General features: G+C 39.7%; 5 protein-coding genes across 8 annotated transcripts; 3 read left to right on the top strand and 2 right to left on the bottom strand.

Annotated features, from left to right (window-relative positions):
* The first annotated feature begins 8,902 nt into the window (after nt 1–8,902).
* On the top strand, nt 8,903–22,569 carry LOC148870369 (U-box domain-containing protein 44-like). The gene is made up of 5 exons (XM_088967585.1): nt 8,903–9,627; nt 9,728–10,519; nt 16,401–16,707; nt 17,799–18,263; nt 21,265–22,569. Exons 1-5 carry the CDS (start codon nt 9,196–9,198, stop codon nt 22,383–22,385), a joined length of 3,117 nt encoding a protein of 1,038 aa, XP_088823711.1. The 5' UTR covers nt 8,903–9,195; the 3' UTR covers nt 22,386–22,569.
* Nucleotides 22,570–39,106: 16,537 nt separating this feature from the next.
* LOC148870368 (omega-3 fatty acid desaturase, chloroplastic-like) lies at nt 39,107–41,842 on the top strand. Its single transcript, XM_088970750.1, has 8 exons — nt 39,107–40,043; nt 40,160–40,249; nt 40,354–40,420; nt 40,560–40,652; nt 40,749–40,934; nt 41,056–41,136; nt 41,223–41,360; nt 41,501–41,842. Exons 1-8 carry the CDS (start codon nt 39,514–39,516, stop codon nt 41,696–41,698), a joined length of 1,383 nt encoding a protein of 460 aa, XP_088826876.1. The 5' UTR covers nt 39,107–39,513; the 3' UTR covers nt 41,699–41,842.
* A 1,321-nt stretch (nt 41,843–43,163) lies between these two features.
* On the bottom strand, nt 43,164–50,413 carry LOC148870367 (N-(5'-phosphoribosyl)anthranilate isomerase 1, chloroplastic-like). 2 transcript variants are annotated; one of them, XM_088970752.1, is made up of 5 exons: nt 49,944–50,379; nt 45,498–45,639; nt 44,858–45,219; nt 44,622–44,785; nt 43,164–43,570 (listed from the first exon to the last, which is right to left on the bottom strand). In XM_088970752.1, exons 1-5 carry the CDS (start codon nt 49,944–49,946, stop codon nt 43,345–43,347), a joined length of 897 nt encoding a protein of 298 aa, XP_088826878.1. In that variant the 5' UTR covers nt 49,947–50,379; the 3' UTR covers nt 43,164–43,344. The 2 variants fall into 2 exon arrangements, with proteins under 2 accessions (XP_088826878.1, XP_088826877.1); XM_088970751.1 differs by lacking the exon at nt 45,498–45,639 and having other exon boundaries at nt 49,944–50,413.
* A 7,311-nt stretch (nt 50,414–57,724) lies between these two features.
* LOC148870366 (uncharacterized) lies at nt 57,725–59,827 on the top strand. Its single transcript, XM_088967826.1, has 2 exons — nt 57,725–59,234; nt 59,352–59,827. Exons 1-2 carry the CDS (start codon nt 58,250–58,252, stop codon nt 59,702–59,704), a joined length of 1,338 nt encoding a protein of 445 aa, XP_088823952.1. The 5' UTR covers nt 57,725–58,249; the 3' UTR covers nt 59,705–59,827.
* A 5,510-nt stretch (nt 59,828–65,337) lies between these two features.
* LOC148870365 (zinc finger CCCH domain-containing protein 66-like) lies at nt 65,338–68,666 on the bottom strand. 3 transcript variants are annotated; one of them, XR_016107217.1, is made up of 3 exons: nt 68,431–68,632; nt 65,648–67,949; nt 65,338–65,524 (listed from the first exon to the last, which is right to left on the bottom strand). XR_016107217.1 is itself a non-coding variant. In XM_088969700.1 (2 exons), exon 2 carries the CDS (start codon nt 67,856–67,858, stop codon nt 65,786–65,788), a length of 2,073 nt encoding a protein of 690 aa, XP_088825826.1. In that variant the 5' UTR covers nt 67,859–67,895; nt 68,431–68,666; the 3' UTR covers nt 65,338–65,785. The 3 variants fall into 3 exon arrangements, 1 of the variants encoding a protein (XP_088825826.1); XR_016107216.1 differs by having other exon boundaries at nt 65,648–67,895; XM_088969700.1 differs by having other exon boundaries at nt 65,338–67,895; nt 68,431–68,666.
* Between the last annotated feature and the right edge of the window lie 2,461 nt (nt 68,667–71,127).

Genomic DNA, 71,127 nt, shown 5'->3' with positions numbered 1-71,127 from the left:
ACTGGTTTTAGTAAGAGAAAAACTATTTTTCAAAACATGTGTGTAGGTATATTTTTCATATAATTGACCAATCAAACCCCATTGGATTTAATCTCTAATAAGATTAAAATCCAATAATCCCCCACTTTGATTGATCAATTACATAGGTCTCTCTCGATCCAAACTGTTATGATATAGTTATGCATACAAAAGATGTTTTATAACTTAAACATTTTACTAGTACAGATATCTCAGAGCTTTGTCAAATTTATTGATGACAAGACTTTAAACCAATTACTTTCAAGCCAGACCAGAGATACTCATACATATAAATATTTTGATTCCGCAAGAGTTTCAAATTTTGCTCAACATTGTTATGGCAATGTGCTTCTTTCTTGGTTTCATGAACAATCTTTAGAACAAACCCAAACTCTCATGAGAAGCGACATCACTTTTATGTTTACGTAGGTGAAGTTCCACTATGTGTTCTGTTATTTGACACATTTTAGAACTTCATTAAGAGTTTAACTCAACCCTATCATCATAACACACAACATGATTTATATTTTGATGTAAAATTTCTCGATGTTAGTGCTAACAATTACATTGCTATAACTTGTTGTTACCCATTAAACCCAATACTAATGTTTTTTCAGTTCAAGTTGGATTACTATTACAGATGACTAAGTAAAGGGTTTTAATCCCATTTCTTTAGTTGTCGTTCTTAACAATTCTCTGGGCATCAACCAAGTTTTTACTTAACCTCACATAAGTTATAATGATGACTTCACCTTGAATCAATTGCCTAACGAATTCATGTCTCAAACTTATATGTCTGAACTTACCATTGTAGGTATCACTATAGGCTCTTAACAGAGTTGTCTCACTATCATAGTAAATGAAAATTGGTGGCACAAGACTAGGCCAAAGTTTTATATCCAATAATAAATTTCAAATCCATTCAGCCTTTTTTCCAACAATCATCAATGTCATGAATTTAGATTCCATAGTCGAGTGAGATATACAAGTTTGTCTCTTAGATGCCCAAGAGACTACACCCCTATTAAAGACAAAAATCAATCCAGAGGTGGACTTGTTATCTCCATTACTGGTAATCCAACTTGCATTAGTATACCATTCTAGTACAATTGGATAATCATAATAAAATAATCCAAGTTTCAAGGTACTTTTGAGATACCCAAGAACTCTCTCAATTGCCTTCCAATGCTCAGCACCGGGATTACTTGTAAATCGACTAAGTTTACTTGCTGCAAATACAATATTAGGTCTAGTACAAAGCATGACATACATCAGACCTTTTATTGCACTAGCATACTCAAGTTGTGCAATTGCTCTACTAGAATTTTCTTTAGCTTTATATTAGAATCATATAGTGTATTATATTCTTTAAATCTAAATGCTTAAATTTCTCAAATATTCTCTCAATATAATGTGATTGGCTTAATGCATAACCCATACTACTTTTTAACTTTTATTCCCAAGATGAAATCTACATTTCCTAAATATTTCATCTTGAAGATAGATGATAGGTAATTTTTAGTTTCATTTATGCCGACCATATTAATACCCACAATAAGCATGTCATCAACATAAAGACATACAATTACACCATAATTTTAAGTAAAATTTGAGTAAATGCATCTATCAACACTATTGTGTTTCAAACCAAAAGATAGAATGCAAGAAACAAATTTTTCATGCCATTGTTTGGATGATTGTTTTATACCATATAGAGATTTAGCTAGTTTACAAACTTTCTTCTCATCTCCAGGAAGAACAAATCCCTTTAGTTGTTTCATATAGACTTCTTCATTCGAATAACCATTTAAGAAAATAGTTTTAACATCCATTTGATGAACAAATAAGTGATAAATGGATGCTAGTGCTATAGGTGTTCTAATGGAAGTTATTCTAGCCATTGGCACATATGTGTCAAAGTAGTCAATCCATTCCTTTGACTGAATCCTTTGGCTACCAATATAGCCTTAAAAGTTTGTACAATTCCACCAGTGTTGTATTTTCTTCTAAATACCCATTTACATTTGAATGGTTTGGATCCTGGAGGCAAATTTACTAGTATCTATGTATTATTTGACATTATTGAATCCATTTTATCATCTATAGCTTCTTTCCAAAAAGCAACACCTTTAGAGGTCATGGCCTCATTGTAGGTTTTCGGGTCATTTTCAATATTAAGTATAATGAGTATCTTATTTAAAATATTTTTTCTATCAGTTTCGACTAGGAATACAATTCACTAAGTATAGATAAAATCAGAACTTAAGTCTTTCTTTGTTCTTTGTCTTTAACTTCATCTAGGTTCTACAGTAGGTGTTATAGTTGTGTCATTTCTTCTTTTAATCTCATTGTTAACAATAGGTATTGAGATCTAAGTTTTTCTTTTAGGTTCTCTGTTATTTTCTATAGATTCAGAATATGGTTTATTTTCAAAGAATTCAACATCTCTAGTTTCAATTATTATATTGGACTCTAAATCTAGAAGCCTATAGGTCTTGTTATGTTCTGCATATCCAAGAAACATACTTCTCTTTACTCTGAGTCTTAACTTGGTTATTTTAGGATCTGAAACTCTATAATATGTTAAGCACCCCCACATTTTAGGTATGCTATGTTGGGCTTTCTTCATATCCATAATTCATATGGACATTTGTTATTAACTCTAAAAACAATTCTATTATGTAAATGACAGGCTGTTAAGGGTGCTTCCCCCTACAAGTTTAAAGGTGCATTAGCTTTCATCAGCATATAGTTTATCATTTCTATAAGTGTTATGTTTTTCCTTTCAGCCAAACCGTTCTATTGAGGGGTATAGAGAGCAGAACTTTGATGTACTATTCTAAATTCTTTATAGAAAGAAATAAACTCATTCTTAAAGTACTTAACACCTCTATTTTTCTAGGGATTTTAATTTTCATTTCTAATTGATTTTCAACTTCAGTTTTGTATAGTTTAAACATGTCAAAGGCTTCATCCTTAGTTCTCATAAGATAGACATAAGTGTATCTAGAAAAATCATCTATAAAGGTTATGAAGTATCTTTTACCTCCTATAGTTAATACACCATTGGGTTCACAGATGTCAGAATGAAATACTTCTAGAAGTTGAGAAATTCTCTCAATACTTGGGAAAAGTTTTTTGGCCATTTTAGATTTTACACGTCTCATATTTTTCATTTAATTCATTATTATAAGCAATTAAACCAACTCTACTCATGCATTTTATGGATTTAAAATTCAAGTGGCTAATCTATCATGTTGTAAAGAGAAAGAGTCAACAATATAAGCAGAATATTTTCCTTCATTAGTATTCAATTTGAACATACCATTACAACCATATCCATTTCCAACAAACATCACATTCTTGGACATGATTAGTTTGTTGGAAACATGAAGAGATTTATTGAGACCAAGTTCTTTCTAATGTCGGGAACATGGAGAACATTCAGAAGAGTCAGTGTCTTTCCGGAGGTGAAGTTCAATTCCATGCTACCTCTTTCAACAACTTTGGAACATGTTTGGTTTCCCATTTGTACCTCCTGGCCATCAGTCACTTCTTGATATGTTTTGAACAAGGAGTTGTCCTTTTACACATGGATTGTGGTGCCTGAATCAAATCACCATCCATAAGATGATTCTGTCATGTTGACTTCAGTAATCATGGCCACCAGATTGTCTTCCACCATGTTTGCATACTCGATTCCACTTTTTCGATGTTGGTAGACTCAGGCATAATGCCCTTTCTTTCCACAAACATAGTAAGATCCCTTCTTATTGTTACTCTTCCTGAAGTTTCCATCATCTTCTTTACTTGTAATGCAGGATTAGTCATTTTCGATCCATTTTTCACAAAATTGACCTTAGAGTTTAGCATACCGGCTAGGGTCTTATTCATATTATCTTTAATCCGAGACTCTTGTTCAATACGAAGGTGTTGCTGAATTTGCTCCAAGGTAAGTTCTTCAACTTTGTACAGAAGCTTCTTCCTATAATCATTCCAAGAGGGTGGAGGTTTGGCAATTATTGCTCCCACTTGAAAAGATTCAGGAAGAATGATATCAATGGTTCAAATTTTATTGACTATCACCTATAGTTCGTGAACTTTCTCCAATATGGGCTTATAGTCATTCATCGTGAAGTCAAAGTATTCTGCGATAAGATACTTATTTGTACCTATTTCTTGCACCTTGTATTTGAATCCAAAGCCTTGCAGATTTCTTTTGGAGATGTAAGTTCCTTATAGAAGTTGTAGAGTCGGTCTGATAAGGTGTTCAGTATATGTCATTGCCACAGAAGCGAATCATCTTCTCGTTTTGATTTTTCCTATTTAACTTTTCTAAATCTTTGTCAATGGGTTCAAGAAGTGGTTGCAGATCCGGATCTAGGAGATAGTACAATTTCTGCCATCAAGTGAATCATCTTGTCTTGCCATCAATTGAAGTTTGCTCCATCAAACTGGTCTAGTCAAATAAGATCTTGGTTCATCATCTGGATCGAGGTCATGCTTGTTTTTGCCTCCTTTGCAAAATAACGTTATAAAATTGTTGGAAAATGAGTTCACCAAAACTTGGGAGGAAAAGCTCTAAGGTGTGTTTGAAGACACTGCCTTTGGAACGTTATTTGCCCCTACTCAGTTCCATTGAATTTGCTATTATGTTATAGGTAAATCCGTTCGTAGGATACAACAGAGCATTGGGCGAGAATCTGCAACTAGCAAAGTTGAAGAATCTCCGAAGAAACATTCTGTGAGATAGTAGCAGACCGGACTGAGAGTGAGACAAAGTGATTTTTGAAATTGTGTGTGCAAATGCTTGATTCACCCTCCTTAAATACATTATGAAGAGTCATGGAGTAGAGGAAGGTGATGGTTCAAAAAAGGCTCTTTGAACAGTCACAATTAAAGGTAGTTAACAATAAATGATTGTTAACTTTGAATGATGTCTCTTGATCACACCTGATCAAATCGTGGCCGTTGATTACATCAATGGTCAACCTCACACCAAAAGCCAAAGCCGCCCTTCACAAGCCACGCAGGTGCAAGCAAGGCGCACTATATTACGCCGCACATGCGTGCACGTGCATTGTGTAGTAGCAAGCCTCCAATACTAGGGGTGATCATGGGGCGGGCTTTGCACTTATGATAACGGCTATAGCTTAGGCCTGAGCTCTGCCCAGCCTAGTGTTTCGGGCCTAAAACATAGGCCCTAGTCCAGGTCTATACGAGCCCGAGCCTGATTTCGGGCCAATGTCAGTCATATATAAAAGATTACACCCAAAATGTATAAGTTTAAATATACACGGGCCGGGCCAGGCCCAGGCCGGACTTGAAGTATTAAGCCTAAGCCCGTCCCTTAATTTCTAGGCCGAAATGATCACCCCTACTTTATACTCTCCTCTTTATATCTAGGGAGTGTAAATCAACTCCTATTAAAAAACCCAAAACAATTCTTGTAATTTTTCAATGTGGGATAAGTTAAAAACTAGTTTTAATAAGAGAAAAACTATTTTTCGAAACATGTGTGTAGGTGTATTTTTTTCATGTAATTGACCAATCAAACCCCATTGGAATCCAACAACTTTGTGGGGGCTAGAAAATACGACATAAGAGAACAGAAAAAATGGAGAAACTATAAAAGAGACTTAAGAAAATAGGGGTCGCAATTGGAACAGTTTGTTCTTCTCGTAGACGCTGGCAGCGAAGGATGCAACGCTATAAATTTGAGGGTCTGTTTGGGTTATAATCGGAATCAAAATCCTCCGAAATCGGAAACGGAATGGTCTAATCTCATTGTATGTTTGGTTCAAACAGGAATGGGAATGGAAATTAAAATCAGCAGGAATGGGATTTCATTCCTAAGGGCCAACCAAATGGGAATAGGATTCCGATTCCATCCAACCAAATAGTTAGAATCGGAATAGCCCGTTCCGATTCTGATTCCCGATCCCTATTCCTGCAAACCAAACGAGACTTGAGTTTTGAAATACTATTGGGTAAGAGTAGCTTGGCACCAATGTACATAGAGGACCAGCTCCTGCCATGTGCCGCCATCGTATACGACTGGGTAGAAGAACTTCAAGTTGGATCCTAACACGGTTATGGTTATGGCTCTTGCGGAGAACAAAGCTGACAAAAAAAAAAGAATATGACAACAGAAGAAGCTTGCACATACACCAAGGAGTGAGGAGAATGGTCTTCTCTTCATGGAAACGTCTGCCATAATCAGGGAAGGCCGATGGTGGCTCTGCTTCTTGGTTACGTTGGAGAGGTGGGGGAGAGAGAGAAAGAAAGAAGAAGGAGAGAGAGAAATAGAGAGAGAGAGAGAATAGGTTGTGTGTCGCCACTGCCTTGCTTTCTGTGGGAGTGATGAGTAACATTTGCTTGTACACCATTTACAAATTGATAGGCGATAGGATTTGGGGTGAATCATATATACCTCATGGTCCTTTGTCCTAGAGGTGTAAAGTGGGCCATGTCGGGCTGGCATGACATTGTTTGTGCAAAGTGCGGGTTGTGTCGGGCTGGTACGACATGGCTCGCACAAAGTGCAGGCTGTGTCGGATTAGCACGACGTGGCTCATATAAAGTGCGGGTTGTGCCATACTGGCCCGTGGTTCATCATGCCCTCTTCGATGAAAATTCTAGGGGTCATCCCGGCATAGCCCTGGGCCTAGTCGGGTTGCAGGCCGTGTCGCGGGCTTGGGCCATGTCAGGCTGGGCCATAGGGCGAGCCTTGGGCTTGGGCCGAACCGGGCTAGAATGAATGGATATGGACATATGGTGATATACTCATATGGATATGGTTATGGATTACGAATTTACGATTACCCAAAAAATAAATAAATAAAAGTATAAAACAATTCAAATAGGAATTTTATTCCATTTAAAATTGAATGAATAATGATACAAATTATAAAGCATACAAATATTGAATTATACAATGGTTGGATAATTCATACTTCATACTTGGATGAATGAAATATGAAAATGGAATAAATTAATAAAATATAAAAAATACAATATAGTTACAAATTGAAAATACAAAATCACATTAATAGAAAACAAATTAAATAAAATTAAAATTAAAATTACAATAATTAAAAAAAATAAAAATTTGTGGGTTATTTGTTAAAATTTTCAATTTAAACAAATTTCACACTTTTATCATCTGCTTCAGGTGAAATATCCGGTGTATGTAGTAGTATCATGCCCTCCTTTGTCTTGTAATTGTAAAGTTGTAATCTATATTCTCCATCATGATCCGTGACTGCATCTAGCCAACTGTGGTATAATGGTACCTGTAGGTCTTGCACTAAAACAATCAACACGACTCCAATGGAACTATAGCCTGTAGACACCAGAGGGGTTAGTAGATCACGAATCATGTGCCATGGCAGGATTGACGGCGAGAAATGTTCTCCAACTTCTCCCAATATTTTAAAATTTATTTTCCATTATTTCAAAAATTCATTTAAATTGTTGGTTATTTCTTCTTCCTTCTCATGTGTGAGAAAATGTCTGGTCAAATGGCTAGTACCGCCCTTGCTACAATAGCTAGTCTTTTCTACATTTTTGGCAAACTGCTTTTTTACCCTTCCCCTCAACATCATTTATTTTAAATATTTTATAAATTGGGCTACAATAGCTAGTCTTTTCTACATTTTTGGCAAATTACTTAATTGGACTTACCCCAGATTGCCGGTTCAAAATCCCAACTTGATTTTAATTTTCAACGGTTAAAGCCTTTCAACGTGACAATGTTCAAGACTCCAAGCCTCCCAAATTGCTAATTTGGAGAATCAAATAATCAACCAATCAGAATATGAGACATTGAGACTATCAGAGTTCATTCAGATTGTAGAGAATGTATGGGAGACTAAGAGAGGGAAGACTAAAGAGATTAAGAGAATAAGAGAATTGTTGAATGTTGATTGTTGAATTGGTGTGATGAGAAGAATGGTAGAGAATAAGGGCCATAGGGCTATTTATAGAAATTGAAAATAATTCAATTGCCCAATATACCCTAAAAACTAACTATTTTTTAATTGTTGGGAGGGGTATTTTGGTCATTGTAAAGTTATTTATAGCTTTACCCAAAAAACCCCCCTAAACTAGTTATATAGCTATTGGGGGGCATGTGTCATTTTCTCCTTTCCATAAGTAAAATACATAAATACCCCTCCTATATAGTTGTTTATAGCTGTTAGGGGGGTATTCTTGTAAGCCCCCCCACCCCCCCAAAATAAAAAAAAAAAATGTTGAAACTAGCCATTGGGGGGACTTGGGGGGGGGGGGGCAATGACTAGTTTTTGGACGGGCCGAGCGTGGCCTGCTATGGGTTGTGCTGGGCGGACCATTGTGGCAGGCCTGGCATAGCCCGTGGGCTATCGTGCCGGGTTGGGCTAGGTTGATCCAACTTTGGTATTTGCAATGTTGAGATCATGACATCAGCGCTTATGGGGATGTTTAGAACCGTGGTTGTTTTAAAAAAAAAGAGTGCCACATCAGATCCACATAGGCGTTTCAACAAATGCCCATATATCTTATTGTTTGGTTCAATTGATTATTAAAAAATCGGGCATGCATTGAAAATTGGGACTCCATCGATGTTGGCATTTCATACATCGGTGAACCGCTTCCCCCAACGGTTGACTGATGTGTATCCTATGTGATACTTACCTATCGACACATACATGAAAAACGATGATGAAAATCATCTTACCAAACAACATAGTATTGCTCACTAAGTATGTGGCATAAGCGTTTTTTTTTTTAAAGCGGGTATTGAAAGCATGAGCGTTTTTTCTAAAAAATCGGTCCCAAAAAACGCCCACGCTTCGAAACACATGTACGGTATTATATTAAGCTCAGGCGATTGATTGCTTCTTGGGTATGTTTCAAAATAATAAAAAATTTTAGGTAGGTTTCAGCAATTTACCAAATCATCTGTTCGAAGCTGGTCAAAGTCCATGTCAAGAACGTTGACTCTTGCTCCGGTAGCTTCAACACGGTGACGAAGAGGATGCAACGAATTCAAAGAATCAAAAGCAAGAGCTTCGCCATTCCATGGCAGATGCGCATCAAATCCTCGATTGCCGATAATACGTAATTACTTACCTGACCACCATCCTGCTATCTGACACACATGCCTATCTTCCGTCGCCGTCAACCTGTCCTGAAATGATTTCGAAGCCTGATTCCCCGGCACCGGCAGTACAGTCCATCCGGCGCTCTTTATCGGAAATCTGCGACCCGGACCAAAACTACTTCTGGGAAATCCCTAGGCGGTTTTCCGAGTATACCAGTTGGCTTCAGTTGGTTTTGAATCACTTCACCAGGTCTTCGCAGGAAACCTTCTCCCCGTCTGTGCAAACTTCACTGAAAGGGATCGCAGGAGATTTGAAGAAAGCCGCGGAGACGTTATCAGTTTATCGGAATAAAAGCAAAATCTTTGTTCTAATCCACTGCAAACCCCTATGCGCATCTCTCCACGAGTGCTCGATAGCGATCGGAGGATGGCTAGCCCTGCTCGAGTCGGCTCTTATGGACAACCCAGACCTCCGTAAGAAGGTTTCCGATCTCTCCAGGGAAATGAAGCAACCTCAATTCAGAGTATGTTCTATTTTCCCTCAGTTCTTTTTTAATTCCCCGATTATTTGTTCTTTTTTTTTTTCCATGTGGAAGAATTTGAGATATATGAGGCTTCAATTAGGTGACGGAGAACGAAGAGAGGGTGTTCTGCACCTTACAGAAAGAAGGGCAAGGTAGACAAACAAGCAAAGCAGTACAGAGTGCTATAATCATGGATTTAGCTCGTGCACTAGGAACTGAGCCTGGAGACCACGGTGGGCTAGCAGAGCAGATCGAACTCTTGAAGAACGATGTTGCCCGCTCAAATTCTGTTTCCGAGAGACGGATTTTGATGTCTCTGGAGAGAATTGTTGATAATTGGTCTGTGGAGCCAGACATTACTGGGCAAAATTTGGAATTTGATAGAGAAGAGGACGTACATATTCCACCCTTCAAGAACTTCATCTGTCCATTGACAAAGGAAGTCATGAAGGACCCTGTCGTCCTGGAATCTTCTCAGACTTATGAAAGGACGGCAATCGAATATTGGTTTAAGCGGTGTATAGAAGATGGACGCGATCCAACATGTCCTGTTACTGGACAGGTCCTCAATTCATTGGAGCAGAAGCCAAATATTGGTCTTGCTGGTGCAATTGAGGAATGGATCACTAGGAACATTGACATTCAAATTAAATCAACTGTGCAGCTTCTTAGTGAGGGTTCTCTTCCTTCAGCAGACTGCATCGAACGGGTTTTGGATAATATATATAAGATCTCTGAAGAGCACCCATCAAGTAGATACAAAATAAGGGACGCTGGCATTGTTGTTCTCATCATTAATATGTTGAAAAACAGTTCAAAAAATATTGGGTCGCAATTGAGAAGCAAAGCTCTTATGGCCTTACTTAGCATGGTCAAAGATGAAGACAGCAAGGTGTGCACATTTGTTCTTCCTTTGAAACATTTAATCTCTTTAGTTCTATTTGGCATATGGAGAACATGCTCACAGAAGCTGAACATGGTTTTTTATAATATAACATCTATGAAAGTTGAAAATTGACAAATATCATTTACTGGTATACCAACTAGAAAGCAAAAACAAATAATAAAATTTTGTAATGCATTACCAATCCATTTTAGCACTTATTACAAATATGAAGCATCAGATGTTATAGTTTCAGCAAACCTCTTACGTGTGCACACACTTGAGCTCCACATCTTAAATATATAATTGGAAGGCATCTTGATAGCTGAAAGAAAATATTTTTGTGATTTTGAGTTGTACAAAGGTGTTAATGTGCATAATTTGCAACAATGCCCATTATGACCATATTTCTTGAAGCTGGTACACTCATTCTCATCACGTGGTGCAATATGACTACAATGTTCTGTTGTAGCTAAGCCAAAGCATAACAAGCTTTATTTGACCCACTTATTTGTTGACCATAGGCATTAAGTTCAATTCGCCCACTACAAGGTCAATATAGCATTCTACAAGCAACCAAAATGATTATTGATTTCTATATTGATTTTTGGCCCTACTTTTGGGCTGAAAAGAATATATTGGTCAGAAGTGCAAATGGCTATTGCAGTTCTGAAAAGCATCTTTATTAACTAGCAAATGATCATCAAGTGAATGTTTATCAGAGAATCATGTCTCTTGAAAGATAACTTGAGTATTTTACTCTGGTTGGAAAAAAGTTCATCTTCAAGTTTTAGCAGTTAAGATGATACCTTTTTGGTATATGGTCTTTGTTTGAGTTTGAGGATGTTGACCTCTAGGTCTTTATGTAGCTTGATCATTCAATTGATTGGATAATCATGCTTAGGAAATGCTATGCTGAAGTATTGGAAATCTAATTTACCTCATTGATCTGAAGAAATAACAATTTTCACAGTTGAAACCTGTAGGTTTCTTAAGATCAATGGTGTTATTTCAATCCTTTTTTCTTCTGGTTATTGATAAATCAAAGCAAGTGGTGCTGATCAAGTTATCGATGGCTGGAGGCATTGAACAATCAGTAGTCTTAATGGCTGGTCTTTGGAAGTCACGTTCTCTTTCATCTACCGACTAGATGGAAATTGTGGAGGCTTGGGAGTTTGATTTGGAGCTACATGAATCCCATGACACCTTTATGCTCTATCAAGATCCATGTTTTCTTTCAAATCCTATCCCACCATTACAACTCCTTAATTGAAGATTTGAAAGACTGGGTGATGCAGGACCTTTATTATTCAGCACTATTCTTGCAATTAAACTCGGGTTGTAGGTGTGCAGAACAGAAACAAATATCAGATTAAAAGAAAGAAGATAACCATAGGCAATCAGCCAATCACACATAAGGGTGAGGGAAATCACACCCCAACTTGGCAATCACACCAAATTCTATAGAGAAACCTTCTTTGTTCATCAGCCAAAACTCTCTTTCCAAATGAGACTTACAAGCTTAATAAGAAGAAACTTGCCCCCTAAGTTAGCTTGCCCAACAAGCCACTTACAAAAAGAAGCTAAGATTAGACTAAACCTGCCCCAAACAATTACAAACATAAAGCCAAACAAAGGGAAATTACTAGACTAAGACCTGTTCCCAAACATAACCCACTAAACATGAACAATTACAAAAGTACCCTTTCTCTCCAGAAATGTAAGAAAACCAAATTAGTCCTGTCCAGCAGCAAGCTCAACCACAAAAAAATTTAAGGTGGATTGAAGACTCTAGGGTCTTCCCAAGTTGATGCACAGCTAACCCATCTCCCATGTGGGCCCCACGTATTTCATAATGAGCGGCTTTGGTTCTCTTTTGATATGCCTTATGTTGATCCCCATCACTGGGGATGAAGCAGAATGAATCATTTTATTTATCCTTGAGGTGTATGCCTAGGGATCTGAATTTTGTGGTTGATGATCTAGGCAGAAGGGATGTTGGAAGGTTACCTTTATTGGTAATAGCTCTTCCTCTTTCCACTGTTTCTTGTCTGATGACTTAATAGTTTTTTTCTTGTTTCGTTCAGTATGCATCCCCTTATCTGCATTCTTTTGCAGCTTTAATGAATATTTTCAGAAAAAGGAACAGCACAGAACCAACACTGATTACAGAAAATCAGGGCTGTCGAGGAAAATTTAATTAACTCACAAATTCAGAATTCTAGGTGCAGATGGTTGAACATTTCAGAAGATGGTTTTCATTCTGAAAACGATCTTAATGATTTGTAGGATGTATAGACAGGCTGGATTTTGTCTTTCACGAGTGTTTTTGTTGGTTACATCAATATTTTGTTTGTGTTTGGTCAGTAATGCTTTTGGTGTGTTGAGTCAGTTGATTAGTGGTAGATAAGTAGTTGTATCTAGTCCAATTTTTTGGGGTTGGCCTATCTTTGTCTTCTTATGTGTTTTTTTAGAGAAGGTCCTTGTTGTAGTCTTTTTGTCTTAGAGATTTATTGGGAAATGATATTTTAGGGAGAGGCATGAGATGCTACCTCTCCTTTAAGGAGGGGAGATGGAGGATACCATCAACCCTTTAGTTAATAAACAGAACAAAGGACAAAGAAAATTACAGAGAAGCCCAATACAAGGAAACCCGAGTAGCCCCTTGTTTAGTAAGATAATCAGCCAAGGCATTAGCCAATCTACCCACCCACTGAAATTTATTGTCATATCCCTCAAAAGCCATTAAACCTTTTTTAAAATATCCTTAAAGTCCCAAGTGACAGTACCCGGGTTAGCCAACCATCCTACTACCACCTTGGAATTTCCTTCAATTATTAAGTTCTGCACTCCAAGTTGATAAGCAATCTGTATCCCCTGTGCTGCAGCTAGGAGTTCAGCCCTCACATAGTCTCCTATTCCCACCGGTCCCGAAAAAAGGGCAAGAATGCTGCTGTTCTCATTTCTCAGTACACCACCAATAATACCATACAGTCCTGGATTACCCTGACTACTCCCATTAAAGTTCATCTTAACAAAACCCTCCATAGGCGGAGTCCAAGTTACTTGAATTCTAGGCTTCTTAGAAGAAGTGAGGGCAGCTACAGACCAATTCCTCATTATATCATCGGAGGAGTAATTTTCAAAGAGCATTAAGGATTTCAGCCACAAAATAGTCCTTGTCAATATACACTCCTTGACCTCAAGAATGGTTCTTTCCTTCTCCTGAAAAATTCTGGAATTTCTCTCTTCCCAAATAGTCCAAAGAGATTTGCTCTTATACACTTTAACATAATTTTCCCTCTTCTTGTGGTCCACACAAAGGTAGATGGAGAAAACAGCAAATTTACCTCAGCCGGCAAGTTCCACCTGCATTCAAACAAATCAACAACCAATTCCAAATGGCTGCAGCAAAAGGACAGGAAATCAATAAGTGGTAACAGTCCTCATTCTGTGCTTTGCATAAAGTACACCAGTTAGGGGATAAACATAAGAAAGGTCTTTTCTTCTGCATTAAGTACACCAGTTTCTGAAATTGCAGTATGGGCTGCAAAGCCTGTATACTCTCTCCTTTTTTTTTTTTCTTTTCTTTTAATGAATATACTTATATTATATAAAAACATCTAATGAGGAGATTTGAGGGGATAAGCACTGAAAGATCCAACATCGGGGTTGGATATGTGATAATGACAGCTTTGGGGATTGTGGAATTGTTTTTACAAAGTTGGGGTTTTGAATGGAGGGAAAGGGGAAGTACTGAAATAGGTTTTATGGGCTAATTATAAGTTTCAAGGTCGAATAGTTTGGAACTTTGCTGAATAAAAAAGAGTAAAATGAACATAACTAGGATCAGGTTGGTATCTGACAAAACCACTTAAATTATTTGCAGGTTTTGACCATCTATAAGGGGCAGATGAGAAAAATAAACTTTTTCTTGCAGTCCCATAGAGTTTCTAGGTTGGGCAATTTTCAGGTCCATAGTGTATCATGGACTGGTATGTTATGCATGTTGGATAAAGAAGTAAAGGAAATCAACCATTAACTGTAACTAATTGTGATGGATCCTTAGGTTCCATTCAAAATTTTTTCATCAATAACCAAGTTTATATCTGTAGCATGGGCAAGCTGTTGCAGTAGAGCGCAAGAAAAATAGAAGAGAGGGGAAGGAATGAAGGATAACCTAAAATTGCTCTAGCTTTAGTAATTATTTGTAGGATTTGGTGAATCGCTACAATGTATCTAATTGTGATGGTTCCTTAGGTTCAACCATTCAAATTTTTTTCCTCAATAACCAAGTTTATATCTGTAGCATGGGCAAGCTATTGCAATAGAGTGCAATAAAAATAGAAGAAGGAGAAGGATAACCTACAATTACTCTAGCTTTAGTAATTATTTATAGGATTTGGTCAATTACTACATTGGAGGGGTCTGCAACTGAAAAAACCCATTATCTTTCTCTTCTTGGTTGATGACACTTCTTTTAAGAAAAAGGAGTTTATTAATAATCCAAAGGAACCTACACGGGGGGGGGGGGGGGGACACAAATACCTTACCCGTTGAAGAGAAGCAGCTACACAAGAGAGAAATAACACATAAAAATATCAATGTCTAGGTAAAATTTCAAGAAAAAATACATAGGTTGATAGCCCTTGGTTGACCTCAAGAACCTATAAATCACTTCCAATTGCTTATCTAACAATGCTTTCCATTCTCTCCATCATCACCCATTTGTGGTTGATGATACATACATTAGTTTTATTTATCATGAAAATCAGAAATATGACACGTATTCCTAGACTTACAGGAGGGGGGGTCTGCAATGATGAAAATTGACATTAATGCTTTGAATTAAGTTTTAAAACTGCTTATAAGCCATTAGCTAAGGTGAAGCTAGGTGATGGGGGAACACCTTGCCTAGGCAATTAGGTCCCTGTGTAGCTACTTCTTAAGTGTTTTTTTATATATATTTTTTAATTTTTAAACCAGTTAGTTTCAACTTGTTTGTCTAGTGCTTTTATAAGTTAGTTTACCTAGTTGAAGTACCAATTAACTAACACTAAATGTTATATAGCATGAAAGAATCAAAGAGTAAAGTAAAATGAAAGAAAAATTACATCTTATGGAAAAATATTTTTACTTTTTTCGGTAGCCAGATCAAATGGATTTTATTAGCATTAAATTGAGAGCGCATAAGCGTCCTAATTTCCATCAATGGGAACTAGATCTAAAAAGGAAGTTCTTTCCTAAAAATAACTCTAAATACCCACTACTAATTCTACCACCACCAAGCAAACAAAAAAGCAAATCTAAGGTATGCTAGAAGTTTAGAAATACTCAAATCCTATAAAAAATTGATACCCTGTCATTAAAATACCATAACTCTCTCAAAATATGTCAGATATGTAAGATCTTGGTATCATTGGATGGATAACTAAATAATCTATCTAATGAGCTCTCTAATATGACCTTTAAACTACTTTGTTCCTTTAGATTATCTCTATTCATATAACACTAAAATTACTTTCAAGAGAAGTCAAATTGACCAGCACATTTAGGATCTTTTTTTTTTCCCCTTTGGCTAGTAGGTTGCATAAATTATTTGATAGTTTAATTGACAAAACATGGCTACTGAAAACCCAATGGTACCTATGGTGCTGCAGTAGTTATAACCTTAATGTATAGATATTTTTCTTTCCTGATTAAATTGACATGGACCAGCCTAAATGTTTGTCAAAATTGCCATCCATGCTCAAGTGTTTGTTTCTTAATTTCATCAAATTGAACATTGTAGATATATTGTTATACTTTATTTTCATATTGTAGAATTAATACATGAAATTTATGGATGGCATCCTTGTGACCAAGTTCTGATAAAATTTTGGTTTTTTAGGTAAAAATGCTAGAAGAAGGTACCATTAGATTGGCTATACGTAGTCTTATTGGGAGGTCAGAGAAAGAGAGAGAGTATGCGGTGAAAGTATTACTGGAATTTTCAAATGATGAAAGTTGTTGTGTAAAAATTGCATCAGAGAAGGGGGCCCTAGTTGTCCTCTCAAGCATGGCTGGTAATCTGGAGCATCCTGGTTTATCTAATCTAGCTGAGGAAATCTTGAAGAGGATGGAAAAAGTTGAGGATAATGTTGAGCCATTAGCAGCAGCAGGAAGATTTCAACCTTTACTTACTCGACTATGCAAAGGTAAGCTCTATGTGATCAACTACTTCTACCACCCAAAGTAGTTCAAATATACACTGGGATGGGGGCCATGGCACAAATGGATGACATACTGCCTTGAAACCAAGAGATCGAGATTATCCACCAAACTGAAGAACTTAATGCTGTCAGTGAGTTGGGTCTACTTGATAGAACTGAACCAATTATACCGGTTCTGGTTTTGAGTTTTGTGTTCTAATTATAATTGGGTCAGGGACTGTTTTTTTTTCTTTTCCAAACCAATTAAGACCAGAACTGATTGTGTAATTAATAATATATAAATGCATCATGGTTTTCTTGTACTTTTTGTTACATCTTATGTTTAAAAGGTAGGTTTTATACTGTATATAAGAGTTTTAGTTTAGAAAAAGCATTTGTTTTATCAACATATAAACAGTTTACTATTTACTGTCATTTTTATTAAGGCTATATTATCAAAAAAGAACTTCCAAGTTGTGCACGCAACTCCCCCCCCCCCCCCCCCCCAATTATAGGTGTCCTGGTCAGGTCAGAACTCGCCTCCCCCCACCCCACGCGGCCCAATTTAGAAATTTCAATGCAGGTTCTGAGTTTTGTGCACGCTAACAAAACAAAATGGATGGTAGGGGCTGAACCGTCCTTGTTTTCTTCAGAGGCATAATAAAGAGCTGTGCAGATGATTCTTTTATTCAGGGTGTGGGGAGGGGGTTTTTACTTTGTTTTCCATCTGTGTAGGTATTTGGAGGTGATGTTTGACTGTGAAATGGGTTGTGTGGTTTTCAAGGATTTCATTTTTCTGTTTGTGGGGGATGTTTTGTTTCTGTTCTGCTTAGTGGGTTTTAAAAAGCTTGTATAGGGGGAATAGCTGCTCTGTGTCTGTTCTTTTTAGGTGGTAGGGCTTGCTTCACATCTCCTTCTGTTTCCCCTTTCTTCTATTTTGTTATTGATTGTAAAAAAAGAGCCTTTGTCTTTTCTTATTTTTAATTTTTAAATTTTTTAGGTATTCTGTATTACTCTTGTTAACCATATGGAATTTGTATTTTAGTTATTTTCAGGTGTTTTTATTAACTTGATCCTATGGCCTTTTTGAGAAATAGGTAACGGTGAAGTTAGAACAGATATGGCATCAATTTTGGGAAGGATGACTTTGACAAATAGTGGTAAAGAACAAATTGCTAGGCAAGGTGCTAAAATACTTGTTGATATGCTGTCCAGACCAGGAGAAAGGAAACCGAGCTTGCAAGCATTGTATAATCTATCCACCCTGGATGATAATGCTACCATCCTTGTTGATTCTGCTGTGCTTCCTGCCCTTACAGACATTGTTTTGAGAAACCAAGATGTTCTGTCTGATGTGAAGGAATTGTCTGCATCAATCATATCAAACATAGTCTCAAATCCAGGGCACTGGGAATTGGCATCTGCTGACAAGAAAGGAAATTTGATGCATTCAGAAGCCATCATCTGTAATCTTTTGGAGCTTCTATCTTTTGCCTCCCCTAAATGTCAGGTTGCAGTCCTTCAGATCCTTTATGGAATTTCCTCTTCTCCTCAGGCGTCAGGTATGTTTATCAGTTCCATGTTAATTAGTTATTTTGTAGCTATTTTATTTATTTATGTTGGAACGTTTTTCTTTATATTTATGATTGTATTCTGCTTAATTAGGGCCTGTTTGGTCTGGTTAAAATAGCCTTTTTTTTCCTTTGTTTATGTACTTTGACTACAACAGGGGCATAAGGGTCTTTCCCCTTTTATTTATGGTCGCCCTATATATAATAACATAAGCTGGCGCCGCCAGACAGATTAGAACTCTCCAAACCTTTATCTTCTCTTTTCCTTTCTCTCTTCTCTCTCCTCTTTTCTTCTGCTAATATGGTGTCAGAGTGGTTCTACTGGGTCAGAGAGCATATCGAACTAGTTCTTTCTTCTTTACCTTGCTGTCTTCTTCAACTGAGATCAGAGAAGTTGACCTAAGACTGGTACAAGTTTGCTTTACCTTTTTCTTTTTCTTTCTCTTGGTCGTGTACCAAGAAAAACCCTATGTAACAAGACTGCTGAATGCAGTCAGACGAATTGTGAGGTTCGGACTTTCTGTGGATCGTGTGATCTTGTACCTGAGAATGGGTTACTTGTAGGTCACAAATGACCTGTTTTTACCAAGTTTTGGTGTGACTTCACTGCTTTGTGATCTCTCCTAGTAGTTGGTGTGTTTAGGTGATTTGGAAAATTGGTGGATTGGGACTGTTAAACTTATGCAGTGCTGAAATCAACCTGAATTTTTTTAAGAGAATTGGAGCTGGTCTGTGTTCAGATTGTATCCAGACCAGAGTGTGTGCATGTGGACTGCATCTCTAGTGTGTTTTTTGAACCTTTTTGGGTATTAGGAGAGATCTTAAGGTGTGTGTTGAAACTGAAAAGTGTTATTGACTCATGTCCTCTGAGAATTATGCAACTTTTGGGATTTTAGGAGGTCAAAACGGAATGAATGGGGGGATGGATATGATTTTCCCATGGCTGTAATTCCCTTTGATGGACTAAAATACCTTTGTGGGAGGAAACTTAGTCACCTGGAGAAGTAAGAAGTTAAGGGTGGTGGCTCGGTCCAGTGATGAAGCGGAATACAGAGCTATGTCTCATGGAGTTGCTGAAATCATGTGGATAAAAAACCTGTTAGGTGAGCTGGGTTTTGTAGTTAATAAACCTATGCCACTCTATTGTGACAATAAAGCTGCTATCAACATTGCTGCTAACCCAATCCTCCATGGTAAAACAAAACATATTGAAGTTGACAATCATTTTATTAGAGAAAAACTTGTGAGTGGAGAAGTGTGCACTCCATATGTCAGTTCAGAAGAACAACTTGAAGACATCTTCACCAAGGGCCTTCATCATGTGCGACATAGTAATTTGTGTGACAAGTTGGGCATGATTGACATCTATGTCCCAACTTGAGGGGGAGTGTTGGAATGTTTTTCTTTATATTTATGATTGTATTCTGCTTAGTTAGGGCCTGTTTGGTCTGGTTAAAATAGCCTTTTTTACTTTTTTATGTACTTTGACTACAATAGGGGCATAAGGGTCTTTTCCCTTTTATTTATGGTCGCCCTATATATAATAACATAAGTTGGCACCGCCAGACAGATTAGAACTCTCCAAACCTTTCTCTTCTCTTCTCTTCTCATTTCTCTCTTCTCTCTCTCTTCTCTTCTTCCTTATTTCTTTTCTTTTCTTCTGCTAATAATTTAAATTGACCAACAACACACAATTGTTTCAACAGAGATATGGAAAGATACATACAATCATCTTTCCAACTAAAGACGAGGGGCATATGACATAACTAGTTCAAAGATGGAGGAGAAAAGCCAAAATACAACACACTACCCCAGTACAAAAGAAGAAGTATCCCCAATAACCTGCTACCAAAAATTCCATCCTTGGCAAGAGCATTCTCCATAATTAATTGGTAGGTCTTGTGGTGTAGGACAGGTAGGTCTGTCTAGGATATGTGACTTGACTTGGAAGGGTTTTTAGGTCAAAATAGCTTATTTTCCAGTTTTATTTTTTCATCTGTCTAGAAAATAGTGAAATCTACGAAAAGTAGGCCATAAAATAGAACATTAGCATTTTCTATGATAATTTGTTCTCGATATGAAAACAATGAGAATGGATGATTTAATTTGAAGGGTTTTGAGCAATTTAGTCACAAAGTCAAAAAGATGAAAGTCCTTCATGAAAGAAAACCTGGATTAGAGAAAGAATTTAGTGATAAAACTTGGTAGATAGTTTAAGTAGATTGTAATGAGGGGAGAACAAAGTCTGGTAGGCCACTGAGTTAATTTTCTACAAGAAGATGAAAAATTTCTAAAGTGGAAAAGGGAAAAAATGAAATCATGAATTAAGGAAATTGAAATAGAGAAGAAAGGAGATTTGGTTGGATCATTTTAAAGGGTTCTAAGGAGTGATTGGAAGCCTTCCAGAAAACTGGAGGAACTGCTAAACAGAATGTCTCATATGTATTTCTTATTTCAATTAAATAAAAAAAAAAAGCAATTAAGAGGGAAGGAGAATTACTTTGAGGTTGGGAACCATCTTCAAACAATTGACCCAACTTAAAACACCTGGTTAACTGGTTGCTATTTTTGCATAATTAAAAGAATCTGATTTAGTTTATGCATGGTAGATAACTATATTTATATGTAAAATTCCAGATTGGGTGTTGCATACACAAGTTGTGGTCAGTGTTGCTACTGTTGCATGGACTCTCCTTAATGGAGGTGTGTGTCAGAAACACATTGGAGTATAACACTCCACAGATTCTTGAGGACACTCCTATCTAACATTTCCTTTATCCCCAAACTTATTTGACATAAATGAACATCTAATGTACAAGATGAATGTCGTGTAACATATCAATGTTACTTGGGCTCAGTTTGGAAGGAGTACAAAAATGAAGCGTTATTCTAACATTCTATGGTAATCCACATCCGTAGTTGCTGCCTGAATGTGCTAAAATGTTATTCCTTATCTTGTTTATTATATGCTGACAAGATTTCTCTCATGCAGATCGAGTAGCTAGACATATAAAATCCAGTGATGGCATCAAGGCAATTATACCGTTTCTGGAACACCAAGAAGCTGACCATAGGATTTGTGCTTTTAAGCTTACAAGAATACTCTCAGAAAAATTGGGCCAAGTCCTGGTTGATGGGCTAAGAGCTTCTAACAAAATTCCATTGTTGAAAGAAAAACTATTAGATAACGAATGCACAGATGATGAGAGATCAGAGGCTGCATATATACTTGCTAACCTCCCACTATTTGATGATGAGGTGAAAACAGTTCTAGGAACCAGTCTTGTTGGATGGACAGTCATTGCTCTCAGAGAGCATCGTCGTAGTTCCAGTCAGAGGACCTCTCGGGCAACGTCACGTATGGTGGAAGGCCTTATTGGCATCTTATTGCATTTCTCAAAGAGCTCCGATCCAATAATTCAGGGTGTGGTTCAAGAGCATAATCTGATGACAATATTCTCTGAGCAGCTTGGCTTTCCCTTGAATTCAAGAATGAAGCAACGAGCAGCTCTTGGTTTGAAGTACTTGTCCGAGTCTGGAAGGGCATTGGCTGCAGTAAGGGATTCAGAACCCCAGCCTCCACCTGGGTTATGTTTTTCCCTGATGTTCATGTGTGGGAGGGCATTTATGGTCCCAACAACATGTCCCATACATAATGTGGCATGTGAGGATGACAGCCAGTTTTGCTTGCTGAAGGGTAATTGCATCAAACCTCTTGTTGATCTTCTGGCAGATGAAGACACCAGTGTTCAAATTGCTGCAGTGGAGGCGCTTTATACCCTTGTGTCATCTGGGACTTCTCATGGTCTCAAACGGGCCGTTGATGAACTTGAAGAATTGGGTGTAATTGATACTGTGATCAAGTTATTTACGGAGGTCCGGCCAGGGGAGCTTCAAGATAAGGCAATTTTGATAGTAGATAGGGTCTTGAGAGTGGACAGCCATGCACAGCGGCACTCTGTCAATCAGACTCTGGTCAGGGCCTTGGTTGAAGCTTTTAAGCATGGAAATGTAAACACAAAAAGGTATGCTCAGGATGCTCTGACCAACCTAAAGCAGTTGTCGGGGATGAGTGGAAAGAACTCAACTCACTCTCGAGGACGGCGAAGATAATTTATCGAGTGTTTTGGTTTTGAAAGCATTTTCTCTTGCACATTTCAGCTGTAGCCTGTACCCATGCAAGGTTGCACTACTGTGCGTCTCTGACTTACCAGAAGAATCAAGAATGTTGTTGTATAATTATACAAGTACCACTACAATAAAAGTGAGAATGTTTTCTTTTGGTTTTTAGTAGACATACCCTGATTTACTCAGTATTCATGTTTTGGCAGCATTTCTGTTTTAGGCAAAGTGTTATTTCACTTGTACAATGAAAACAATCAGAAACAAATCGAATGGGATTAGAAAATCTGATTCGTTATCGGATTGGATTCGAATATCGCTAAAATTCAGTTCGATCTAAACGCTTATGCTCTCAGTAATTTTGATTTAAAATTAGACCAAAAAAAGCAACGCCCATCTAATTAAACACTCTCGACTCTATTGAACAAACAAAAGAGATCCAAAAGAATCTCTTCTATCCTCTTTCCCAATTCATCTTCTCTTTGGTTTGCCCTGTCCAAACGATTAAACCCTAAATCCTTTGAAGCCAATGGCTCAAGCTAACGCCATTGTCGAACCGATCATTGAGTATATCTTCAAAGTTTAAATAGATTCGCTGGTGCAGAATGGCATAACGGAGGATTTAGGGTTTGGATAAGAGGATTGAGGTCTCGGTTTCAAAAAATTTTCTAGGTGCTCATTGAACGTGCGTATAATGCTGTGCCAACCTGATCCGGACTGCTTTGAAAACGCCTTACTGGTCTCAAAGTTCAATACTGAGATTTGCATCATCCATCAGCATTTGAAATTTTTTGAATTATATTTTTCAACGTCTTCGAACCGCCATTGACCCAAACGGTTGAACCTTTTGGCCTGGGAACCATTCAGGCAACCGGTTTTGTTTTATCCAAAACCCGGAATCTGGTCAAAAACTGTTGAAAAAGTCAATAAACCGTTGATATGGGCGATCGAACCGTCGACCCATTCAACGGTTTTGACCATTTTTTTTATTTTCTTAATTATTTTTTAATTTTTTTAATTTTGCTGTCAGAATGGACGGATGGTTGGACCGTTGACCCGGAAACTGGTGACCAAAATGGTTCCATTTCCGGGTCATTTTTTAAAACATTGACATTTTCCATGGGTTCCATTTCAATCTGCCATTTCCATTTAATCCATTTAATTGAGATCCGAGAGCTCTCTCATTCTTCATATGTTCGGCGGTGTTTGGGGTCAATGCCGTTTCCTAGGAGACATTTTCTCAGAAAATAGTGTTGTATAAGCATGTTGTTTTCTGGTAAAACATTTTCTCAGGTTTTCAATTTATTACCATTGATGTTGCTGCCACATAGGTGTTTTTCAATGTCACATCAACACACAATTACTAACAATAGTAAAAAAAATGGGAAAATACCAAAAAGAGTATTAATGATATTTTCTCATATCACACATTTCCCCATTTCCAATGCATGATTTACCAAACGATTTTCAAAAAAATGGCCAACCAACCAGCAGATTTTTTCTCAAAAAACAAATTTCTGATGTAATGCTGATGTGGCACCCATTTTTGAAGAAATGGCATTGATCCCAAACACCTACTTCGTACTTCAAATTGTTTTTAGAGGTCTCAGTACAGGTGGCAACCAACTGATGTTGATGGTATCTCTAGTTGGTTTAGTAAGACTTGGGATAAAATCCCACTGCCACCTGGGCCTGGTCCAAGCAAGCCCTAAGACCGACAAGCCCAGAAATTATATGTATTTATATAATATATAGTATTTTATACATATCGCATAATATTTTACCAAATATATATGTCACATTTATTTTATAAAAAAATAAATATATCTTTTGTAATTTTGATTATAAAATTAATTAATTTTTTATTTTAAAATATAAATACTATTAAATCATAGGGCTAGCTCGGATTCTGCCCTGGCTTAGCCTGGGACCAGTTCTGACCGACAAGTATTATCAGGCCCGGGCAGGCCCGAACCAAGGGCCAATGCTGTTAATACTTTTCGCCTTTTTGGTATTATAGATTTTTCCATTTCTTTAATTAGATGATTTGTATTACAAGCAAAATAGTGAAGTTCTCCTCTCACCTACCTCACGATTTGTGTAATTGTATTTCATAGGGAGATATTCTCAACGTGGCTGTGTGATGGTTGTGAAGCGCGCTGAGAGCATATCCAATTCTCCCAAATATAGTATCTAATAATGAATTAGTGATCTTAACTCTGTCACATGTAGGTGGTCCTCCATATGGTTTAGATTGGTGGTCATAGGATTCTTCCACGTGGCAAAAATGGTGGGGTCAAATCTTTTATAATTGATCTAATTAAAAAAACCTTTATGTTTATTAATTTATTGGGTTTTTTGTTCTAAAAGTAATAAAATACTATGCAAAAATAATTAATATTAGATCCTTTAAACACTTAATTTATCAGGTTTTGTATTTTAATGTAGTTAATTGACATACACGGATAAGAGCGAATGGTCAAAATATAAAACATTGACTCAATTAAGAATAAAGTTTATCTTTTGAGTAGATATGAATCAATGGTGGTTCCTTTTATGTATATGAAATTATGAATTCACGCGATAGACTCCGATCGGACTCTTTTGATTATTTAATATTAGCAGTTTATAAGGGGGGTTACTAGTGGATTAGAAGCGGGTTGTAATTTCAGATTTCTGAGATGGAGCGCAGCCTACAGCCTACTTATCTCTTAATATTAAAGAATTATAGGAGTGGGATTGGAGTCTATCACATGAATGAATGAAAAGATTCTTCATATACATAAAAAGGAATCATCCATGCTTTTCAAACCACAGTTGATTCAGACAGTCAGATTGTTCAGCCCAGAAATCATTCAGACAATCGATTTTATTTTATCTCAAATTTGATTTTTGACCAAAAATAATTGAATCAGTCAAAGATCTATTAATCCAAGCAATTGAACCGTTGTCCATTTGACCCATTCAATAGTTTTGACCATTTTATTTTAATTATTTTATCAAAATGAACTATCTATTCAAATCAAATCACTAGGATTAATAAAATATTTGGACCCAGAAGTGAACCAGTCCCCATTAATAAATGGGTATGACCCGATAAGACGTGATTAGATGGTTGCAAAATGCAATCTGTACAGGGGAGTTGATATTGGCGTCTGCAGATTCAACAATAAATTAATTAACCAGCAGACTGGATTGTGTTTAACTATTTATATTTGATTCATGTGTTGGAAAAAGATCATTTTGGATACAAAAGTCACCATGTTAAAATTGATTTTTTTTTCATTCAATTATTTCTGTTGGCATTTTACACATTACACACTCAGTTTGGAAGGAGTAAAAATACAAATATGAATATGTATAGTATAAATACATACAAAATGTAAAGTTTTATATTCTATATATTTGTATTTATACTTCTTCCAAACTGAGCTTAAGCATTATTAAATGTGATTAAATGCTAAATAGAAAAAAATGCCGCCACAACATTCTCTGCTCCCTGGATAGTCAACTTAAATGGTGTTTTTTTTTTTTTTCTCTAGACTAGAAACAACTTTCACATGATCCAAAACGTTTGTACTTGATCAACCCAAATAAAGTTTTAGTTTGATAAAATGAAAACGCCTATGTAATACTTATGTGATGGCAAAACAGCCTTTTACAAGTTACAACACCAAACACCACCTAACAGAGTCGCTTATTTTCTATCAATCCAAATATAGTGTTGCCTTGGGCTGACAGGTACTCAACCGAGTCAGTTAATCCTTTCTCTGCCCAACCTTTTATTTGTGGATCACCTAAACTTTTTTTTTCCTCATTTGGACGGAATTTGCCCGGTTATATTTGTGGATCGACTGGATGAATTAGGTAATCCTCATTTTCCATCCACATGGGTTTGGCTTGTCATTAAAAAAAAGTGGGCTAACCCCTCTCGAAAAGAAAAGAAGAAAAGAAGAAAAAAAAAGAGCCGACAATTCCTATCTTCAAATCACATTATTGCTATATACTACTTCAATTATATGTAACTTTATTGATGGGAAAGGATTTAGGCCATGCTCCACTATCGTAATGGTTTGTTTGTTCGAAGTTTTAGATTCTTATCTCATCTTATATGATACATAATAATAGGTCTGTAAATGGTGCCCATTCATCCAAATTCAAATTCGAATTCAATGTCATGTTTTGATCCATTTATAATTAAATGAAATATAAATATATCCCTATCCAATTTCATAAAATTCGATTTGGTTAGATTTAAATATATTAGCAGTGCTCATATATATATATATATTTAAACTTTGCATCCAGTAGTAAAGTTTGTTTCAATGTCATGTTTTGGTGAAAATTATTCTAGGTTCAAGTTTCATATGAATTATTTCAATTCATTTTGTTTATCACATACAATATTAAAACCATTTTTAATTCATTTTTGGGAAAATTTTCGATTAGTACCTTGTACTTTGGGCCTAGTTAGGGGTGGATTCAAGTCAAGTCGAGCAAAATAGTACCAAGCTTGAGCTTGAGTTCGAGCTCGGTTCAAGCTAGAACCTTGAGCTTGAGCTTAACTCGAGTCAAGAATTCATAAGCTCGAGCTCGATTAGTTTTATATTTTATAAAAATATTTCATTATAAAAATTTTAGAAAAAATATTTTATAAAAATAAAAATTATATGTAATTTTTTTATTTTATATTTAAAAAATTAAGAATTATAATATTTTTATTATATATATTATTTTCTATAATTTTATTATATTATATATATATATATATATATATATATATATATATATATATTAAATATCAAATATATATATTCGAGCCGACTCACAAGCCTCACAAGCTGAGCTCTAGTAGGCTCGAGCTCGAGCTCGGCTTGTTTAATAATCGAGCCACTAAATTAAGCTCGAACTCAGTTGAAACCAAGCCGAGATCGAGCAGCTCGTGAAAAGCTCAGCTCGTTGCACCCCTAGGCCTAGTGCCACTTTGGTCTCCAAACTTTAAAATGCGACAATTTAGTATCCAAACTTTCAAACATGTCAATCCAATAATACCTACTGTTAATCAGTCATTAAGTGGCCTTTGAAAAAGACACAAATACCCTTCGAGTGTCATCTAATTTTGTTTATCAACCATCCAAACGTTGACAAAAAAATTAACAATCCCAAATCCTTGCTTCTTCTGTTCAAGAAAGTTGGGGTCACATCTCAATGGGCATTTTGGACCCCAACTTTCTTGAATAAAAGATGCAAGGATTTAGGATTGTTAATTTTTTGTCAATGTTTGGATGGTTGATAAACAAAATTAGATGACACCCTTCAAAGGCCATTTAACGGCTGGTTAACAACCGGTTAATGGTAGGTACTAGATTGACACATTTTGAAAGTTTATGTACTAAATTGTCACATTTTAAAGTTCAGGGGACCAAAGTGGTACCAGGCCCAAAGTATAGGGTATTAATCGGGAATTTTCCCTTCATTTTATTAATAACATTTAAAGCCCAACTACAATGTATTAATGCACAAATATTTCTGACATGTCAAGGCCGCATTCTATTTACTTTTCATTTGCCTAACAATTAATATTTTGATCATCTTTTGGGAAAATCTATGATGCGGGAAAGACATAATATCGGAAAGGCTTGACCAATCACAACTTCCCACCCCCCAATGAATTTGGTGAAAATTCATGTGATTGGTTACTACTTTTATGATGCCGATTGTAAGTTTTTCCAATATCATATCTTTCTGGCATCATAGTCGAACCCTTTTTAATTGAATTTATTAATCTTATGCAATGTATAGTTGCAATGCAAATTTGATTTAAATGTGATATAGATATGATGGACAAGATTCAATTTAAATTCAAATATAAACAAATCAAATTTGGACCTACCAATTTTCAATTTGATTTAATTTACTATGTATTTGTCTTGAATTCCTATTTCATGACCCAACTCCGACATTTGTGGAGAAGATTCCAAAGGGAAATTTTCATTAAGGTCTGCGGTGGATGTGGAGGGGATCCCCGACCTGTTTTCACATATTTGGATCCCATATAATAAATAAAGTATCTTGTTCTTGATGGCTCATAACAAGAAAAAAGATAAACCAATCGAGAGTGAGAGTTTGAGTACAAAGGGGACTAGGGTTTAGTGAGTCTGTTCATACATGTACTCCATTGTTGAGTACAAAGGGGACCAGGTCATGCCAGGGCCAGGCTGCCAGCTCGTGCCAGGGTCAGGCCACCAGGTCGCGCCTGTGCCAGGTCGCACCCGTGCCAGGCTATGTCTAGTGGGACATCAACTTAGCAAAGGCAAGTTGTTATCAAAGTGGTCCCAGGTGTCACCTATTTGTTCTGAGGTGCCAGGCTACATGAGGGTGAGCTGCCTGTTGCGAGCTGCCTAGTTGTCAAAAGGCTACACTTAGTTGTCAAGAGGCTGTCGGGTGTCATAATGTAATTGGAGGGCCAAATATGCCCTCATCATTTGCCCCCACTCCCGAGCTGAAAGTAACTCGACAAAGGAAGTAGATTTCTCCTTTTGGCCCGTAAGCCGACGAGCTCATAAGTGCTAATTCAGTTTCTTAGGCTTTGGGAGCTGCTTGGAAGCGAGCTGCCCGTAAGGTGCTGAGGTCTCTGCTAGTTCGGTACTTTAGCCCTTAGGCTTTGGGAGCGACTTATAGTCCACTTTTGTTGACTTTGTCCAGGTCGACGATGCGGCTGGCTCTTATGCAGTATTGTGGCCCTTAAGCTTTGGGAGCGACTTGTAGTTCACTCCTGAACTTTGCCCATGCCGAAGAGGCAATTGGGTCTTTAAGCAATGTTGGCCCTTAGGCTTTTGGAGGGACTCGTAGTCCACTCTTGAACTTTGCCCATGCCGAAGAGGCGACTGGGTCTTTCAGCAGTATTGGCCCTTAGGCTTTGGGAGGGACTCATAGTCCACTCCTGAACTTTTGCCCATGCCGAAGAAGCAACTAGGTCTTTCAGCAGTATTGGCCCTTAGGCTTTGGGAGGGACTCGTAGTCCACTCCTGAACTTTGCCCATGCTAAAGAAGCGAATGGGTCTTTAGCAGTAGTGTTGCCCATGCCGTAGAGGCGACTAGGTCTTAAGCAGTAGTGTTACCCATGCCGTAGAGGCAACTGGATCTTAAGCAGCAGTGTTGCCCATGCCGTAGAGGCGACTGGGTCTTAAGCAGCAGTGTTGCCCATGTCGTAGAGGCGACTGGGTCTTAAGCAGCAGTGTTTCCCATGCCGTAGAGGCGACTAGGTCTTAAGCAGTAGTTGTGGCCCTTAGGCTTCGGGGAGCGACTCGTAGTCCACTCCTGAACTTTGCCCATGCCGAAGAGGAAAATGGGTCTTGAGTAGTATTGTGGCCCTTAGGCTTTGGGAGCGACTCACAGTCCACTCCTGAACTTTGCCCATGCCGAAGAGGTGACTGGGTTTTGAGCAGTATTGTGGCCCTTAGGCTTTGGGAGCGACTCACAGTCCAGTCCTGAACTTTGCCCATGCCGGAGAGGCGACTGGGTCTAGAGTAGTATTGTGGCCCTTAGGCTTTGGGAGCGACTCATAGCCCACTCCTGAACTTTGGCCATGCCGAAGAGGCGACTGGGTCTTTTAGTAGTGTTGTTGCCTATGTCGTAGAGGCGACTGAGTCTTTCAGCAGTATTGTTGCCCATGCCATAGATGCGACTGGGTCTTTCAGCAATATTGTTGCCCATGCCGTAGAGGCGACTGAGTCCTAAGCAGCAGTGTTTCCCATGCTGTAGAGGCGACTGGGTCTTAAGCAGTAGTGTTGCCCATGCCGTAGAGGCGACTGGGTCTTAAGCAGTAGTTGTGGCCCTTAGGCTTTGGGGAGTGACTCGTAGTCCACTCCTGAACTTTGACCATGCTGAAGAGGCGAATGGGTCTTGAGCATTATTGTGACCCTTAGTCTTTGGAAGCGACTCATAGTCCACTCTTGAACTTTGCCAATGTCGGAGCGGTGACTAGGTCTTGAGCAGTATTGTGGCCCTTAGGCTTTGGAAGCGACTCATAGTCCACTCCTGAACTTTGCCCATGCCGAAGAGGCGAATGGGTCTTGAGCAGTATTGTGGCCCTTAGGCTTTGGGAGTGACTCACAGTCCACTCCCGATCTTTGCCCATGCCAAAGAGGCGACTGCGTCTTGTTGTAGCGCCGAGGTCTCTGCCAATGAGGCGCTGGGCTGACCAGGTGCCGAGCTGGATTGATGAGCTTCGTTGCTCTTTAGAGACTTGCAAGGAACTAAATGTTAGAGGACCCGGAGTGGCTAAACCGGTGAGGTCGCTCCGATGGCTAAGTCAGTTCTCTCGTAGTAGACTGCGAGCTAAAAATCACAATCTGAGAGCTAGAGCTTGCTTACTTGTTTCTAAGGCTGGTGCCTTTTCAGTTCGTAAGTTCGCGCCTGGGCCAAGCCGCCATGTCAGTGCTCGTGCCAGGTCGGCGCATGTGCCAGGCTGCCAGGCCGCGCGCAGGCCGTCGAGCCGTGTATAGGCCGCTAGGGGGGCGCCTTAGATCTATGATTGCGCTGCCTCCGCCTCATAATGTGGGAGCTTCAGTTTCTTTGAGTTCATATAAAGCGGGAACTTTAGTTTCTAAAAAGGCGAGGACTTAGCTTTTTGTAAGATAAGAACTTAGCTTTTTGTAGGATGAGAACTTAGCTTTTTGTAGCATGTTCCCACAGATGACGCCAAATGATGTAACTGTTTCCGGTCATGTATCATTTTTTCGTGATGTATCAATTTTTGGCTAAGTACATTGTCATCTCGTCTGCTCCCATGTGGTCAGTGACTCAGAAGTTGAAGTGAAGCTCCCTGGTGGCGAGCTTCCCGGTGGTGAGCTACCTGTTATGGGCCCAGGCGTAGGATCTCGTCACGGGGCAGTCCACGGGGAAAACTCCTAGCCTTCCCTTGCCCTTCCCTTTGCGTGCTGACCCTATTGTGGCGAACTAGGGGGTGATTTGTCCAAGAGATCACCCTAACTCTCCTAAGCTCTTTTCTTGATAAAAAATTCAATGCCTTTTCTTCAATTCATGGCTCCTTAAATAAGAGATTACAGAAGGAAATTTCTAATTAAACTCAAACTCCTAATTACCTACTTCTAAGGGTAACACAACTCTTACTTAAGATAAGATAAGATAAGGATAAAGGATGAGGAATGGTATAGCTGGTGACGAGTTGGTGAGAAGAGATAAGTGTGGACCCACCCTGATGAGTTGTTGTGTGGGTCCCGCTCTACTGCTGCTGCCAGGCGGTGCATGCGTCTCACAGTGTTGTTGTCGTGTGGCACGTGCTGCTGTCGTGTGGTGCGTGCTACACGTTGTTAGGCGGTGCATGTTGCGTGCTGTCGGGCGGTGCGTGTTAGACAGTTTTGTATGCCCATAGCTTCAATCAAAATGATGTACTTTATGAATTTATTGTAAATGAATAATAGTGCATATTTGATTCATGTTCCCTTGATATGTTTCTGTGTAATACCCTTAAACTGAACACTTAACGAGACTCGTGTTTGTTTAGAATGTTCACAGCCAGTGGGTCGATCTAGGGAGACCTATCCTGATAAGGTTGACACTGTGGTGCCACCAAGTCGGTTGGGTTGGCCTGTCTCAACTGCCAGGGTGAGACCCTAGGCACATATAGTGTAGGATTAATTGAATCTTTGAACTGGACCAGATTTCCAGTATTACCATGGACCTTGGAGATTGATGGGCAAAACTAGAAAGTTACACCCGACCCCTAGACTCGATTATGATACTGCACTAGGTGTCGAACTGGGCTATCTTTGATATGCCAATCAGTGAGATCCTTAGCGGGGGTCAAAACCTAGGTATGTTGGGACAGTCTGAGAATTCATCTGAGTAGGTGATCATAGTGACAGGATCAGCCCCTTTGTCGGACAAAGGTAATGATCGGGGATGCACTCTCACTAATGGAAACCAAGACTGCCGACAACCAATTTCAATCGTTGAAATTTGTTTTGCAAAATATATTTTATATGAGATATAAAAGTGTATATATTATGGTTTCTAAAAGGTTTACAAAAGGTTTTAATTCCCGGGATCCATATAAGCAGAGAGTGCAACATTGTTCCTTGCAGCCGAGGGAGAGGTCCTCTCTTATCGGGCAGTGTATGATCATTATGAGCAGAGAGGTTAAGTGTAAGACCATTTAGGATAATACCTGATGGGCTAATCTTGCATCTGCCCACAGTCCCTGGGTGTTACAAGATGGCTTGGCCCAAGGACCACTTAGGGTAAGTGTTGGGCCCATAGAGACCATGAGATGGATTTCAGGGGGTGCACTGTCCATAACAGTGTATTCGGCTAGGCCTTGTAATAAAGGCTGGGCTGAACCCATGTGGCTGATGTGTAAATCAATGTTTGGGTCCCACGCCATACAAGGAAGCCCAACTGGGCAGCAGTTTGGAAGACTAAGTGAATACATAACCTTAAATGGGCCTTAAGCCCATTCGAACTAGGCTGATTTGATTAGTCACTTAAAGGGGCAAATTCTGAGATGGATCAGCTGATAGGATTGGGCCCATACCCTATCCACTTAGAGAGTCCAAGATCTAAATAAGATTTAGATCTGGAAGCCTCCTAATTAGATTAGGAGATGACTGATCTGATCTGTAGATAAGATAAGGGTTATCCCTTATCACTTAAAGGGACTTCTAATCCAAATATGATTTGGGTTAGCAACTCCTAATGGGATTAGGAGCTGATCCCTTTGAGATTATAAAAGGAGGAGGGGGCGGCAGCCTTTAGACATGCAAGCTATACACTCCTGTCTTCAGAGCTGAAATCACAAGAAGAGAGAATTATGCACCCTACAAATACTCTCTTGCCGCCTCCTTCTTGTAGTCGCCGCCTCCAGCAGTTCGATCTCCAGTTCTTGGGAGGAATCAAGATTTGATCTTGATATGGAGTTGTATTCACAAGCCATCCAGTTGATTCTTGCGAAGGGTTAAGTTCTTTTGGAAGAACACTGCTGATTCTGCTCCACCCTGCATTGCGTCATCTTTAGTGGGAGCAGATTTTGGATCATTCCTTGGGTGTGAACACATCCATTGGGAGATACTACTTCTCCGTATTAGGTATAATCCCTCCCTACTCCTTTTGGTTCAGATCTGGTTCAGTTTATGGTTCAAGAATGATCCTTGAAAATATGATTTTCTAAATAGGGAATTCGATTCCCAATTGAAGGGAGAGAAATTTTTTTTAAATTCGCCCCCTTATTCTGCATTCTTTTGGTGTCCATGTGATGGATATCCTATCCCTTCAGTGCGTGCTGTTGCGTGGCGCTACCGGGCGGTGCGTGCTGCTGCGTGGCCTGTGGCTGCGCTGCAATGTGCTGCCGGGCAGTGTGTCCATAACCTCACACCCCTCCTGGACAACGAGCTTGTCCTCAAGCTCGAGAGCTGGGTAGGCTCTGTGAAGGTCAGTCTAGGGAATCCAGGTGGCCTCAGCTGAGGGTAGTCCTTCCCATTCTACGAGAACCTCGAAGGTACCTTGATTGATGCGTGACCGAATAAGAGCTCGAGGATGGAGGATAGGTCTGCCGTCCTTTAGAGGGGGTAGAGAAGGCACGTGCTCAGGAGGAGTCCCTGTAAAAGGCTTTAGTAGGGACACATGGAAGATGTCATGGATTCTGATGTGCTTCGATAGCTCGAGTTGATAGGCAACCTTCCCGACCTGCTGTGGAACCTTGAAGGGACTGTAAAATTTTGGGGCCAGCTTGGGGGGGGGGGGCTCGCCGCCTGAGGAAGAGTTGTCGGTAAGGTTGGAGCTTCAGCCAAACGAACTGACCTGGCTCGAAGGTGACGGCAGGAGATGATTAGCTCATCTTTGTAGACGACAGGAGTTGAGGGACCTGCAAGAACTGAATCAAAGAACCCGGGGGTGTTTATCCAGTGCAACTGGTAAGGTTGCCCATTTTTGCTTGACTCAGGGAGTGGGTGAGCTAATGTATCCGTTACAAGTCACAATCCTATAAAATGCAAGGTACGGTGGTGAGGGGTTGTCAGGTTGGCACTTGTGTCAGGCCGCCAGGTCGGTGCTTGGGCCAGGTGCCAGCTCGTGCTAGAGCCAGGTCGCACCAGGGCCAGGTGCCAGCTCGTGCCAGGTCCAGGTCGCGCTAGGGCCAAGCTGCCAGCTCATGCCAAGGCCAGGTCGCACCTATGTCAAAGTGGTCCCGGGTGTCACCAAGTTGTTCTGAGGTGCCAGGCTACATGAGGGTGAGTTGCTTGTGGCGAGTTGCTTGTGGCGAGCTGCCTAGTGGCTAGCTGCCTATTTGTCAAGAGGCTGCACTTAGTTGTCAAGAGGCTACCAGGTGTTATAATGTCATTGAAGGGCCAAATCCGCCCTCATCATTTTCCCCCCACTCCCGAGCTGAAAGTAACTCGGCGAAGGGAGTAGATTTCTCCTTTTGGCCCCGTAAGTCGATGAGCTCGTAAGCGTTGATTTAGTTTCTTAGGCTCTGTAAGCTGATTGGAAGCGAGTTGGCCGTTAGGTGCTGAGGTCTCTTCCAGTTTGATACTTTTGCCCTTAGGCTCTGGGAGCGACTTATAGTCCACTCTTTGACTTTGTCCATGCCGACGAGGTGGCTGGCTCTTGTGCAGTATTGTGGCCCTTAAGCTTTGGGAGCGACTTGTAGTCCACTCCTGCACTTTGCCCATTCCGAAGAGGCAACTGGGTCTTTAAGCAGTATTGGCCCTTAGGCTTTGGGAGGGACTCGTAGTCCACTCTTGAACTTTGACCATGCCGAAGAGGCAACTGGGTCTTTCAACAGTATTGGCCCTAAGGCTTAGGGAGAGACTCGTAGTCCACTCCTGAACATTTGCCCATGCCAAAGAAGCGACTGGGCCTTTCAACAATATTGGCCCTTAGGTTTTGGGAGGGACTCGTAGTCCACTCCAAAACTGTTGCCCATGCCGAAGAGGCGACTGGGTCTTTCAGCAATATTGACCCTTAGGCTTTGGGAGGCACTCGTAGTCCACTCCTGAACTTTGTCCATGTCAAAGAGGCGAATGGGTCTTTAGCAGTAATGTTGCCCATGTCGTAGAGGCGACTGGGTCTTAAGCAACAGTGTTGCCCATGCCGTAGAGGCAACTGGGTCTTAAGCAGCAGTGTTGCCCATGTCATAGAGGCGACTGGGTCTTAAGCAGCAGTGTTGCCCATGCCGTAGAGGTGACTAGGTCTTAAGCAGTAGTTGTGGCCCTTAGGCTTCGGGGAGCAACTCATAGTCCACTCCTGAACTTTGCCCATGCAGAATAGGCGAATGGGTCTTGAGTAGTATTGTGGCCCTTAGGCTTTGGGAGCAACTCACAGCCCACGCCTGAACTTTGCCCATGCCGAAGAGGCGACTAGGTCTTGAGTAGTATTGTGGCCCTTACGCTTTGGGAGCAACTCACAATCCACTCCTAAACTTTGCCCATGCCGGAGAGGCGATTGGGTCTTGAGCAGTATTGTGGCCCTTAGGCTTTGGGAGAGACTCATAGTCCACTCCTGAACTTTTCCCATGTCGAAGAGGCGACTGGGTCTTTCAGCAATATTGTTGCCTATGCCATAGAGGCGACTGGGTCTTCCAGCAATATTGTTGCCCATACCATAGAGGTGACTGGGTCTTTCAGTAGCATTGTTGCCCATGCCGTAGAGGCGACTGGGTCTTAAGAAGTAGTGTTGCCCATGCTGTAGAGGCGACTGGGTCTTAAGCAACAGTGTTGTCCATGTCGTAGAGCAGACTGGGTCTTAAATAGCAGTGTTGGCCATGCCGTAGGTCTTAAGCAGTAGTTGTGGCCCTTTGGCTTTGGGGAGCGACTCGTAGTCCACTCCTAAACTTTGCCCATGCCGAAGAGGCGAATGGGTTTTGAGTAGTATTGTGGCCTTTAGGCTTTGGGAGCAACTCACAGTCCACTCTTGAACTTTGCCCATGCTAGAGAGGCAATTGGGTCTTGAGCAGTATTATGGCCCATAGGCTTTGGGAGCGAGTCAGTCCACTCCTGAACTTTGCCCATGCTGGAGAGGCGACTGGGTCTTGAGTAGTATTGTGGCCCTTAGGTTTTGGGAGCGACTCGTAGTCCACTTTTGAACTTTGCCCATGCTGAAGAGGCGACTAGGTCTTTCAGTAGTATTGCTGCCCGTGCCATAGAGGAGACTGGGTCTTTCAGCAGTATTGTTGCCCATGCCGTAGAGGCGACTGGGTCTTAAGCAGCAGTGTTGCCCATGCCGTAGAGGCAACTGGGTCTTAAGTAACAGTGTTGCCCATGTCGTAGAGGCGACTGGGTCTTAAGCAGTAGTTGTGGCCCTTAGGCTTCAGGGAGCGACTCGTAGTCCACTCCTGAACTTTGCCCATTCTGAAGAGGCGAATGGATCTTGAGCAGTATTGTGACCCTTAGGATTTGGGAGCGAGTCATAGTCCACTCCTTAACTTTGCCCATGCCGGAGAGGTGATTGGGTCTTGAGCAGTATGGTGGCCCTTATGTTTTGGGAGCGACTCGTAGTCCACTCCTGAACTTTGCCCATGCCGAAGAGGTGAATGGGTCTTGAGTAGTATTGTGGCCCTTTGGCTTTGGGAGCGACTCACAGTCCACTCCTGAACTTTGCCCATGCCAAAGAGGCGACTAGGTCTTGTTGTAGCACCGAGGTCTCTGCTTGTGAGGTGCCGAGCTGCCTGTGAGGCATTGGGCTGACCAGGTGCCGAGCTGGATTGATGAGCTTCATTGCTCTTTAGAGACCTACAAGGAAGTAAATGTTAGAAGACCCGGGGTGGCTAACCCGGTGAGGTCGCTTTGTTGGCTAAGCTAGTACTCTCATAGTAGACTGCGAGCTAAAAATCACAATCTGAGAGCTAGAGCTTGCTTACTTGTTTCTGAGGTTGGTGCCTTTTTAGTTCATAAGTTCGCGTCTATGCCAGGCCACCATGTCGACGCATGTGCCAGGTCGCGCCAGGTCGGCGCATGTGCCAAGCCGCGCGGAGGCCGCGCCAAGCCGACGGGGGGCACCTTAGAGCTATGATTGCGTTGTCTCAACCTCATAATGCGGGAGCTTAAGTTTCTTTGAGTTCATAAAAAAAAGGAAACTATAAAGCAGGAGCTTTAGTTTCTAAAAAGGTGAGGACTTAGCTTTTTGTAAGATAAGAACTTAGTTTTTTGTAGCGTGTTCACACAGACGGCGCCAAATGATATAACTGTTTCCGGTCACGTATCATTTTTTCGTGATGTATCAATTTTTGGTTAAGTACCTCGTCATCTCGTTTGCTCCCATGTGGTCGGTGACTCGGACGCTAAAGTGGAGCTCCCTGGTGGCGAGCTGCCCGGTGGTGAGCTACCTGGTGGCGAACTGCCTAGTGGTGAACTACCTTGATGAGCTTCTTGGAGGTGAGCTACTTTGATGAGCCGCTTCGAGGTGAGCTACCTTGATGAGCCGCCTGGTGGTGAGCTACCTTGATGGGCTGCCTGGTTGTGAGCTACCTTGATGAGTTGCCTGGTGGTGAGCTACCTGGTGGGCTGCCTGGAGGTGAGCTACCTTGATGGGCTGCTTGTTGGTGAAACCCGACTGCTCCCTGCAGGAGATGATCAGCTCATCTTTGTAGACAGCGGGAGTTGAGGGACCTGGAAGAATTGAATCAGAGAACCCGGGAGTGTTTACCCGGCGAGATCACTCTGATGGCTAAGTTAGCACTTTGATAGTAGAGAGCTTGAAGATGATATTAGAGAATGAGAGAGCTAGAGAGCTGGGGTTACCATCATTTTTCGCCTCTCTTCACCCTTGGGGGTGAGGTCTTTATATATTGGAGTCCTCGTGGGTTAGGTGGAGCAGTTCCTGGATTCCTGTTGTGATGGGACCTGCTTTCGTGTTAGGTGGGGGTAAAGCCACCAACTGGTAAGGTTGCCCATTTCCGCCTGACTCGGGGAGTGGGTGAGCTAACATAGCCATTACAAGTCCATGTCCCGTAAAATGCGGGGTACGGTGGTGAGCTCCTCGGGGTTGACAGGTTGGCGCTTGTGTCAGGCCATCAGGTTGGTGCCTGGGCTAGGCCACCAGGTCATGCCTGGGCCAAGTCGCCAGGGCCAGGCTGCCAGCTTGTGCCAAGGCCAGGTCACGTCAGGGCTTGGCTGCCAGCTTGTGCCAAGGCCAAGTCGCGCCAGGGCTAGGTTGCCAACTCGTGCCAAGGCCAGGTCGCGCCTGCGCCAGGCCGCACCTATGCCGGGCCGCTCCTATGCCAGGTCGCGCCTGTGGCAGGCTACGCCTAGTGGGACACCATCAACTTAGCAAAGGCAAGTTGTTGTCAAAGTGGTCCAGGGTGTCATCTAATTGTTCTGAGGTGTCAGGCTACATGAGGGTGAACTGCCTGTGGCGAGCTGCTTGTGACAAACTGTAGCAAACTGCCTAATAACAAACTTTCTAATTGTCAAGAAACTGCACAAGAGACTGCCAGATGTCATAATATCAATGGAGGGCAAAATCCGCCCTCATTAGGTCAAATTCAAGACCCCTCGTGCTGTGTAAGGGAAAGGATTAAAGAAAGGCAAATTGACGATATTCACATGGTTTGGTTTAGTGTCATTATCTTAACCCTTTATGATGAGTCGCCACATCGTGAGACGGCAAGGGTCAACCCCCACAATAGTAATAACATAAGAAGTTCCACGACGCACGTGTGACACATGTATGATGAGTCGCCACGCCAGAACGCGTTCAAACAGTGCCATACCGTCCATCCAGGTCCAATCCTCGTCAAAGAACATCATGTAGCCTCTCTCATATTTAACTAAACTAAACTCTTTCCCCCGCTAGACGAAATTCAACAGTCGAGTCGAGCTTCTACACGGCTGAGGCCTCCTTGTTTTAGTTTTTACAAGAGAAACCTCAGAGAGAGAGAGAGAGAGAGAGAGAGAGAGAGAGAGAGAATCCATAATTCCATAGTACTATCTTCTTCCTCTGCTTGCGTTTTCTTCTTAAATAAATACTACATATTGGCTGCTGTAATCTAATTTCGTTTTCTTCTAGAGCAACTCTGGTTCACATCTCTTCTATAGCCATCCATCCATACTGGGAGAACTGCAAATTCTTGAGCTTTCCACCTGCACCTGGGTCTGGGTCTGGAATGGCGGCGAGTTGGGTTTTATCAGAATGCGGTCTAAGACCCCTTCCTCGCGTATTTCCTCGACCAAGAACCGGAGTTTTCTCCAACCACCCCACCAAAATTAGATTCATTACTTGTAAAGGCCGTGGTTTTCTTGGAACACTAACAGATGTTAGTCTTTCTCTGATCTCGAGCGCGTATAGACACCAAGATTGGGCACTCAAGGTGAGCTCTCCTGTGAGGGTCGCGTCTGTTGACGAGGACAGTGGAGAAGAGGAAAAGATTAATGGTGTTAATGGGGTCGATGAAGTAGATGAATTTGATCCTGGTGTCCTTCCTCCGTTTCGATTGGCTGACGTCCGAGCGGCCATTCCCAAACACTGTTGGGTCAAGGACCCATGGCGGTCTATGAGCTTCGTCGTCAGGGATGTTGCTGTCGTCTTTGGGTTGGCGGCAGCCGCCGCTTACCTCAACAATTGGGTTGTTTGGCCGCTTTACTGGGCTGCGCAGGGAACCATGTTCTGGGCTCTCTTTGTACTTGGCCATGACTGGTGAGCTCCCCTGCTTCTCTTCTTAATGAATTAATGACTTCCTTGTTTTCTTTTCTTCTTTCCTGTTATACATGTATTAAAAGTTGTCTAAATAATTTGAGTTTTGGATTGCGCAGCGGCCATGGGAGCTTCTCAAATAACCCAAAGCTAAATAGTGTGGTTGGGCATCTCTTGCACTCCTCTATTCTTGTGCCTTACCATGGATGGTATATTCTGATAGCTCTATTTCTTCTTTGAGAGATTTCATCAACTTAAATATCAACTCTAGAAGTTCTGGGTTTCAACGACTTGCGTTGTGATGACATTGCAGGAGAATTAGCCACAGGACTCATCATCAGAACCACGGGCATGTTGAGAATGACGAATCATGGCATCCGGTCAGTTAATATTCTGTACTGGCCTATTGTCTGCTTTTGTTTTCTCTCTTTCTTTAAATTCTTCTCTGCTCTTGTTTTCTCAGTGTTTTCTTCTCTCTGTTATTTTCTTATTCATATTTGATTCTCTCCTCCATTACAGTTGTCGGAGAAGATTTACAGGAGTTTGGATGACATTACCCGAACACTGCGTTTCATGGTGCCTTTTCCCATGCTTGCATTTCCATTCTATCTGGTAAATTAGCTATTTCCTGATTGCTTCAGAATCCATTAGAGCAACTTATGAATGTGTTTCTTATTGTTTCTCTGTTTGTGATTAATTATGTTACAGTGGAGTAGAAGTCCCGGAAAATCAGGCTCACACTTCCATCCAGACAGCGACTTGTTTGTCCCTAATGAAAAGAAAGATGTGATCACGTCCACTGTCTGCTGGGCAGCAGTGGTGGGATTGCTTGTGGGATTGTCCTTTGCAATGGGTCCTATCCAAATGCTTAAGCTCTATGGAGTTCCATACTGGGTAGGTTCAGTTTCTTCATTTTCAATTGATGCATTAACTTGCCTCATTATGATCAACTCCTACAAGAGCTATCTTCTTTGACTATATAAAGCAATCTAAATTATTTTCTGAATTAATACAGATTTTTGTCATGTGGCTGGATTTTGTCACTTACTTGCATCACCATGGTCATGAGGATAAACTTCCATGGTACCGTGGGAAGGTATGGTTTCTCTCTCTCTCTCTCTCTCTCTCTACATAATGGAATGCTAATTTAATTTAGCCTACTGTTGGTATTGGAGTTTACAGGAATGGAGTTATCTGAGGGGAGGGCTAACCACGCTTGATCGTGACTATGGGTGGATTAACAGCATCCACCACGACATTGGGACCCATGTGATTCATCATCTCCTCCCTCAAATTCCTCACTATCATCTGGTTGAGGCAGTAAGTATTAATTCCCCTTCCAAATCAAAGAAATGATTTGTCACAAGCTAGAAGCTACTAAGGCTAGGAAATATAATTTATCTGGTAAGAAAGGGCCCTTACTCATTCATGACTCATCATTTGTTACCGTGGCCTTGTAGACGGAGGCAGCTAAGCCTGTGCTTGGGAAGTACTACCGCCAGCCAAAGAAGTCTGCACCTCTACCATTTCACTTGATCGGAGATTTAATCACAAGTATGAGACACGATCACTATGTCAGCGATACAGGAGATGTTGTCTACTACCAAACCGACTCCGAGCTGTATGAATTTGGATCATCACGGCAAAAGTCAGAGTAATGGCGTGGAGTGGAGACTTGAGCCATATTAATTTTAACAGTGAATAATTATTAAATCTCTAGTAGTCCATATCCTGTTATTGTCAGCAATTTTTTTCTCTTTCAATAATCAATACGAGAGAGAGTTGATGATGTTCTTTTACAACAGCGTGGCACAAAATTTTTCACTGTGGGCCTTCAAATATTAGTGGGTATTATAATATTTCACCCGCCACACCCAATTAGCAGTAGCAGACACTTGGATCTAAATTTTGTATCTGGGTCTGGAACCGAAAGACAAAAATAAGATCCTGTGATAGATTTCAGGTCCCATCGTATCTAAGAACTAGGTATCTGTTGGACATCGATATAAAGTGCAGCTTAATTATAAATTCAAGTCTATTTGTAGAGGTAAAATTATAAATTTAAGCTTACACACTTAGAGAGGAAAATAGAGAATTAATTTGATCAGGTACACAGACGGGTACCCATTGGGAATTAGACGGTTGAGCCAAGTTTCTTGGCCCCCGGAGCAAAGTCCAATAGGAATGTCAAATGTGTTTAGACCTTGACTCCACCTATCGTGTATTGTCTTCTACCCCCCCCCCCCCCAAAAAAAAAAAAAAAAAAAAAAAAAAAAAAAAAAAAAAACCTATCGTGTATTGTCTTCTACCCCCCCCCCCCCCCAAAAAAAAAAAAAAAAAAAAAAAAAAAAAAAAAAAAAAAAAAGAAAGAAAAACATGACCTATTGACTACTGTTGTTCGCACCGGGTAAATCTATGGCGCCAGAAGCAGAAAGCTATGATAGGCGCCACTGGGTCATCGGCTTTCAGGAGAATTTGTTCATGCCATAGACGAGCGCTCTTAATTCTTTTGTGTTTCTTGAGTTGTGAGCAAGTCACTGGACAGATAAGTTAATACACCTGCTTAAGGTTGTTTGACAACTGAACTCGACGGTAGAAACTCAAGTTGCACCTCTCCTGATGATGTTTCCAACCATCCAATCCTGAACCTGAAACGTTAGAGTTGGACCAAACAAAGAACAATTTTCACATGCAGCGATCATATTAAAATGATGACATGATCCCAAATGGGTGCCAAATGTAATCTCAAGGACTATTGCACCGATGTAATCCCACTTGAATGAAATAAGGGCTGGTGTCATATAGGAACCGGAACTCCAGGACAAGCAGGAAGCTTGGACCCAAATTATTATGTAACTTAAAACATAACATGTTACGGTGTCAAGGTCCCTTTTGCTATTCGAGGATGACCAATACTAGGAGGTGACCTGATTTATAGGAACCCAACTAATCCAAAACCAATGTGATTTCAAGAGGTAGACTTTCAAAATTCTATCATCTATGGATAACTAAGTTGTACAACGCTATTATTTCTACAAAGACCTTGCTACTGAAAATTTAGATCTTGTGCAGGATAACTGAAATTAATAACATAGAAATAAAGCACTTCTACAAAGCAGTATATGGTTAAAGATAACATCATATTGATCCAACATAATAACTGTCTTCATAACAAAATCATCCATCCCCCCCCCCCCCTCTTCAATAAACAAACAAAAATTTGATAACAGAGAATTTTCAATGAAAAGGATGAAAACAAAATAGAAAATTCCATAGAGTTCTCAAACATTTATCTTCCAAAAGATCAGTGGTTTGATGAATTCACAGCACTCATGAAGGATAATATCCGGGACTTGTCCTTCTGGATGCCATCAGCCGCACAGATACCGCTGCTCACATCTACTCCCTGGGGCCTAAGAGTGGTGATGGCTTCAAGAACATTGTCAGGGTTGACCCCACCGGCTAACAGCCATCCATGTTTGCTTTTAATGGATGGTAGCTTAAACTTTGCCCAGTTGAACCCTTTACCACTACAAGCATATGAATTGCCATTTAGAGATTGGCATGGTTAATCGTGGGTGCCCTTGTGCATAAGGACGCAACTTGGGCAGGCTCAACAGAAACTATTCTAGAGTCAACTCATTCTAATGCCGATGCATCACAAATTCCCGAGTCCGGATCTCCTGCCCACATCTACCCACATAATATCGCAACCACGCATGGGGAACATCTCATCCTCCTATATAGTATTATGCAGGGGGGCATGTTCCCAATTCACAGGGGTAGTGTTGTGGGTAGAGTTCTCGTGGGCAGGTGATCTGGAGTCCACATTCCCACTGCTCACCGTTATAAAACCCAGACCCAATAGGCATGGCAAATCAGACTATTTACATGGTGAAAACTGACAAATCAAATCAACCAAGTGGGTAGAGTCGGTAGACCTCCCAATATTTTGGCTACTGCAAATATTTAGGTAATAATAAAGCACCTCTGAAGTAAACTAGAAAAAAATTCACTAAGGCTATGTTTGGTTTGAAGGAAAAGATAGGGAAAGGAGGGGAAAGACAGGGAAACCTATACACGGTTTGTAAAGGTTTCCCTACCTTTCCCTGCATTTTCCTTCAAACCAAACATGGCTTAAGTGAAAGGAATTAGGAAACAGAAAGAACAGAAGAACATAAAGAGGCGAAGAGCATATTTCGGAATAATAAAAGATGGAAAGGTGAAGTATGACGCAAGCAGAATCAAATATAATGGATTCTCTGAGGAGAAATTATTAAATTGCAGTGTTAAACATAGGAAACCTTTTTGCCAAAGAAATTTTGATGAAGAACATTGAGGTTTGAACTAGGAGGGAATTAATTAGATTCCTTTGGCTAGAACAACTCAAAAGTTCCCTTATGTCATGGGAAATTCATATTAGCTTTCACCAAAATCTTTAAAAAAAACCACTGGACAGATAAGTTAAGACACCTGCTTAGCTATTAAGCTCATAAATGTATGCCCATTAATGCATGTATGGATGATGCACAAATCGAAATTCAGAAATGGTAACCAAAATAAGAGTGAATTGTTTCAGACCTGCCACCCTTTGCACTATCCACTAAAATCCAGTCAGCTTGAGAAGATTCTTCATTGGGAATTTGATTTAGAAGGTCACCATCTTCACTGGCATGAAGAACATAGATTATTCGGCTTTTTTGCAATAATATTGGAAAAGCAGCCCGTGAACCACATCCATGAAGCTGCATATCCCCAATATACCAATGTTAAATGAGTCTACTAAGCTATATCTTCAAGGTTAGAATGAAACTTACCTGCACAAGTTCAATGTCTGATGCATCAGATGCTCTTAATATTGTATCTGCATCATCATCCACAAATACACCAACAGGCTCTGCTCCATATTCTCTTGCAACTTTTGAAATTTCTTTCGCTACTGAGAGTGAGACAGAACGCTTTGAGTTGGGCCAAAGAATCATCCCAATAAGACTAGCACCAGCTTCTGCAGCCATCACAGCATCTTTCACTGACGTAATTCCACACATCTTAACTATAGGGCAACTCTTGTGGTTCTCTAAAGGAGGCAAGACTGCAGCAGATTGAGATGATAGACACAAATTTATTCTATTCAAGTAAAGCCTGTTACTTGGTAAGAGTGGTTTTCTCACCTGAAAACCTGCAAGTAGCCAAGAAATGTAAGAACAGAAGAAAAAAAAATCCTCCGATAATAGTTGAATCATGCAATTCAGAAGCTAGTTAATAAGTAGAATGGAACATTAATTTAAGAAAAGGAAATTTTCTGTAATAAATGATACAAATACTTGTAAAAAAGAAAATATGCTCCTGTTGAATGACGCTATTTTAGGTACTAATTGCATAAATTTCCATGTTTGTTGTCAGAAATCAGCAATTAAGGCAAACTAGGCACTAATAAGAGAATGCTATAGCACCAACCTTGAACTACAACAGGAGTCACACGTATATATCTTTGACAATTGAGGACCACAAATGAGAAGAACCTTATGGTCCTAATCCACTTTTCCACCCTCTCATTCAAGGATAAGTGGCCTCCAAGTTGCCTCCGCCACATCAGGCACTGCATCACCCAGAGGAGATAATTTATTTCATACATTAAAACTCAGTTGATTATCATTTTGGGAAACCTCCCTCCCCTTTTAATAGACATACCAATTTCACTATTCATAAATAAATAAATGAATGAAGACAGCATAAAGATAATAAGTGTATATGAACGACATGAAAATCTTGATCGTTGGAAGGCAGAATTGATAGGGATTGCACACAATAAATCCTAATTTCTTATGGAGATGAAAATTTCTTGGACATTTTGATCATTTCTACCATGTTGTAAGTGGGCCCAACATACTGACATAGTAGATTGATTTGTCTAATTATAACACAGTTATGTACTAGTGTTTATGATGTCAGTCATTTCTTAAGTAGATTAGGAGTTATTATAGTTACTTCACATCAGAGTATGAGAATAATAAATTTGAAATTTTCTGCTGTTTTAGTTTAAGTAGAAATGGCCAATCCCTACAATCTATAAACATGTCTGTAAGAATACAGACAAAGAGATCAATCATTATGTTTTGAGTGAATATTTGAGGATTTCCATCAAAACGTAGAGTAATATTTGGTGCCCATGGAGGTATTCAGGATCTTTTCTCTTCTTTCTTTATCTCTTGCCACTTAATCTAACTCCAGCATTGATTGCCAAACAATGACCAGACAAAATACCACCATTCAACATGATTAGAGGACAGATAGCTAATCCATGTATTTTCTTACATCCATTTCCAAAAACCTACCCAACATTCCCCACCCCCCCCCCCATTTTTTTATCAACCCCCTCCCCCCTCACATTAACCTCCCAACCATCCTTTCAAACAGGTTTGCAAAACTTCACCTAGAATTTCCTAGGTTTCTTCGCATAAAACATCTTTATTTTTTTGTGCAAAATCTACCCAAAAGCCTACTAAAGTTAGATAGGAAATTTTAGCCTTGCTGTAGGGATTGAGACTCATATATACTCTATATTTCCAAAGATCGGAAGCTGGAGATTCAAAGACTGTTACTGGCTGGATGATCAGGAGATATAGATAATAAATTGGCAAATAAGCTTGCCAAATCTAGAATAAACAGAGGAGAGATATATCAGGGGCCTCCATTCCTTGGGGACTGACTATGATATAATGTAATGGGCTGATTTATTCATGTTCGCATTGACCTCTTTTTTTTTTCTTTTTTAAGTTGTATTTTTCTTTTATTTCTCATTTCTTCTAGGTGCCATTGCTTGGTTTAGTAGTACAATCTCAGGATGACAACCACGAAAATGCAGATTTGAGCCTGAGAGAAGCCACATAATGCAATAAATAAATAAATAAATAGAAGTAATGCCAAAAGTTATCTGGGACCAACATTGGGTAATGACCTTTCATTCCTCACTTCTTCACTTTCTTGTTAACAAAGTGTTTTCCCTCATGATAAAATACTACCAAACTTAGTCACCCCTTGCATGTCATCCATCTAGACTCTTTTACAAAATGTCAAACCTTCATGTTTTTCTTAATTTTCTTTATTTTCCTGTCCTGAGAAATTTTGTTTAACCCTATCTACTCAAGTTCATCTTCACCTCCCTAGACCCCAATCTTGACCCTACAAGCATTTATTATCTAAGTTTCTAAACCTGGATCATACCTGTCTTGTCAACAACTTTTTTAAATCCCAAAATAAATGGATCAAAACTACTCTTCAGGGGAAATATTGGGATTGACCAACAATGATTTCTTTCCCCTTTGTTTCATGTTGTTTATAATCTTAGTAACTGTTAAACTATGGGAATTTATGGTCCCTCTTCCTTAACCCTCTAGCCATCATAAAGAGGTATTCTCATGGAGAGGGTGAAAGGTGAGTTCAAGTACTGCCTAGAGGACTAGAACAATAATATTAGCTCCCATCCCCCATCCCCCAAACCATCTAGCAAATGATGGAGGTTTAATCAAGTGACATACTCTGGAGATAAATCGATGTGGCTAAGTATAAAACAAGAAACTTTGGGTGGGAGTGGGTGCATAATAAAGGATAGGGTTGAGAAATCCCGTACCTCTTTCATGATTGGGCTAAATATAAAGTGGGGAATGACTCTAGGTTGTCTTTATGAAGAGATCCATTGTGTGTTGAAAAACCTCCTATTAAGCTTTATCCATCTCTTTTCATTGCAGCAGAGAATAGAGATACACTAGCATGGAGCTGCAATGAAGAGGGAACAAGTGGAGTAGTTTGGAATCCAATATTCATAGGAAACCTCAAGGATTGGTGCTACCTATCTTACTTAAGCTCTTCCTCATCACCTCATGAATACTCATCTCCTTTTCCTTCAAGCTATTCAATTTGTTTTCCCTCTATCTGCTTGCTTGGCATGCCTTTGTGTCTATATATGTGCTTATTTGTTTCTTTACAGTTTTTACTTTTCCTCTAAACTCATGTTCTATTTTTCAAAGAAATTGCACATCACTTGAGAAAGCAGGGTGTGTGTGCACATCAACCATGAGTAAATCCTAGTTCCTCAGCTTTCTGCCCTTAATTCCACTAGTATTGCAGCATTATATTATATGATGTCTTTATTTACTCAATACACTCCATTCCTTGCTATTTGAGGAAAGGTAAAGTGGTTAGCCAAATAGACAGACCTCCACTAAGCTAGCTACTTATGATATATAGTTTACTTATACCATCTATAACATAATGAAGATCACAAATACAACTTAATGAAAAACAGTAACAAGAGATGAGAACCTGACATTTTGTTTTTTGATGAGTTATAACCTGACAAAATGTTCAGCACCTTCATACTGACTAGTATGCTAATCCTTCTCTTTTAGGATCATTGTGTGAGTATTTTCTTATTGGCCTCTTTTCTATTGCCACTTTTTTCTTCAAACCAATCGAATCAGAGAAAGCTTAAGAAAATAGAAAATGTGGATCAAATATGGCTCAAACCTGAAAATGTAAACATGATGAGTGTCGGCTGATGACTTGGACTCAAGTCATATAACAAACACACAAGTGATTGGGAGTTCAAAACTCCTCCCACTCCCATTATAGGAGATGCATATCCCATTATCTGTTAATGGCCTCTTTTCTATTGCCGCTTTTTTCTTCAAACCAATCAAATCAGAGAAAGCTTAAGAAAATAGAAAATGTGGATCAAATATGGCTCAAACCTGAAAATGTAAACATGATGAGTGTCGGCTGATGACTTGGACTCAAGTCATATAACAAACACACAAGTGATTGGGAGTTCAAAACTCCTCCCACTCCCATTATAGGAGATGCATATCCCATTATCTGTTAATGGGGCAATGGCCTAGAGTCCTCAGATAAGTGGACTCTTGGTAATATAAAAAGGGTAGTTATCTTTAGAAACTACCCTCTTCCCTATCACTTGCTCAATTTTTTTTATCTTTTTTTAACTTATTGTTCTCCCTCTCTATCGGTTGAGAAAGAATTCTCTCCAAAGAACATCACCATTGTTTCTGCAGTTTTGGGGTGTGAACAATAAAGGACTCCGGTAGCCCTTTGTGCTTGGTGGACGTTTGTAAAGCAAGCAAGTGGATCAAAGTTTGTTTGAGGATTCATTGAGGTAGGCCAAACTATCTTCTTTTCTCTATACCAATGAGAAAACCAAGGATGGGATAAATATTCTAAATTACAATAAATGGCTCATTCCTATAGAAGACTATGGTGATGCATTACACAGTCAAGTCTCATTTTAGATTGTTCTTTATCAAAGAGGGGCAGTAAGCTGAACCAAACACATTGTGTTGTTTAAGGTATGGCTAATATTTCATTCTGACTTTTGTGCTGTGTAATCTATTAGAATATTAATTTTTGCAACGTTTGTTTGATGTCATGTTCTTTTACATATTACATCTTTTCTAGAACTCCTCCAGTGTGTGAAATACTTCAGTTCTTTTACCACCCAATCGAGCTATTTGAACAGAGAGTCAACTTCATGCACTTTCAAAGATTCAAGTACTCAAACAAGCTAATAATGATTAACGAATAGTAAGAAATTGTTTTTAGTTTCCAGTATTCCTTCCACAATAAGCAAATAATGAATTCTTCCCCCAGCCACCTCCCCCCACCTCCCGCCCCGGGCCGAGCTTCGTCTGAAAAACCCAAGGAATAACATGAAATTATTTCTCTAAAATGAAAATGGCTCTTCAACGATCATTTCCAGAAGAGACAAACGAAATTGCTCATATCCCTCAAGTCATCTACGTCACACAAAAGAAAAACATATACCAATAAATGAAAGCAAATAATATCAGTTCAAGTGAACACGGAAATGGCGGGAAAAGCGAGAAGTCTAACCATCGAGAGCTGTAGTATCCCGAGCCTCGCAGACGATCTTTCCTCCTCGTCTAGAAATCTCCGCGTTACTCAAGCTTACCGACGCAGACGCGTGCATCAGAGGACGCGATTGAATCCTCAAACCCTTAAATTCGGGCAGGCTGAGGACTTTCCAACCGTTCGGGAAAGCAGTAATCGAGGAAGCCGTCGGTGACGGCGACAGGGCCGTACGGAATCCAGAAGGGCGAGGAACAATCACCGATTCGAGTATCGTAGCCATGTAAATCAGACCGATTTTACAGAAGTGCCACTGTATAAGGATAGATCTGAGAGATGAATATATGCGAGAAACTACTGAAATAAATCTTTTACGATAAGAGAGAGAGTAGAGAGATTTCAGGAGAGAAGAGCACGAATTCGGATTCAGTAATCACAAGACCGTGTTCACATCGTCTTCACAGATAAGAGAGAGAGAGAGAGAGAGAGAAATTCCTGATAGGCCAACTCAAATTGATCATTGCATGAAAAACCAGAGGTTTAGGCCAGGAAATTCCCCAGTTCAAGTACTTGGGTTAAATTCATGTGAAGGTCCTGTAATGCCATGGGCCTTTACTTCAGAATTCTCTCTGGATTGTCGACAATATTAGATTCCATCATGAGACAGCGTAACATACTGCCGGCTGCCGTGTTACATTTGTGTATTGAGCTGGTAGAAAATTAGGCTCTTCAATCTGTTAGGAGCGGGTTTGCTAATTGGACTATTTAGTCAATAAGCTTCAGGATTTGTGATTTTAAAAGTTGCAAAGCATAAACCCCCAATTTTAGGCCTGGTGTTATAGGCTTAAAGTGTTTTCACTTCAGAGCATGCTTCTAAAAGAAACAGTTATCAAAGTCCAAACGCTTACAACACTTCTAGTCACTTTTTTGTTTTCAAAGTTCAAAAGCAGAAACTTATCCAAATAAACTTAGTTATAGCTTCCCTGAACGATCAAGAAACTTAATATTTGGTTTTTTTAGGGAAAATTTGTTAAATTATTTTTGTGGTTTAGCTAATTGATTAAATCTATTCTTACTGTTTAATTGTTGTTTTGCGCTATTCCTATGATTTCTAAAAATTACCATCGTGTTAAACCATAACAGAATATATGAAATGTTCGTTTTGCCCTTAAGTGAAAAATCCAAATGAAAGTTAACATTATTTCATTAAACCTCGATTTAATACACATGCACAGGTTAAAGCCCAGATAAACAGAGCCCCTGTGGCCTTCTCACAGAGAGTCACAGGTCACAACGCTCCGTGGCATTGTCTCTGTCTGAGGAGCTCTCATCCCACGGAGCGTGAGTTTCGCCACAAAAAGGTAGTATACACATCTTTGCTTGACTGAGTACACAGTTCAGATAGATCAGTGTCATGTTTCAGGCAGAGAACAAGAACAAGAACGGAGAAAAAGGAAGAAAGAGAAAAATAAAGGGAAGAGAGAGAGAAAGAGAAAAATAGAGGTAGAGCTAGTCAATTATTAGAAACAGTAAGGGTGGTTTAATACAATAATTAAATAATAAGAATATAGTTTGTCACTTAACTAAATAATAGGGATAGTGTAAGAAAAGGATAAAAGACTTAAACCTCCCTTAAGGTTTTTCATAAATACTAAAACCTCCCCTTTATTTTCAAGAAGGATTAAGAGCTCCCTTCTAGTTGATGTCATCAAACAAAGGCCTCCCATCTGTTGGTCATATTTCAAGTTTCGTTTGTATGTAACGTTAAGTGTGGTTAAAACTTTTGAAAATCCCAATTTTGCCCTTTATGATTATTTATTTGTGTTAACTTCATTGGACAAAAGCCTTCCCTTGTAGGAATGACTCACGCTTAAGTAGAGATTCAAGTTAGTCCAATTCACTACACATGACCCTTAAATCAAAATAAAAATAAATTAATTAATTAATTAAGGGTAAATTTCTTTAAACTATCCCTATTGTTTAGCTAATTGTCAAGATGTACCCTTATTGCTTATAAATTGTCTTGGAACACTCTTACTATTTTTGACAATTGTCACAAACTTCCCCTACCATCAACTATCTGTCATGGGTCGTTAACATGTGACATGACATGATGGGTATATTGTTCAAAAATTCTTAGATTACCCTTTACAAGTCTAAAATGCACCTTTCCATTTGGAGCCACGATCATCACCTGTGTTATATTACAGCCATGAGACGGTTTTAGTGTCATTGGTAATAACTAGCGTAGCTTCAAGTACAACTGTTCTAGTGGAAGGCGAGCTCGGTCAATCGATTGTGAATAGGTAAAACCATCATCAGATGAAAGAGTGATGCAGTGGTGGAAGCTTAAGGACGATGTAAACACACCATTTCGTTGTGAATGGAGCATTTCACAATGATTGTGAAAAAAATACAAATTTTTTATGCCATCTGTTCGAAGAAATTCTTAAAAGTCCCCCCTCACACGCCCAGCCCTCTACCTGCTCGCATACTCGCATGGCTAGCCCCCAGCCCTCCTACCTCGCCCATTTGCACACTTGCATGCCTAGCCCCCAGACCCTTGTTAGCCCACCTTGCCATCTTGTATGCCCACCCCTATAACCCACCCGCCTCACCTGCTCGCATGCCTAGCCCTGCCTACCTGCTTTGCCCACTCGCACGCCCAGCTCCCAGCCCCCTCCCCACCCGCCTCACCATCTTGCATGCCCACCCCTATAGCCCGCTCGTGCGCCTAGCCCTGCCCACTGCCTCGCCCACTCGCACGTAATTCGAGGCATTGTTTTGACCTTGAATCTTTGTAAATGGTCCCCCCAGAAGCAGAACCTTCACAGTGAAATGTCTAAAAAGATGAACTCACTGCAAAAACGCCTCAGTGTGGAAAATTCTAGGCAAACCAGTCAATAAAAAATTGTTTCGTACAGCAGAGCTCACTACAAAAAACACATAAAAGATTAGGGTTTAAAAACAACGATGTTTTCTTCTACAGATTCGAGGTTTAAAAACCATAAAACTTGTATATGTCGTGTTAAACATCGTTTTCTTCTACCTTACCTATAGACAAAAGTTTACAGTTGGCTGGAAGTTGCAGTGGTAATGAAGTTCTCAGAACAAACAACGAAGGGTTTAACTTTCATGAATGAAGCTAATAGGATCACCCACCAGCCTAATGGTTAACCATTGAGGGTTAATATAGTAATTTTATTTTCAAGTGAATTCTGATCCAACTTAACGGAAGGGCATAAATGATATTTGAATAAAATCGTTACAATTTAAGGGTGTGACAATTGTCAGAAATAGTAAGGATGCTTCAAGATAATTTAAAAACCGTAAGGAAGAAATTGGATTGAAGCATTGAGGGCATGTGAGCGATTTACATAAAAGATGAAACCTTTGTTTTTAAAGGTGAGAACCAGTCCTCCTCCTTAACACAAGGCCCATGAGAGAATCAGGGACTACAATTTCAATTACCTTTACCAAAAGAATGATAGGGATGAGGAGTGTTAGAAACCACGATTCTTGTTACCAGCACACCGTACAAATAATCAGCATCCGCATCCCAAACATATTTTGGCATGAAAGATGGAGCGAGAGAGAGAGAGACAAAGAGAGCAATGCATGAAGTAGTCCTAATTCTTCTTGAAGGACCGACCAATTCATGACCAATTTCCTCATCTCCACATCCGTGTTAAATCTCTCTCTCTCTCTCTCTCGCTGTAACCAAAATGTGGCATACTAGGCGGAAAACAGCAAATACTTCAAAATCAACCAAAATTAGAATCAACCTTTAATGTGCTTTGAAAATTTAAAGAACATTTAAGGTTAAGGCTGTCTTTTTATCGATTCTGTTAGATTTAAAGGCGTGTTATTCTGAGAGGGGAGGTTCAGTCTTTTACCCTTTAAGAAATTTGCCCTTTTAAGCGCTTAAACCTTGACCATTTAGGATGAGACTTTTATTTGATTAGGAAATAGGAACTAAATCAGGCTTCATTGTCATTAAATGACCTTCTCTACCTAAAATAATTAAGGTGAAAATCAGGAAACAATATGAATTGAGACTTGAGAGTAAACGAGACCCATATCCTGGGTTAATATGCACTCCATTGGGCCTGCTCTTCGAGGCCGGGCCAATTTAAATTTTGATAAATTTCCAACCCAAAGTCCATCCAAGTTGCACCCAACCCAACCCATATCAATTTACATACATATTTGATTTTGAATTAAAATTTATTTGTCCGTTTTTCTGACTGAAGCCCTCTCAGGTTGGCAATTGTTAGGTGAATGCCATTAAGTCGATGATGATGCTAGGAATTGTTAGGGGTAATGAAAATATGGAAGAGTTGGATGGTAGCATGGGTCATCGGAACTCGGAAGGAATGAGAAGTGAGAAGTAGGAATCAAAGAGAAGAGGAAGCAAGAAGAATCTAATCTTAGCTGCCATTGTACAAACTCGGACAGACAAAATAAATCAACGACCCATCACTGTTACTCTTCTTTTCTTCGTCTGCCTCTTTCCCCCACTTCGCTTTCAGCGTGATTACTAGGTGGAAAAAGAGAAGTGAGAGAAGGATGGTGATGGAAAAGGAAGTTACCTTTTTATTAGGAAGGATGAGCAATCACTGGGATCAAATCTGATTTAGCTTTTAGAGTAGAAAAGGGACCATGAGATGAGCTGGATAATTTTTTTTTTAACAAGAAAAAAGAAAAGAAGAACATTGGCCACACTGCGTGGAGACTGGAGATGCATGTTTTTAATTCAATTTGGCATTTGTTTTGGGGAAAAACCTCTCTCAAGCTAAACCGAGTAGTCATTATTAACCATTGAGATTTGAGAGAGTACACTCCTTTCCTTTGCAAAAAACGGATCCAAGAAACTTGGTACAGCTAACCGCGTTTGATTCGGAGGTTTGAAAGTTTAAACACGCAATACATGATTTGTAATTATGGTACAAAGGAAAAAAAGGAACAGAGAGGAAGGGGGAGAATTGACATGACAAGGTCCCAAATCACCAATAATGGTTTTAATTAATAAAGCACAAAGGATCAAACAAGAGGAGCATAACTATTTTCTGTGTTATCTCCCTTGACTTACTTAGAATGGGCCTTCAAAGCTCTTCCACCCCAGTTCTGAATGATCAGACTCAACCTCAGAACTGTCCTATCCCATTGAAGGATAAAGCTCCATTATCATTGATTTTCAGAGCAAGCTTATCTGGAGCCAACCATACCACTTCACCATTAGGACTGAGGCTGAATAGAATAGCACAGTAGTACAGATAGTTTGTATACATTTGAAGGAAAACGAATGAATCCTAAAAATTACTGGCTTACAATGTTGGGTTACACATAGCACAAATGGCTGTGAGAAAAACATTACATCTCCCAAAAGTAAGCATCATTTCATTATATTTATACTATGTATGTATGTATCAAATTTGAGAAATGCATATCATTCATTTCTGCCTTGAATTAGAATTAGATTTGTAATAATTTGTATGCTGTAACATACTCCAATAAGGAAATGGGGATATGAAACAAGCAATCTCTGATCTCATATCGTCTGATACAGACTGATACTTGTTGATATTTTCAACTTTGAAGTTTGAACAGAACCAACCTGGTAAAAGTAAAACTGGATTGGATCAAGTCTTAGATTGACATGTTCCACTGTAACTCTATGCAATGTTAAAGTTTTAAGGCAATTTTCAAGTCCGTAGCTGTAGCGTCATTAGGCTTGATTGATTGATTACTAGCTATCACTGGCTCTTCAACAATCGGAGCTAGTTTAACTATCCACCAAAATATTCAAAAAGTACTTGATTGGTCAAACCCGATGGATCATGGAACATCCCACTAATAAATGACCTTTTGGAAGAAGAAAGTGTAAATCACATTACTCAATTACACTTATCTACAAATGCTAAGAGGGGCAAATTGGTGTGCAAGAGTTGCAAGAAAAACTCATACATTTATCTTCAACAAATTGGTGTGCAAGTCAGCTTGGGGCACCTCATTCAGGCTGACCTCCACCTCGGCAAGGCCGAACTAGTAAACTCTGTAAGATTACGGTGACTTGCCCTAGAAGCCAGCTAAGCTGTAGGAATCCATGGTGATTTGCGAGGGAAAGCTTGTTGAACCATTCTGGTAGTACATTATCAAGTCGAGATCCTCGGAGTGCTGATATCTCGACCGTTAGACCGACCTACTGCATCGCACACCTCGGAGTTAATCGGGTAGATTGTAACCCCTGCGCAAATCTCGCAACTGATACATTAACGCGCCCAACAAAGCAGAAATAGTTCTACAAGAAGCTCGGGCCCATTACAAGAGGGCTCTGACCACTGATACTTGAAAAGGTATGTGTGATTACATACTTACTAGCTCTCAAATTCTCTTAAAGAATTCACAAACCTCTTTGACTTAAGCATCGAAATGTTTTCCTCAGGTAAAAGACACCCAAGCACTCTATGTCTTTCTCTTGTAGTATACATCAGCTCGGCCACCTTTTAGCTCGGATTAACAGAGCTTGGCCTTGATCAAGAAATATTCAAATCAGAATTCAAGTCATTAGACACGAAGGAGCTTCTAAATCGCACGACATTATAAATCAACTTGTATCTTCTTCAGGAACAAGTATGAAATGGAAGATCATATGGAAAACAAACATCACCTTTAGATTCCAATTATTCATGTGGAAAAGCATGGAACAATGGCATTAAAACAAGAGATAAGTTGATGTTTCTCAATGAAGCAGAGAAGACCTGTCCTATATGCAGTTCTAGTAAGGAAACATGGCAACCTTTATTTTTCCAATGTCCCTATGCAAACGCCATATGCATTACTGTTCAAATAGGGATACATCCGGAAGAGATTGAAGACATGAGCTTATACAATTTTTTTTTCCTGAAATGGTTGAACATCAAAATAAAATTACAGCCTCCAGATGTCAAACAAAATTATATTGCAAAATTCTTTATGTTATTCGGATTGATATGGCATGCGAAATGAGAAAATTCACAAACAAAGTATTCTAGATCCCAGAGAAGTGGTGACAAAAGCTGATGAATACATAGTTGGTAAAGAGCATGACAAACAAAGTGAACAAAGAGAGGTTCCTTCACAACAAAGAGAAACGGAGGCTTACATCTATGTGGATGGGTCTTTTAATCCAGTAACAGGCAAAGCTGGAATTTGTTTTGTCATTCTAACACAAAATCAATCTTGTGTGTATGCAGAGAGAAGAAGAATCAAAGCTTCATCAAGTACACAAGCAGAATGGTGACCAGCAATACATGGCCTCAGGAAAGCAACTGTTTTGAAATATAAATCGGTGACCATTTTGACTGATCATCAAGGGAACGTGAGCAGCATAAATGAAGAAGATTTTGAAGTTAAAAAGTTTTTTTGATATTATGTATAATAGAATATATAAATAGATCATATAATACAGCTGCTCCTGCTCATGGATTAGCATATAATGCCTGTATACATAATATCCAAACAGCTGAACCTGGATCTTCATGTATGAACAGTTTACTAAATGAATGAAGGTTGTTTTTTTTTTTAAAAAAAAAAAGAAAAAATCATTTATCCAGTCCTCATCTCTGGACGCAGTGTTGATTCTTTTTGTTGTTTGTTTCACTTCTCTCAGTTTATAAAAATCAGAAAAACAGAGACCGGAAGGAGACCAGTTTTGGTCGGTGGGGGTGGGGTATTTACATATAAGACAACCGCGAATTAACCATCGGACCCACACTACTTAGACCGAGGTTTTAAAACTTTTAAGGAACAAAGTCAGCAACTTCGGCTGTATCCAGTAAAGCATTTCGTCAGGTCTGGATCGTCTCCGTCTGGTCGACTGGTCCTCATGAATCTGAATTCTGACACATACCCCAAAAATGAAGGAGAAAAGAAGCTCCAAAAAGTCGCCAGCCGTACTAACAAAAACAAAACCCTTTTTGCCCACCGTCACTCTCCAATGTGAACTCGTGGAAGAAAAGCGAGGCCACACCCATTACTTCTCAATGCCCACCGTCTTTTTCTTTCATTTTTAAACAATAATTCAGTTCTCCATCAACCTCCGTCATCTCCTACACAGCATTCAAACACAAAGCGCGCCTCCCCTTTCTCTATCCTTCTCTCTTCCGTCTCTTTTATTCAAGCTGATTTTTTTTTTCTTTTTTCATTTGTTTCTGTTGCTGTTGTAATTGTTGAAGGTAATTTGTTATGGTGGTGGTGGCGGTAGTGAACTATTGGTGGTGATTTAAACTATAACAAACCTAACCCACTTCTCTCGTTCACTCTCTATACTCTATTCTCACACTCTGACCATGAGCGTTTCTTCCTCCTCCTCGTCATCATCTACCCCTTCTTTTGATGCAAAGTTGGGCAATTCCCACAATGCCACTAATGGGTGTCTCTCAGGCATCTTCCGTCGTCTCCTCTGCTCTGGTGGTCTCCCGACTCGCCCTGCCGATCACATTAAAGAGCCAGATTGCATTGAGTCGGATCACCAACAGCAACAGGCCTCGAAGAAGACCGAGGCTCCAACGGCAGCAATTCCAGGTATAGTCGCTAGGCTGATGGGTCTTGAGTCATTACCGGAGTTGACTTGGGTTCCTCCAGGGAAGACCGCAGATTTGATTGGCCGAAGTAGGTCGGTAAACTATGCAGGATACTGGCCAGAATTCGACCTACCACGGGGGCGCCATCGACGGGTAATGACTTCTCTGTCGTTTCGCGAAGCCCCGACGTTCTTACAGCTAGAGAATGAAGATTTCTTTCTTCTCAGCTTTCAGAATGTAAGAGAAACTAATGAGCTGAGGTTTAAGGGAAGGAAATCTGACAAGGGTTTCAGTGAATTGGAGCAGAGGAAAACAGAGAAGAAAGAAAACAACAAGGAGAACAAAAGAGAGAGGGTAGCAGAGAAGAGGAACAAAACAAAGAAGGAAGATCAAGAGAGCAGAAAAAGGGTTTATAACGAAAAGAAGAAGGTGGAGAGAAAGATATCCGATAGGAGGACTTTAAGAAAAGTTCGCATTTCTGACGACATCAAGATTCCGGTTTCAACGCCTCCTCACAAGAAGGATGTGTACCAAAAACCAAAAGGAGTCTCAAACTCCAAGCCGGGAAGTCCAACAAAGCCTAATAACCACAAAGAAATTTCTGAAAAAGCAAAATTTGTTAAGAAGAAGAAGAGTGAGTCCGCAACTACGCCTAGGAAAATTGAAACCCAATGTGACTCGGAAAATACCAGCCCGGTTTCTGTTCTTGATCTCAGTGATTTTTTAGTCGATTCTGGAACTCCTTTATCAGGTTTGCCTCCTCAATTCAGTTTCCTTACAAATTCGAAGTTAGTTTCTTATGTGAGGTTTTCAAATTCAATCATTTCCAATTGTAACATTCTCCCTTTGTTAAAATGTTTTATAACAGAAGAAGAATGGAAGCCAAGAGGTTCAAATTCAAGAAGAAGCCTCACGCCAGAGCTTGCAAAGTCCGACTGTGTATCTCCTCCACCTTTGGCTTGTATTACGAGCTCAGATTATTGGGGATCAGGTCCCTTTGAAGTGAAAACTGAGGAAACAAGGAAGAATGATGATCAGGGGTACTTGGAGTGGTGGGGAGTGATTAGCAATTTAGCTGAAAAAGAAATGAGGTCCTCCATTTGGGTTTCTAGGGAGATATCAAAGTTGGAAGAAGTAGAAGAGATCGGGATTGAATTTGGCATACAAATTCTCGATCAACTTCTCTGCGAGATTATATTCGAATTTTCTAGGCTTCTTTGAAGAATTGTGCCCAAAAATGATTTCAAGAGACTGAATAATTGTGTATAATTTCTGCTAAGTCTCTTCTGCATATGTATTTTTCTTGCTCCACCGTTAAGAATGTGAGCTTAAATTCCCTGAGAATCCATGGCGCCCTGTAATAGTAGAGAAAAAAAATCCAGGTTGTAGACCTGGAGTATAAGCGTAAAGAGATTTGAAGAAATTTCTAATTACAACGAACGAATGTAGAATGTCACATCTTTTTCTGGGCAACAGGGGAAAATGCCAAACATGGTAAAAATAAGGGAAATTTTCTATGCTAACCATGACTCAAAATTCTCCTCTTTACTTCAGCTACAAGCTTGCAGTTGGAGTAGGGTTGAGTCAGATGTGGCAAGGGGAATGGCAATTGTCAATTTCCCAACGTTCCAGATTTTGTCGTTTGGGTCTAATTTTTGCCATAGCTGAGCTTGGCGGAAAAAAAAAAGAATTTTAGCCTGTGAATTCTGTGTTTTAGACATAGAATAGATGATGGGGAAGCAATGGAATTCAAATCCAATTCTGCTCCTGCAAACTGCAACTGGGGCGGAAGGGGAAACACAGGACAGAACTTTCCCTCAATTTTCTGTTTCTCTTATTTACCCTCAAAAGTCAAAAGGATCTTCTGTTGGGATGCAAGGAATGCTAAGCTTCATAGCAAGATTCAAATATTTTGTGAAAATGTTTTCAAGCCTAGTCTCTGAGTCAAGGGGAAAAATAATGCCCAACATGCATGGGAAGTGTAACAAATCTGGATTACACAGTGACAGTACATGAAGATATGCGAAAAGGCCAATTCATTGTAGCACTAGGACAAAGATGTAAGCTGTAAAGTGCAAGGGCCAGAACAGGCAGAGAGACGGGCAACTCTGTCTCTATGTTGTGCAGTTTGATGAACTCAAGCCTTTGGTGAAACAATTGAATCATAATGCAAGATGGATAGGATCATAGGACAGGCACTGATTGAAAAAAAAGAAGAAACTTAAATCTTTTTCTTTTTGAAGCAACTCTTTTTCGGCCTTAGTTGAGTTTTGGGGCACAAGTTGAAGTTTTGCTTGAATGAAAAATACTTATGCTACCATTAGTGCAAGGAAATATGGTTGATCATTGTCATCCCATGACTTCTACTTTTCTGGCTCACTTCTCTTCCATATGCCACCATTTTTCCATATAGGTTTAGTTTGGAAGGAGTATAAATACAAAACCTTGCATTTTATACTATTTTGTATGTATTTGTACTGTATATATTTGTATTTGCGCTCTTTCCAAACTGAGCTATAATAAAAATCATGTAATGCAATAAATTTTTGATGTTTCATTATTGATTGCATCAACTCAAATTGTCTTATTGTCATATCATGTGGCTATGATGTGATATGTTGTTTAGAAAAAAAAAAATACAAAAAGCCTAAGAGAGCAATTACCCAACTATTTCTTCCTAGAAATGGATCTTCCATTTGGCCAAGTGAACATGGAAGGGATTCACATTTTACTAGCTAAACTAGACACAGACACAGAGAGCCCCTAACCTCTTACATATCAAAAAAGGAACCCTCTTTTGCCTGCAATCAGCTCCAATCCATCAAATTCAACTAAATCCAACCAAAATCAAACCAACCCAAGCTGCTGTCACATTCAAGTATTTGACCAATGCAGGTTACTTTTATTTTTCTGCCCATTTGAGAGAGAACAACTTTATTTCACCGCCCAGTGTACATGTTTTGTTTTCTTTCTATCTTTGGTATGAGGTTAAAGGTCTCATTGGAATCGAAATTAAGGGGGTTGGGTCCAGCACTGGATCAAGTCACAGGAAACAGGACAAAGATCAGTTTCAAATAGATAGGCATGATTAAACCTCCAGTTTACAATTTCATAAAAGAAAATAAATGTATGCAGTATAACAAGTGATGGTCCTGGCTATATGGGGTCTTAGGGAGGTCAGCTGGATATGGGCCTAATGTTTGGCATTTTAGCCCATATTTTCACACTTGTCAGCCTTCCTAGATTCTATCATTGCATAAATGTGAGATCAGGTGATCTTTTTTATATGAATTATGGATATTTTCTTTTTTTTTTTTATTTGTCTCCTAAGTAAATTTTCATCCAGCGTTATTTATTTATCTTTTTTTTTTTTGCGCTTGAAGAATGCTATATTTTCACATTGTCCTTGGGGTGTTATGTTGTGTTGTTGTCCAATGCAATCACCCTTTGCTAAAAATTTTGAGATAAAAAAAGAGTGATCTTGTAAAAAGTTCAAGACAGAACTTAAGAATTATGGGTCATGACTTGGGTTATGATTTAAATGGCTGCTGCCAATAGAATACTTGGTCTAATATTGAAGTTGAATAGATGACTTACTCAAAGTAATTTAATGTTAGTACACAGAGAAGCATAATTCTTTACAACTTCCGGAGGTCCGAAATTATACTCTACTCACGAGCTAACTATATAGGTTGCCAACTTGCCATTAATTAATTTAGTGAAAGCAAGGAGCAATGTTGTAAGGCCAGACCTGTAGCAGTAATCCATCTGTTTTTATTTCATAAGCAGTCCATGTCAAGCACTACCAAGTACGAGAAAGGGGCAAAAAAAAAAGGGTTTAGTTCATGGTTGGAAAAAGTAGAATCGAAAAAACTAACAACACGCTAAAAATGAAGGGTTTGAACCTTCGACCTTATGGTTAAGGACCACACGCTCTAACCAACTCAGTTATTCCAGCTTATTAAAAGAAAATACAAATAAATTTATATAAGTTTTAATCGAGTTTGATGTACCAACTGGTAACACGGATAAGTAATAGCTCGTAGTAAAAAGAAGTGGAATTGAGGGATTCCAAATCTGACCACACACCGCGCGCCCCAAAACGTTCCACAATACATCCCAACCATTTATTGAGAACATCTCCCAATAACAAAGTACAGGAGATGCTCTCAATACACGCCAAGATGTAAATGTAGGGAGGCAGAAATAAATGACGGAAAATTTTCAATTTTCAAAATATGCCAATCCAATACCTTCCGTTAACCAACTGTTAAGTGGCATTTGAAAAGGAACAAATGCCCTTCGAATGTCATCTAATTCTCTTTATCAATCATCCAAATGTTCACAAAAAATGAATGGTCCAAATCCTTGACTCTTTTATCTAACTTTCTTGAATAGAAGAGACAAGGATTTGGAATTATTTATTTTTTGTCAACGTTTGGATGGTTATAAAGAGAATTATATGACACTTGAAGGGCATTTATGTTTTTTTTTCAAATACCACTTAACGATTGGTTAACAACAGGTATTGGATTGTCGCATTTTGAAAATACGGGTACTAAATTGTCGTATTTTAAAGTTCATGGACCAAAATGGCACTAACCCAAGGTATAGGGTACTAATTAGGAATTTCCCCTAAATGATAATCCAATTATGTTGATGTTCCGGTTGGTCATTGGCAAATTGACGACCATCGGCCAAATCCAAGCCATCAATCCATTAATCAATGACCATATACAAGCCCTACACAGACACAACCACTCTTCACTTCAGAGTTTAAGTGTTACATCCCAATTCATGAATTGAGATCTGCTCCTCACATAGGGCGTCTTACAATGACCTCATAGACACATCCCACTGTGCATTGAGAAAATCTCTCATAAATAATAACACATAAGTATGGGAAATGTTTCCAATACACAGTGGGATGTACCTGTGAGGTCCATGTGAGACACCATGTGTGAAGAGCAGATCCGGTCTCGCAATTCACATCCTCGTCTAAGACCGCGTTTACTCACGGTGGATATTAAAACCACGTCACCTTACATTAATTTAAAAATTTTTCAAAACATTATCCACCGTGAAAAAAGATCATCCACTCGAGTCCAGACTTGCTGAAATTGATGACTGTGTTAAGGTGTAGAAATTGCCACATTGATAGTGCATAGGTCCTACTCACCCTACTGTACTGGTGATCTGAATAGTCCATATGTCTATAGGTATCTGAATAAGTGGGCCGTTAGGGCCCAAAGGGGTAATAATGGTAATGAGAGATTTATTAGGTGTTCAAAATCATGGAACTAGGGGTAGACTTGTGGGTAAACTAGTGTTAATCAGTTACTTGTAAAAGGGCTTTGATATCTGTATGTTGGTGTTAAACATGTCTCAACTCTCTATGCATGTTTTGGTGATAAGTTAAGTAGTGGTGAAATGGTTGGTGATATATGAGTAGGCACGGTTTTAAAACCACTATTTGACCAGACAATTGGACCATTGGTACCAGTTTCGTTTTAATCTTAGACCATCATTTTGTCAAAAAACCGTTGCATTAGTTGGTGAATTGTTCACCTGAATGGTCTGGTCATTGTATCGTTTGATTCAGAAAAAAGTTTGCGGTTTAATAAAAATTATTTATAATGTTCAAAAAATTAAAATCCCTTAAGTATAATATGGAATGATATTCAAAAAAACAATTGACCAATAAACTGGAATCATAAATGTGGTTGCAAATAAGGTGTTATTTATCAAAATTCATGGGTGGCTTTTGATTGGTCAAAACTCTCTCCATACCATATATTTTCTGTATCAAAGATTTTCTCCTAAAAAATAGAGGGAGAAGAGATCAAACAAGAGAAAACATAGAGGATCCAAGACCTTTCAGATCTCTGAGATCAGAGAGAGAGAGAGAGAGAGATCCAAGAAAGATTTATCAGATCTTCGATTAGATCAGTAAGAGAGATTTGAGAAAGATCTCAAATCTACTATCATTCACTCATTATTATCACTTGGAGCACCATCACTTTTGTTGTCACCTTGTAGGTCACCCTCACATCTACCTTCTTTTCTTCCTCTTGGGCCAAGTTTGGGAGTGCTTATTTGAAAAATCAGTACTTAAAACAAGTGATTAATCTAATAAGCACTTATGAGCTTTTGATGAAAAAACACTTATTTCAAACAAGGGTAATATAGATATTTTAAAAATGATGTGGCATATCACCAACAAGTCAATAACTCCTTTCTCATTCTCACTCTTGGCTCCCATCTCATGAGTATAGAGTATTTATATCCATCTTACCCTAGCATTCCAATCTAATAGTAAGATGAGATATACAAATGTTTTTTAACTGTTGAGAACTGTTCAACCCAGACAATCAGATTGCTATCTTAAAAACCGATTGCCAAAGCAGTTGGGTAGGAGATTTGTGGCCAAAACCATTCGACCTAGACACTGGGATCTCTTACCCACTAGGGAAAAAGTTTGAGTAGGAGATCTGATCTCACAGGAGGTCGTGTGAAGTTAGGAGTCTTACTAATTTATGCACTGCCTTATTTATGTACTGCCTTCACGACCAGCTATCAAGTCATCCAATTTCTGAAGCAAATCAAAATCAATTTTTTTCATCGTTAGAGATGACAATTTCTACGCTACCCGGTGGATACCTGCCCCTATACAAGATCCTTATTATCAGCGCGATGGCAATTTTCATACAGTAATTTGAATTGGCTGGGCGTTTTTGCTTTAGAAAAACAAAAATTCGCATAATCACATTGTCGAACACCCCATTAGATAAACATGCTTTCTTAATTAGCAGGGAAACAACGCAATTCAAGTTGTAATTAAAAGACTACAATAATTGGAAATGAATACGATCTATTCTTACGAACTTTCATGAATTCGAGACTAAATACATGTATATCAGCAATTCAAATAATTGGAAGCCTTCCGACCTCATTTCCTACATTCCATTATCCGTCACCCATTGGTCTTACAAGAAAAAGACCTCTTTTCTCTCCGCTCTTCAACTTCTTTGATCCCTTTACCTATAAAAAATATCACAAGAAAAAAAAATTTAGAATTGAACTTGTTTCTTTCTTCCACCTAAACCCTCTTGCTGTGTAACTAGCAAACCCATCTCATACACGAAATGACACATCTATTCCTACCTAAATTGTGTTTTTAACTTTTTGCTTTTCAGCTTTGCTCTCTGAATTCCCTACGCATAAAATGAATATTTAATATCAATCAAAAAATGGCCAAAGAACTGGTTAGCTTAAAGAATTACAGAGGTGGCGTCATCTTGCTTAAGCCACCATCTGCTCCTGCTCCATGTAGAACTGCTCCATCCATGGAGCAACCATCTCTGAAACCCCGCTATTCAACTGATATTGCTGCGGTCCCGCAGCAAATTGTCCAGTCCCCACGGATGGAACATCCTTCACCAGAGACTGCACCCAAGACACATCTGGCTCATCAACATTTGCCGTCATTGGGGAATTAGCTGGGCCCATATTGCCGTTACTGCTTCTGAACCCAAAAGATGCTGATTTCCTCAGCTTGTTCAGTTCTTCTCCTCGAATGCCCCAGTCCAATTTCCCATCAGGGGAGCCCCAATCAGAAAGTGTAGAAGATGTCGCAGTAGCAGAGGTAGCAATAGAAGGAAGCCCAGAGAGGCGATTCACTGGACTACGGTCAATGAAGCTCTGACTCCGCTTTGAGAAGGCAGTTGACCTCAAATTCATTACTGCTGCAGCCGCTGAACCAGAGGGATCAAGTCCAAACGATGTTGATGTCCTCGCTGGAGAGGAAGAGAGGCTTGTCGAATAACTGGGGGGGAGCTTCTGGTTAATGCTTTCGCGTATATGGAATCCAGTCGGAGATTGCAACTGGGATGCTGCAGCACTCAGTGAGAGCCCCTGCAATTGAGACAGCACTGATGTATCAACGGATCCAAAAACATCATCAAGGTTAGTAGGCTTCACCCCACCAAGCTGACTGTACTCCCCCGTTCGACCACCAGATGAGGCAGCAAGGGCTGCAGCAGTGGCCAAGGTCCAGCTGGACTGGGTGGAGAGATTGGAGATCTCATCCATCAACTGCTGCTGTTGGTGATGACGATCAAGCCCAAGCAATTCCATGTCTAAATCCATATCCCTGGCACTTAGTGTGGTCTTCAACCTGCTACCTGGAAGCTGCAGTGTAGGAGGGGCAAGGCCAGGCTGGTTCTGCCACAAAGCCCCCCCCATAGGAGAAGAAGAGGCCACAGAGGGCGACATGGGTGGTGTAGATGTAGAGAGCATAAACAGAGATGATGAACCAAGGGCAACTGGGCTCATTGGCAACATGTCAAGTGAAGAAATGTTGGCGGAAGATGATCTAGGCGATGGAACAGCTGAGCCAGTTGAGGCATATAAAGGACGTAGCTCTTCAGGCTTGTGTGCAAAGAAACAAACCCTTCGTGTGCACCTGGTCTCATCCTTGCAGAGACGGGTCCTGTACTGTGCTGGGTGAAGCCAGCACTCAAACACACCATGTGCATATTCACAGGTATCCCCCTGCCGGCACGTCCCCTTCCGGAATTCAGGGCATGGAACACAACTATAGTTATACTTCCTTGGGTCACGGCGTCTAGCATTCTCCCCTGGGTGGACAAATGGACACTCTGTCCAGTCATGGGAATATGCCCTGGAACAAGGCTTCACCTTGAATGTGTACATCCTGAATTCATCTGTCCCATAGATCCCATTCTTAATATCGGGAAGCGAGGGATCAAATGGATATTCCTTTTTCTCACTAGGATCTTTCGAGGCCTGTGGCATCAACAACTGCTCTGGCTGTTCCTCCGTTTGGTTCATAGTTAGATCGGGAGAAATCCGTCCTTCCCCTGTGCAACTGCAGCCCTTCAACATCATCTCTAGTGTTTTCTTCCTCGAATTGCACGACTTCAAAACTGGAGGAACCAAGTCCCCAGGTCGATTACCATTAGCATCAACAGAGTTAGCGTCGGACGAAGCATCAAGCAAAAGCTTGACAATCCCAATAGAGGAAGCAGATCCCCCTGCAGCAGCACAGTGGAGGGCGGTTGCTCCGTCCGACCCACAGGCCCTGTTGACATCAACCTTCCCAGTCGAGAGGATATAGGTCAACACCTCCGTGCTCCCGAACAAGGCCGCAATCATAAGGGGTGTTCTCTCCACAAACCCCATCTTCTTTGACCCGATCGCTCTCCCATACCAGGAACTCGACTCGTCAATATCCAAACCCTCTCCTTCCACTAAACTCCTGAAGGAGATCAGATCATCTGATGCCGCTAATTCGAGCAAAACCGAAAGGTTACAGTTCAAACCCTCCTTTGGCTTCTGGAATTCGCCCTCCATGACGAAATCTGCCGGAGATAGTTTCCTCTTCGGACCACTGCACATGAAACAGTCTTAATTCTCCTTATTCGTGCAAACAAACCCTCTCTTTCTGCAATAAGAAGATAGCCAAATTCAAGCCTGCCCTCGAATATAAATTACAGTTCAAACAAGCATACACGCAATTACACACAAGGGGAAAATAAAGAAGCAGCCTTTAGGGTTCTACTTTTTAGGGATATAGGTTCCTTGACAGAAAAGGAAAAAAAAAAGATCAGGAATTGGTTCAAAAATACTAGTTACATATGAGAACAAGACTAGGTCTAGGATTTAGTCTTCTAGAAACATTAGAATACCAACTTCTAACATAAAATCATAATAGCTTCAGAAATTAAACAACAACAAAAGCTCAGGAAAAGTCTCCCAAAAATCAACAAGAAGGAAGAGGCGCTTAAAATACGGTCTAAGATCTACCTACAGCTCTCAGGAATCAGAATCACAGCTAATTAGAGATTCAAGAATGATAAATCTACGATCTGTATTCTGAAAAGAAGAAAGAAGGGAGAGAAATAAAAGAGAAAAGAGGAACGCACCTCCAGATATAATAGAGGTTAGGGTAGGAGTGTATCGGAAGCAATCGAACGAGCTACGAAACAAGTCTTGATTTCGGCTCCTTTTTATCTGCACCGAGGGAGAGACGAGACACGAAGAAGAAGAGAGGAAAGCGAGTATCCTCTTCCCCTCTGCTTCGCCTCGGTCAAAAAGGCGAGAGAAGCAACGCAGCAGTCTCTTTCTGTCTCTGGCTTCCCCCACTAATGAAATTCAAATCAAAGCCAAATGAAATCTAAATGCAAATTAAATTCGCCGGATCCACTACCATCTATAATATCTAACCGCCTCAGTGGTACAGCTGACACGCGTCAGTCAGTCTACTGAAGCGCATTGACCGTGGTGACCGGGAAAAGATTCCTAATCTTGCCATAGGCTAGGCTTAAGACTATCATGCAATCCGTGTTTTTCAACTAGCGACCGGCAGAAACCGAATTTAAACAGTGCAAAATGCGTTCGAACAATCATTATAGCCTTGTATTGAGAATATCATAAAGCACAGAAGAAGTATGAAGATGTTTCCGATGAAAGGCTGTAAAGACTATTCGAACAGTGTTCGAACGATTTCCGATTCAAGCGTTGCCTTCATTCTTCATCTTCAGAATTCCACTGGTATAAGTGGAGATTATGTCAATTACCACAAAAAAAAATGAATATTATTATTATATGGCCGATATATCGCGATTCTCTGTATTCTTGAAAATATCGACGTATCGGTCACGCTCGGTGTGGGTTTCCAGAACACCAACAGCCAATAACGAAGCTCTTTGCCTCTTGTCTCTTCTTCTTCTTCTCTCTCTCATTTCTTCTTCTCCAATGCATAGAAGAATTTTGAAGATTTGGTCAAAATAAGCAACGCTACGTTTGAATGTGGTTCATCTTTTTTATTTTAATCTTTTTCTTAATCAATAAAACAAAGAATTGAATAAAATAAAGGGAATTAATCACGTAGAAAGGTCCACCTCTGCACTCCGCACTCAGCAGCTTATTTAAAAAAATAAAGTTGAAAGTCAAAGCATGTGCTGGTGTTCTTATCTCCAAAGACCAAGGCCATCAAAAATTATGATCCAACGGTGAGAAGTTGGGGTTCACCGAAGCCAAGCAACCTCCCCTCTCTACTTTGGGCTGTCACATCGGATTGGAATTTACCACACTTCAATCCGACGACCTTCCTTTCATCACCAACCATGGAAATCCTTTCAAGTGAACTCGAAAGTGAAAAGAATGGTTGGCGTTTTCTGAAGTTTTTGGATAATGTATGTAGTGCCGGCTGCGTAAGCATAGCCCACCATACCTCACGGCCCGTCCTACCCCACACAATTCACGGGTCAGACTGGGTTAGTTTCATGGTCAAGTTAGGAAAGGCGTTGAATCCAATCCAATCCATTACACCAGATGCAACTGGAAGGGAGTAGGGATTAGGAATAAGAAATATGGCAAACTGCAACCTGGATTAGTTTACACCAAACTATGGGAGAATGCAATTTTTTATTTATTTTAAAATTTAGGGCCCGTTCGTTTTAATTGTTTGCCAATGTAAATGAAATAAAATAAAGATTGAAGCAATATAAGGGGAGTTCTTTTTTTGGATTTTGAGAGGGGGAAAGTTGGTCAATGGGATTTTGGTTCCCATTCACCAAGAATCTCATGTTCTTTTTTCAGATTTCTACGAGGACCAGTGAAAGTTTATTTTCCTGGGTATTATTATTTACCCGAGTAAATGATACCCATATCTTAATTGGGTAAATAAACTTTTCACTTAGGGAAAAAGTTGACAACACTTGAATATGACAAAAATACCCCTTTTAATAATAGATTTTTATGACTAAAATAATCATTGCCTTATTTACATAAGAAATAAAAGAATATGGATAAATGCACTTACCCAAATTAATGTTTCCCATAAAAAAATTTACCAAAAAGCAAATGGGGCCATATAAAATAAAACTTGAAGCAAATGTGTATTAAAATTTACGTTCTTCCGATTTATCCCATACATTTGTATCAATGCAAATGAAATTGTGTTGGGAATTTGAATGAAACAATATTACATGAAATACTAAAAAAGACAAGTATTGTCCATAAATTCAATTATGTTATCATCAATTAAAGATGATTCTATAGATAAATATTTGAATTGATATATCACTTTGAGTCGTAGATACAATTGTAATAAATATTTTCATCGTATAACCTTTTACATATGAAGTTAGCTATGGTGAACCAGCCATTACAACAACACTTCATATAATTTAGGGGTGTTTCCTAATGCTATTATCTTGCTTTTCAAAATAAAATTAGTGGTCATGTCAGCAAAAATAATATGGTTTTATTAATGTAGTAGTTGTTTTTTATTTTGAAAAATATTGAACCATTTTGTTGTATGAAATTAAGTAATTGCCACATCAACGAAAACAAAAACAAGATGATTTTGCTTATATGTTAATTGTTTCAGAAAACAAAATCTACAAATTAACGAGCACCTCCTTCTCAGTTGTCAGTAAAGCGGGTTACCATTTTTGGTTTCAGACTGGAATGTACTGAACATCATCCATAGAAATCTTGTGTTTTCCCAACTTTTATCATTGAATATCAAAAGAATAACAATTGCAGTCAAAATGGTTTTTGAATTCTCTCTCTAGTTTCTATTGCTGGAACTGGAAACGTTGACCTGATCAAAC

Source organism: Nelumbo lutea, chromosome 2 (genome assembly GCF_056320005.1).
Source record: "Nelumbo lutea isolate HS-2025 chromosome 2, American lotus-T2T, whole genome shotgun sequence".
NCBI lineage: Eukaryota > Viridiplantae > Streptophyta > Magnoliopsida > Proteales > Nelumbonaceae > Nelumbo > Nelumbo lutea.
This window is presented reverse-complemented; position numbering and strand designations above follow the sequence as displayed.

Bases quoted from the DNA above. Each gene is read 5' to 3' on its own strand.
- LOC148870369 (XM_088967585.1), top strand. From the start codon at position 9,196: ATGATTTCGAAGCCTGATTCCCCGGCACCGGCAGTACAGTCCATCCGG. The intron at 9,628-9,727 runs GTATGTTCTATT...GGCTTCAATTAG, and splicing joins TGAAGCAACCTCAATTCAGA to GTGACGGAGAACGAAGAGAG. The intron at 18,264-21,264 runs GTATGTTTATCA...TCTCTCATGCAG, and splicing joins CTCTTCTCCTCAGGCGTCAG to ATCGAGTAGCTAGACATATA.
- LOC148870368 (XM_088970750.1), top strand. From the start codon at position 39,514: ATGGCGGCGAGTTGGGTTTTATCAGAATGCGGTCTAAGACCCCTTCCT. The intron at 40,935-41,055 runs GTAGGTTCAGTT...GAATTAATACAG, and splicing joins TCTATGGAGTTCCATACTGG to ATTTTTGTCATGTGGCTGGA. The intron at 41,137-41,222 runs GTATGGTTTCTC...TGGAGTTTACAG, and splicing joins TTCCATGGTACCGTGGGAAG to GAATGGAGTTATCTGAGGGG.
- LOC148870367 (XM_088970751.1), bottom strand. From the start codon at position 50,202: ATGGCTACGATACTCGAATCGGTGATTGTTCCTCGCCCTTCTGGATTC. The intron at 45,220-49,943 runs GTTAGACTTCTC...GGCTACTTGCAG, and splicing joins GGATACTACAGCTCTCGATG to GTTTTCAGGTGAGAAAACCA. The intron at 43,571-44,621 runs GTCTGAAACAAT...ATATGCTTGTAG, and splicing joins GATAGTGCAAAGGGTGGCAG to TGGTAAAGGGTTCAACTGGG.
- LOC148870366 (XM_088967826.1), top strand. From the start codon at position 58,250: ATGAGCGTTTCTTCCTCCTCCTCGTCATCATCTACCCCTTCTTTTGAT. The intron at 59,235-59,351 runs GTTTGCCTCCTC...GTTTTATAACAG, and splicing joins TTCTGGAACTCCTTTATCAG to AAGAAGAATGGAAGCCAAGA.
- LOC148870365 (XM_088969700.1), bottom strand. From the start codon at position 67,858: ATGGAGGGCGAATTCCAGAAGCCAAAGGAGGGTTTGAACTGTAACCTT.